General features: G+C 37.1%; 9 protein-coding genes and 1 pseudogene across 10 annotated transcripts in view; 2 read left to right on the top strand and 8 right to left on the bottom strand.

Annotated features, from left to right (window-relative positions):
- Positions 1 to 2287, bottom strand: part of LOC114752659 (probable xyloglucan glycosyltransferase 12) — a 3456-nt gene extending 1169 nt beyond the window's left edge. The window contains 5 exon segments of the mRNA XM_028941401.1: positions 1 to 18; positions 108 to 398; positions 548 to 617; positions 619 to 854; positions 938 to 2287. The exon segment at positions 1 to 18 is cut by the window's left edge and continues 96 nt beyond it. Of these exon segments, the coding sequence (XP_028797234.1) occupies positions 1 to 18; positions 108 to 398; positions 548 to 617; positions 619 to 854; positions 938 to 1711 (1389 nt within the window). The 5' untranslated portion in view covers positions 1712 to 2287.
- A 4362-nt stretch (positions 2288 to 6649) lies between these two features.
- Positions 6650 to 9869, bottom strand: LOC114752661 (amino acid transporter AVT6B-like). Its single transcript, XM_028941404.1, has 5 exons — positions 9341 to 9869; positions 8658 to 8810; positions 7752 to 7955; positions 7135 to 7600; positions 6650 to 7054 (listed from the first exon to the last, which is right to left on the bottom strand). The coding sequence occupies exons 1-5, from the start codon at positions 9867 to 9869 to the stop codon at positions 6913 to 6915; spliced, it is 1494 nt and encodes a 497-aa protein (XP_028797237.1). The 3' UTR covers positions 6650 to 6912.
- A 2730-nt stretch (positions 9870 to 12599) lies between these two features.
- LOC114752673 (uncharacterized) lies at positions 12600 to 14450 on the bottom strand. The gene is made up of 4 exons (XM_028941414.1): positions 14008 to 14450; positions 13724 to 13919; positions 13558 to 13644; positions 12600 to 12873 (listed from the first exon to the last, which is right to left on the bottom strand). The coding sequence occupies exons 1-4, from the start codon at positions 14223 to 14225 to the stop codon at positions 12724 to 12726; spliced, it is 651 nt and encodes a 216-aa protein (XP_028797247.1). The 5' UTR covers positions 14226 to 14450; the 3' UTR covers positions 12600 to 12723.
- A 12011-nt stretch (positions 14451 to 26461) lies between these two features.
- LOC114752663 (1-aminocyclopropane-1-carboxylate synthase 3-like) lies at positions 26462 to 29050 on the top strand. Its single transcript, XM_028941405.1, has 4 exons — positions 26462 to 26608; positions 26953 to 27084; positions 27841 to 28001; positions 28090 to 29050. The coding sequence occupies exons 1-4, from the start codon at positions 26462 to 26464 to the stop codon at positions 29048 to 29050; spliced, it is 1401 nt and encodes a 466-aa protein (XP_028797238.1).
- Positions 29051 to 30098: 1048 nt separating this feature from the next.
- On the bottom strand, positions 30099 to 31436 carry LOC114752669 (uncharacterized). The gene is made up of 3 exons (XM_028941411.1): positions 31357 to 31436; positions 30603 to 31025; positions 30099 to 30491 (listed from the first exon to the last, which is right to left on the bottom strand). The coding sequence occupies exons 1-3, from the start codon at positions 31402 to 31404 to the stop codon at positions 30276 to 30278; spliced, it is 687 nt and encodes a 228-aa protein (XP_028797244.1). The 5' UTR covers positions 31405 to 31436; the 3' UTR covers positions 30099 to 30275.
- A 4960-nt stretch (positions 31437 to 36396) lies between these two features.
- On the bottom strand, positions 36397 to 38031 carry LOC114752667 (transcription factor RAX3-like). Its single transcript, XM_028941410.1, has 3 exons — positions 37753 to 38031; positions 37512 to 37641; positions 36397 to 37411 (listed from the first exon to the last, which is right to left on the bottom strand). The coding sequence occupies exons 1-3, from the start codon at positions 37886 to 37888 to the stop codon at positions 36673 to 36675; spliced, it is 1005 nt and encodes a 334-aa protein (XP_028797243.1). The 5' UTR covers positions 37889 to 38031; the 3' UTR covers positions 36397 to 36672.
- A 5560-nt stretch (positions 38032 to 43591) lies between these two features.
- LOC114752665 (branched-chain-amino-acid aminotransferase 2, chloroplastic-like) lies at positions 43592 to 47211 on the bottom strand. The gene is made up of 10 exons (XM_028941409.1): positions 47138 to 47211; positions 46059 to 46135; positions 45643 to 45814; positions 45369 to 45545; positions 44921 to 45052; positions 44732 to 44830; positions 44525 to 44641; positions 44324 to 44419; positions 44061 to 44173; positions 43592 to 43814 (listed from the first exon to the last, which is right to left on the bottom strand). The coding sequence occupies exons 1-10, from the start codon at positions 47195 to 47197 to the stop codon at positions 43700 to 43702; spliced, it is 1158 nt and encodes a 385-aa protein (XP_028797242.1). The 5' UTR covers positions 47198 to 47211; the 3' UTR covers positions 43592 to 43699.
- A 2970-nt stretch (positions 47212 to 50181) lies between these two features.
- LOC114752664 (branched-chain-amino-acid aminotransferase 2, chloroplastic-like) lies at positions 50182 to 53507 on the bottom strand. Of its 2 annotated transcripts, XM_028941406.1 has the most exons (10): positions 53367 to 53503; positions 52564 to 52643; positions 52110 to 52281; positions 51837 to 52013; positions 51621 to 51752; positions 51426 to 51524; positions 51115 to 51231; positions 50914 to 51009; positions 50653 to 50765; positions 50182 to 50403 (listed from the first exon to the last, which is right to left on the bottom strand). In XM_028941406.1, exons 1-10 carry the CDS (start codon positions 53439 to 53441, stop codon positions 50289 to 50291), a joined length of 1176 nt encoding a protein of 391 aa, XP_028797239.1. In that variant the 5' UTR covers positions 53442 to 53503; the 3' UTR covers positions 50182 to 50288. The 2 variants fall into 2 exon arrangements, with proteins under 2 accessions (XP_028797239.1, XP_028797240.1); XM_028941407.1 differs by lacking the exon at positions 51621 to 51752 and having other exon boundaries at positions 53367 to 53507.
- Positions 53508 to 55308: 1801 nt separating this feature from the next.
- On the bottom strand, positions 55309 to 58855 carry LOC114752666 (homeobox protein knotted-1-like 2; annotated as a pseudogene).
- A 7705-nt stretch (positions 58856 to 66560) lies between these two features.
- On the top strand, positions 66561 to 67992 carry LOC114752670 (zinc finger CCCH domain-containing protein 20-like). The gene has a single exon (XM_028941412.1). It carries the CDS (start codon positions 66636 to 66638, stop codon positions 67695 to 67697), a length of 1062 nt encoding a protein of 353 aa, XP_028797245.1. The 5' UTR covers positions 66561 to 66635; the 3' UTR covers positions 67698 to 67992.
- The last annotated feature ends 1587 nt before the right edge of the window (positions 67993 to 69579 follow it).

Consider the following 69579-nt stretch of genomic DNA (forward strand, 5'->3'; position numbering starts at 1 on the left):
TGGCACTTCACATTGGCACTGGGAGCATAAGCAACTAGTATTATATTAGTATGAGAATCAATAAGCAATGGAATCTAATGATAGGTTTGAATTTATGAGGGGAAGACCTCAACGTCATTGAGATAAATAAATTTCCAGCCATGAAGATGAGCCCGAACGGCAATGTCCATGTCCTCAACCGTGGTCCTCTCTAACCACCCACCAGCTTCCTCTAAAGCCTTGATTCTCCACACTCCAGCAGTTCCATTGAACCCGAAGAAATTGATGAAAACACCATTTACTTGCTGTTCCACCTCAAAATGGAATGCCAAGTTAATGTTCTGCAACCGTGTTAGCAGGTTCTCATCCTTGTTCACGAAGGACCATCTCGCTTGAACTAGTCCTAATTCCTCATTGTCCTGTAGCATCACCAATTGGATTGATTCACTATAACATACGCAATTACAATGGTTGCCAGAAACATGAGTACTTATTCGACAATGACAAAGACTGAACCCTATTTTGGACTAAATGATGAGGTACAGAATAAGACGTTGAATTAAATTACCTTGAAATGAGGAACTGTTCTCTTCAGGAAATCCGGGGCAGGTTGAAAATCAGCATCAAAAATAGCAACAATCATAGTCTTTTACATAGCTACAATTCATGGCAGACTTGAGATTACCAGCCTTGTATCCGTCTCTTATCACCCGATGCCGGTATAAAATGTTGGCACCCTCGTGCTGCCATTTTTTGACCTCTTCCTTGATCAGAGATTGTGTGTTCGGGTCGTCGGAATCATCAAGAACTTGTATTAGCAACTTGGGTTTTGGCCAATCCAAATGACAAGCAGCAGCAATTGATTGTTGATAAACCTGAGCATAGTTAGAATGTTAGACCAACATAATTCGGTGGTCAATTCAACACAAATATAGAACGATGGGAATTAGATCTTTACCTCTCTCTCGTTACACATGGGAATCTGCACAAGCACCATAGGGAAGAAACCTTTCTCACCGGACTCAAGATCCACCGCACCTTCTTTCGGAACAGGTTTGATCTTCTTCAACCGAATCCAGAAACATCCGAGACATAGAATTAATCTATCCAGACTCTGAATAAGGAACAGCACAATACATACATTGGCCAGGAGTTGCAGAGGAGGAGCAAGATAGGCCACCCGAAACAAGACCCACCGCGAATACAGCCAATCGAAAACATCTCTAACACCAAATGAGGCTACCCACGTATAATCAAGTTGGAGATGGGGCGCACCAAAATGCCAACCTTTAAAGTAGGCAGCCACCTCGAAACACAGCAGAAGCACGGACAGCCACAGGAACAATTTTATAAACGAATAAAACCTGCTTTTCACAGTGGGGTTCTCTTTTTCCCTGCCGCCACGACTTTCGTTTTCGTTGTCGGCATCGGCGTCTGTTCTTCCGGAAGCTACTCGGCGCTTCACAGCTGAGGCTAGGCCCAACAATGCGGACGCAATGGAGGTCAGGCAACCGGCTGCTCTGTGGGCTTTGAGGAGAAGAACCCATGTGAGTTGCTTCGCATTTTTGCCTCTGCCCTTATCTCTTGGATAACCCGATGGGTCGGTGACGAGGAATTCTTCCTCTGAAGGACCTTCAAGCTCAACCATGGACCAATTGGGGTTCTCCATCTTCACCACCACAGGGGTCCCTCGGGGAGGTTCTTTCCCGGACCAATTGGAGAAGGACTTCATTTCTGGGTCCGATCTCAGGAAGAACAAAACTCGGAGAGAAACAAATAATATGGATAACTTTTTCAGTTTTCCAACAAGCTGAGCTCTCTCTCTCTCTCAATATCTACCGCGAACCGCTTGAAGGTCAAAAGACGGGAAATGAGAAGCAGAATGCTACCAGAATGATCTCATTGTCAGAGAAGAATAGGAAAAGGAAAAATGGTAATGGTAACAGCAACAGACGCGTGGAGAAGGAAGCAGAGCGAGGCGTCTTTAAACCACAGTGACATTCGGAGGCAAACTATACGCGAGATAGTTCCCAGACAGATGGGTCCGTGAGTTACCCAGACACAATGGATGAGTTTAAAACACCTCGCATCCTATTACGGCCTGCAATAAAGTTGGTCTTAAACGTATTAAGGAATGAGGGAGCAGGAAAAGAGAACAAGATATCGGAAACTCGGAGGGGAACAGCTCAGCACGTCTTTGATTTTGATTCCGGGAATTTTCATCGAGAAATTGGCTTCCGCGAATTTAACAAGAATATTGCCCAGAAAGTACGTTCAGCAGTCAAAAGCACCACCCTTGGCCTTGGCCATTGATCTCTGTTCCCATAACCAAAACGGGAAAAAATGACTAATTTTATTGATAAATTTTTCCCACTCCCAATATTGAAAGGGATCAATCATGGAGCCACGCTAGCAGTACTTCAGGAGACAAATCATAAAACTGGACAAAGCCACGATATGAGACACGTATTTTGCGACAAACGCCTTCTTTTTATCTTAATTTCCACCAACCCCTTTTAAATTTCGATAAGCATTCACAACAACCCCAGCATGGGGATATTCCAGGCAAATCGGGGAAATGCGAAAACGTTGCTCTTTTACAGCGGTAACAATTTAAAATGGAGGAGGTGTTCCGCGCGAGGGAAACTGAAAGGCGTGATGATGATGACGCTTGCTTGCAAATTGGTTTCGGAGAAGTCCCATTTGGCGGTGCGGGGGACCAAAGAAGGAAAAATTGGAAGATGGCGGCGATTGTTCACAAATTGGTAAAGAAGCCTGTGAACCATACGGAAAAGCATAGGTGGAGAAATTTCGAAGCGCTATGAAGAGCCAGCCAAGAAAATCACTCTGCTTTCTCGTACATTTTTTTGTTTTGAAAGGAAAATAACATGTAATAGTGCTAACTCATTACATGATTATTGATTATGAATGGATTAGTTGTTCATTAAAATGAAATAATATGCAATTGCATGCGCAGTTGGAGTCTTCATGAGAGGAGACGACCGGGTCGCTCGCGAGCCAAGGCACTTGCAGATGGGGCCGCTAAATCCAATCTCCTGATCAGCGTATTTCGTTACTACTCCACTCGCTCTAACGAGCGCGTGGCAAAACACACCTTATGGTTGTTTCTTCTGCCCATCATTTGTTTTTCATTTCTCAACTAGAAGCCGATAACCATTCATAATAATCCTACTCTAACGCTATGTTTGGTATGGGGTTTTCGGAGGGGAGGGGAGGGAAGTTGCTCCCCTCCCCTTGTTTGGCTGGTATAATTTTTTAAAAGGGGAGGGGAGCTCCTCCCCTCCCCTCGTTTGGTTAAGATGTTTTTTAAAGAGGGGAGGGGTTTTTCTCCCTTCCCCTTCCCTTCTAGCCTCCCCTCCAAAAGTGGGGTTTTTTGGAGGGGAGATGAGAGATGATATTTTAATTCCTTATATGCCCTTTTGATTTGTTAACTTCTAATTAGTCATAAACATTTCTACATAAGAGAGTTCTTTTGAGCATCTAATAAGAGGTTATTAAGATAATTATCTCCAAAATTAGTAAGCATTTGTAAACTTTTTTTTCTCTTCTTCTAATTCTAAGAGTCCGTTGGTATTTTCTTTCACCTTCAAGGTCTTTTCTCTGATTGAAATCTATCACTTGTGAGTTTGTCTTGATATTCTATAAGTGTGTGACTGTATCTTGTAAATCAAAATTAGTGAATTGTATTATATATATATATAGTTATATCTTAACAAAATAAAAAGTGAGAAAATTCATTTAAATTTTATGAGGCTAAAATAGTCAATTTTTTATTAGAACAAAATAAGGTATTATTAAAATTACTCCCTCCCCTCCCCTCCAATCAATCCAAACAGGAGATCATTAAAATCCCTCCCCTCCCTTCCCCCTCCCTTCCCTCCCCTTTGTAGCTACCCTCCCCTCCCCTTCCCTTCCCTCCGTCGAGCCAAACATAGTGTAATGTGTTGCGTATTCTCTTCTTTCTTTTCCCTCAAAGTTAGGAAGACGTCTGCACCATGTGGCGGGTCGTATTTGTTGGGGGCAAACAAAAAAAAAAAAGTGGCGTCGTATCCCGTTTATGTTTATTTCTCCCTAAATTTTTGTTTACCAAAATTTCTCTTCAAATTTTAAAGCATGCAATTTTCATAGCTTACCAAAATTTTATTTACTTAAAAAATATAATCGATCATTTTGTATTTTATTAGTAAAATAACTGAATAATTGATGATCAGCGGTTAGCTAATTAGCGGTATAAATTTGGAAGCTTAAAATGGTTGTTGTAAGAATTTAAAAACCAAGTAGGATATTAAAATAGTTTAAAGGGAATTTTTTGAAATTTAGTCTAAATATGTTATTAATATTAGAGCTAATTGATTAATTTAAGTAAATTAAAAGAGTTTGTTAAGTTAATGATTTATAATAAATAGGTGCTATCTTTTCTACAATACTTTTGTTAATTATTCATCCTGTCCTAAATATAAGATCCTTATAAGGGTCTTACATTTAGGACCGGAGGAGTATGTGCATTAACTAAAACTATCATTTGATAAAACATTTAATATGTGCAACTACTATAAAACTGCTTTAAAAAAATGAATAAATGCTACCTCCGATCTTTGATATAATAACTCATTTAACTTTTATTTTGGTCTTATATATAAAACGCCAATATATTTTGTTTCTCATATTTATCTTTTTTCTTAAAATTGTCGTTGTAATCATGATAGTTCATAATTAATAATGATATTTTAAGAAAAATAATACGTATTTATTATAAATAACTAATGTAACTAATTTTTTCAATTTATTCAAAATAGTCAACTAGCTCTTATATTAAGAACTAAAAGTAGTATAAAAAATAAGATGGATTAAAATTTTATATTTATAATTAAATCAGTTTTTATATTAAGATTAATGGGTATCAATCATGGATGAATAAACCTTTCGAAATGATTTTTATTAAAAGCAGCGACTTCACTTTTAATCATGACGTGATTGATCCAGCCCCATGCACCTGGAAATACAAATAATAATACATGAATTTTAATCACCTTTAATCATTTCCCATGCTGTGTTCCACATCCAGTCCACACCACTCACTCGAGGAGTCGTGGGAATAATGCATTTTCTGCAAGTATTTGTCAATCAATGCGCCTGCCAGGCTTTCGATTGCTGTTTTTTTTTTTTTTTAATTGTTGGGGGGGGGGTTGTTTCGTGTTGTTTTTGTTGTTTATAAAAAATATCGCATGCCTTGGACGTAAACTTACAATATTTACTTAATTACTTGTACTTTTTACAAGCTTAAAATTGGGTAATTGTTCCAGCCAAAGACAAAAGTGGTTGTTTATTATTTTTATTAAATATATTCGTGTATTGAAAAAATATGAAATTTAGAAAAGGGTCAGTTCATGCAGGAAAAAAAATGTGTGCATGTTAAGAAATAATACATCCAATCTTTTCTTATAAGTGTTTGAGTGAAAATTAAATCCTAATTTTAAAAGTGATTTAATATGAGATAAGTTTTTCTTTGACTTGCATAAAAATATTTTTTAAAAGAGCTGAAAAGTGCTTTCTTCGCAAACCAAACATCTTAACTAATTTGAATAAATTAAAAAAATTAGTTAAATTAGTTATTTATAATACATAATTAATAAGGATGTTTTAGGAAAGATACTCCTCCGGTCCTTAATATAGGACCCAATTATTGAATTGGTTTTGGTCCTAAATATAAGACCCGTTTCTTATATTTATCAATTTTCTCTAAATTACCCCTATGGATACTTCCTCAACTATAATCAAGTAGAATAGGAAGAGGGGGTATTACGAAAGATGATTACGGTATTTTAGGAAAAATGTGTCACATTTCTTATAATTAACTAACTTATCTAACTTCCTTAATCTAATCAAATTAGTTAAATGGGTCTTATATTAAGAATCGGAGGAGTAACATTTATTATAAATAACTAACTTAATTTAAGTTAGTTATTTATAATATATTAATTATGTGTTTTATCTAAAACTATCATGTGATGAAATATTTAACATGTGCAACTATAAAAATAATATTTTTAAAATAAATAAATAAATATGAGAGATAAAATGAATTAAAATTATATATTTAAAATCAAATTATTATTAGTATGGATGGATGTGATGACGATGCGAAGCAAGTGGTGAAGTGCATGCCTGCATGGCCATGAGGACATGTCACGTGAGGAATGCGTAAAATTATTTACTATTAAAAGCGACCGTAATTTTCTTGTCATTCTTAGATCAGGATGGTTGAAATCCTGTGATAAGTGTGTTTGTCCTGTCACAACAGTATAGTAAAAAAAAGGTTCCCTTTCGGGCCGTAAGTCCGTAACCCCCACCTCTCCTCCGAAACCCAAAAAAAAAAACAGAAGGAAAAAAAATCAAGTATTTTTGTCGGCGTCAGATGAAAATGAAATTACCATCGTAAGCATGCCTTGGGTTTGTTTGAACACCAGAATCTTACCTTTCATTTGTAACTAAAAAAATGTCAAAATAGCGTGAAGGTTGCCAACATCCACACAGGTGTCAAAGAAGTTTCAAAATTTCTCTGTATTTATATCCAAGTGACAAATTATACATCACAACATAACTTTGCATGTCTCCAATAGCACTGCCAAGGTGTGATGATTCATATTGTGTAAATTATACTCAAAATGTATAAGAACTAACATATTATGTAAATTATACTCAACAGGTATAGGAGCTAACTACATAAGCTGTTATCTACAAGACAGAGGGTAAGGCCCTGTCAAAATAACCAGTGAAGGCACTGAAGCTCTGTTTTCCCCGTTCTACCAGGCAGCCTAGGCTTCTTGTTGAGCTAAAATCTTGGGGGTCCAGTGAGAGACTACTTGAAAAAATAACAGAGATATTATGAAACTGCTGACTGGTGATGCAATGTCAGGCGCCAACAGCTGCTTCTTCACCACTAAAGAAGCTGTACAAGTCACTGGATATGGCTACAGTACTAGAAGAGACTGCCAAAAAAATCATCAACCATGATAATAACTTGTCCTTCTTTGTTGCCACTCCATGCGTGTCCCTGCCAAATCAAGAGTCATTTAAGAAACCACAGAAAATTAATACATATCCACGGCATGCTATAAGATTTAACTTGACTACCTGAGAGCAATAGCAGAGGGAAATATGAATCCACTACCAACGGCCGCAGTGGCACCAGTGAACTGAAAGGCATCCCAGATGCTGGGTACAAAATTGGCTCCAACGAAAATGAAAGACATGAGAAATACAGTCACTAAATAGAATCTCTTGCTGTCAAAGGCAAACGGAATGGCATGTGGAAACAAAAGACCATCTAGGTTGAGGCGGAGGGAATAAAATACAATGGGGAACACCAGCATCAGATGAATGCCATAGCTCACTCTAACCACATCATTAAGAAATGAGCCAAAAGGAACTCCAAGATCGCCATCAAAGTTAGCAAGTACGTCGTCCTGTGTTTTATCCCCAAACAACAGATATCCAAAGAGGCTGGTCGCCATATACACGGTGGAGCATAATGAGAGGGATGTCCGAACTATCAACTTCATATGGCTAGGGTCTTTTAGTTCATTCTCTATAGGGTGAACTGCATTAACAAGAAGGCATGATCATTACGGCAAAAACTGCAAAGTTTAAGGCCAGACTGTAGTATGATGAGAAATGACAACCATTGAAGAACAATTATGCATTGTTCGCAATGAATGAAGGGTTATCACAGTACAAGACTTGGTGCTCACCATTATGATGGCAGATGTAAGCAGTGACTAGAATAGGGATCGTTGTGAAAAGCTTCCAAAAGGATTCCTGGCCAGTGAATTTTGGCATCAAGCGTGGTGTACTAATGCTTCCATTGATCAGCTTAACAATTACCACGCCTGCTGTTATCGCCACAAAAACAAGAGCTAACGCCACTGACAATGCTGAGGTGAATCTCAATGAATCTGATACAATCACAGAGAAAGACAAGGCAAACAAATTTCAATTCAAACAGCGTAAACAGTTGTTCAACAAAATATAATAATGTTCAAGAAACAGAGTATAAGAATATAAACAAACATAAGCTTGTAGAAGCAGTGAGTTATAAAGGGTGCAAAAAATATTTGGCAAAATTGGTACAAGACGAGAAATAGCTAAAGCAAGAAAACCACTTTAACATAATTGGGAGATGGTTTATGACCTTGATCTATCAGCGAGCAAAAATCTGATAAGCCCACATAAAATTTTGGTGAGTATCACTTGTTTACCACAGAAAGCACAAATACAAATAACGGAGTCCCTTAACACACATCACTTGAGTCCTTTCAATTCAAGCCAGAGATGACGAAAATGGTATACTATGTCACTTGATGGGTCAATCAATCACTGGGATGTGGTAGAATTCAGTTTAATTGAGGTGTGATGCACCGATATTTTCAATTAAGGGTGAAAAAAATTTATCAATACTCAATTGTCAAAGCAATGAAGATCAGGACATATCCAAGGATCGTTACAAGTGTACGTGTCAGGGTCCAAGTTCCAAATATACTGAGGAAGGTTCGAGGAACAAGCCAAAGAGGTATATAAGAAAACAAGACATGCTGAAAGACCATATATCCATGAACAATAAGTTTGACAAAAGAATGAAAGAACGAGGGGAAACGCACCCACGCGCTTGAATGATATAAGAGGGAGGAAGACCAAAAGGGTTGTGAGCATCAGTAAGATGGAACGCGTGGACCACCAACGTTGGCCAAACCATTCTTCAATCACCCCCGAATAGTGGACCCCTTCCGACCAAGTTCCCGATAAAACATCTCCTGTAACCACACATTCAATTTTCTTAGTTTCAATCAGACGGGATCCGATAAAGCTAACGCATCTCAGGCTATTCTAAACCTGTAAACAGAAAAAAGTAGACTATACACTCTTTTTCCTTTGTATGCCAGATACCAAAGACCAGGAATGAACATGGTAGTCCTTTTCACCTCGTTATGGGGCAAACGATGAGCGTAGTAATCCTAATTCCTAATACAGTTTTACCACACTCAAAATAAAAAGTTTTCCGGCAACAAAAAAAAAAAAAATTCCTCCTCCAATTTGTCAGGACACAGACTATTGCTGGGGCGTTAAAGACTTAAAGTGATGACCTATTGCCCTGGGAACCTCTCACAGTTCCCGAGAAAAACTCCATCTTTGGCGTCGATTATTCCAAAGTCCCAAAATTATGTTTAAAGAGTCTGGACATGAATCCAACATCGATTTCAAAATGGAATTTCCCTTTTCAAAAGAAAGGAATATTTAATTTTGTTGTAAATAAAAATAAATTTAGAAGAGAGAATATTAGTACCGATAATAATCATGTATACAATGAGCATTCCCGTGTTGTTAACGACAATGCAGAGTTGCAGAAGGATGCGGCCGAAGTCCCCGAAAGCGTCGTGAACAACGCTGGAATAGGAAGAGGTCTTGGAGACACGGGTGAACCTCAGGAGTATGTCAATGGAGGATTCAGTTAACATAGCACCGAGAAGAATCATGATAAGGCCCGGAATCAACCCCAACTGTTTGACGGCAGCGGGAAGAGCCATGATGCCGGCGCCGACGACGGTGGTAGAGAGGTTAAAAACAGCACCAGAGAAGGAAGCGCCATCAAAGCCAGTTTCGGATTGGAAGGGTTCGCAATAGTCGGGTTTATGAGTGGGAAGGAGAGAGAGAGTTTTAGGACTGCGGCGATATTTGCGTTCGGAGATGAGTGGCATTTTCTTGGTTAGAGAGAGAAACGCAAAGTTGGCAGGATTTGGAAATTGAAAGCTGAGGGATGACAGTCTGATGGCGGAGCCGAGCGGGAATCGGCCTCTTTCACGCTCTTTAAACATTCTGTTGCGGGCGCCAGGGACCTCCTCCAATGTTCACTTTTTTTTTTTTGGGCATGAAAACTGAAATCGAATCATCACTACAAGTAGTACTAATGCGAGTACATATCAAGTCAAACTACCCCCTTCATCAATTGGCTCCTCATGGATGTAAGGTGGGGGTTAATCAAAAGTATAAAAATTACATATTAATTTTTATTAAAATATAATAATTTTTTAATTTTATTTTTATTTAATATATGTATCTTTTAAAAAAATAATTATTTACAATATAATAAATGAAGAACGAAGTAACTTATAAATAAAAAAGAAAAAAAAACTTTTTTTCTCTACTTTATATTTATAAATAGGACCAGAGATGAGATAACCTATGGTCAATAATTCTAGCGTGCTGTGCTGCCTACTCCTGTGATTTACCTGTACATACCAGTTCCTACAAACGAGTAATCTAATTTCTGCAATGATGTCTCTAAAAGGGTGAATTGAGTCCCAGCCCCCAGTAATTAGGTTTACCGTCCCCATACAATCAGTCAAAATATTAACATTTTCCATTCCCCTATGCCGGCATATATGAAGACCATTCAGAATGGCCAAAAGTTCGGCAATGGTTGGGGGGCACGTTCAAAAGTTTGCTACTGGACCCAATGGTCCATCTGTCTTCATAGTCATAAATGTAACCTTCAATATTCAAATTTCGCGTTCAAGAGTATATACGAATAAATTTCCCGATAAGAAATGAAACAGGTTTAGATTGATTACTTACTATTACAAATTTTTTATTAGAACTTCATGATAAACTTCCCTTAAACAGCAATTTGATGTGAGGAAAATGAATGAAAAGATATGAGAAGAAAAATTTTAATGAGTTTATTTTAAAAAATTTGAGAAGTTGGGTTAAAATTTTTAACTAATTTTTTTACTCTTTTATATTGCATTTTTTAATTAAAATTTTATAATCTCACTTCTCTAATTTTTTTTTTTAAATGAGTTCCTTAAAATTTTTCTTCCCTTCCACTTCCCTCCATTTCTCTCTCACTAAACACACCTAAATAAATTGTTAATCAGTTTTTTTATTGCCGTCTAAAATTGATAATCAGTTTATCCATCACAATGAACAATGATGTATTTTTTCCATGACAAAAGAAATGATGTACTTTTTTCTTTTTAAAATTTTGTGGAATTTTTTTAAAATAAAATTTTTAATTTAATCTTTAATTAAATTAAAAAATAGGGTTAAGACTTAAGATTTAGATTTAGTTAAAAAATTTTGGGTTAAATATTGTTTGGAAGTTTAAAGGGAGAATCCCACAAAAAAAGTTAAAATTAATAAATTTTAAATTAGATTTAGTAACAATACTATAACAGGTTTTGATAGTACTAGACTTGCAAATAACAACATACTATTATTTTTGTAGAAATTACTCACTTGAAATTTAGTAATTTGATTTTTTTTCTAGATTTCTCCCAAGTTTAAAATCATATCAATTTTTCCTTATACCGTTAAAAAGTAATATTAATCATTAAATAGTAATATTGGTTGTTAACATTTTTAATAGTAAGAAAGAAAATTACTAAGATTTTAAACTCATGAAAATAATATTGAGCCAAAAAAAAAACTTTTGTTTTTTTAACTGAAAACCCAAAAAACTTTTAAATGCCCAACAATTCTAGCTAAGAATTTTCAGGACAAATATGCACATTAATCCATAAAAAATATATGATACAAATAAAACCCGCATTTTTATTAAATCCTTAAAAGGACACATTTTGGTTTAATCTCATGAAATCCATAAAAGAGTCTTTTTTTTTTTAATTAAAAATGGAGCAAAAAGGTACCCATTGTGTAGGTCTGGATTGTCTGAACCGGCTCATGTTACACGGGGCTTAAAAGAAAAGGGGGGGAAAAAAAAAAAAAGAAGGGTACCTCGCATGCAATCCTACTTTGTTTAAGAGATTCTTGCTAAGAAAACATATTTAAGAATCTAAATAAGAAGATCTTGTTAACACGAGAAAGGTGATCTTTTTAAACTCTGATAATTAAATAACTTGTTTATCTTATTCATTGCATACCTTTTCATGATAAAATGTGGGGATGATTATATAAAAAGAAAAGCTAAAAATTTATAAATACTAAATAAAGAATATCAATAAAAATTTTTTTGTCATTTATAAATTTAGTGTTGTTACCAAATCTATTTAAAATTTAATAATTTTCAACTCTTTTTTTCGTCACTCTCTAAAGTATGCTTCCTCCAATTCTTTAAATTAGGTGTTTTTCAAAAATAAAAAATGGTCCGAATTATAAGATGCCTATTCAAAATATCAAATGATGTTCCATTTTTACTTTTGTAATTTTAATTACATTACAAACTAAATTTTATATGTAGGATGAGGGGCAATGGCAAAAATATTTAGGATAAGAGGTAGTTTTCTTATAATTTGAGAAAGCATTATGAACTCTCCCTTTAATTAACAAGGGCATAATTGAGTATGAATCTTCCAGAATAACTATTCATGTGGTTGAAGGGAAAAAGAATAAAAGCATAAACCCACCGAAAAATGATAAAAAGAAGTGTTTAGATAGAAAACAAATTATGATTTTAAAAATAATTTTACGAAAAATAAAATAAATATGTAAAAGAATTTATCTGAATTTATGAAAAAAAATATTTTTAGAAAACATTTTAGGCAAATCCAAATACCCTCCAAGATGGGCTCCTCCACTGTTCAATCTTTTTGCAAGTCAACAAAATTGCATTTCACCATGTTGCCAGACACCTAGACCAAACTCAGCCCCCCAAAAGTCACTGCGACTGTGAAGAACAGACATCGCTTGTAATTTCATTCATTAACCAAGTCAAATTTTCCTCTTTCTCTTGGAGGTTTTGCTCGGATTGGTCTTGGGATCCTGATTCAATTGTGATGCTTGCGACGTCCCCACAGCACAACTCCATAATGCCCTTTCTACGTCTGATGGGGTGAAGGGGTCTCCTTCTGTGCTCAACTCCTGCAAACCATTTTCCCACATGATGTTATTGTAGACAATCAAGCTTCCCTTAATGAAATATAGTTCTTCCGACAAAATATATTCACACTGGACAAGCATGATCGCCCCACCATCAGGAGAAAGCAAGATTTGGATATGCAGGTTCGTTTCATACAAAGCCATGCTTCCTTTTAGTGAAACATCCAATGTACTCAAACGAAAACACCAGTTACAGCAAACGTAACGAGCTAATAGTGCTCCCCTCTGTATCTCTAAACACCATAAGCTCTAATTCAGGAGGAGCATTAATCAATCCAATTCCAGGCTGTAAGTTGCACAACAGTCAGCAATTTGGTTACTTTCTTTGTGGTTGCACTGGATATGGTTAGGTAGCAGTGGCGGGTAAGAAGCAGATTTCCAAGGAAGAATTCCCACGTAACAGGGGAAAGGGCAACTTTGTGGTATTCCAAGGATTTCTTTTGGCAGTAATATTATATAAGCTATCATACAATAGGGAGATGTGAGAATGGAACCAGAACTAAACCTTATGGGTTGGCGATTTCAAAAATAATACACGGAACCAGTTCTTGCAGAAGATAATTAAAGAGACAAAGTTCATTCAATGAAAATTTAGAAAATTATATGCATCGGCGTGAAGAATCAGCAACTTCACGAGCAAAATAATATTGAAAGGCGCATGCATACCTTCGCTTTTGCCTGTAGTTTGCTAGCAAACAGTAGATATTGCTTCAGTGAATAATCTTTCGAATTGCCAAGAGCTGCCTCCAGAGCCTGTAACCATAAGAAAGTGAAAGGAAGGAAGGAAGCGCAGCGATTGTGAAAAGGTGAAAGAGAACGGAAATGGGGAGACCTCGTCGGACATGAAAGGGGTGATGTGCGGGGCGAAGGCAGCGAGAACGGCGGAGGCAGTGGCGGGACCGACACCTTTAAGGACAGTGAGTTCAGAAATAGCTTTGGAGATATCAGGAAGACTCCCAAAGGCCTTCTGAGAAGCAGATTTCACCAAGGAGTCGTCCAGGGACGAAACGAAATCCAAAAGACGAGGCCTGAAAATACAGTGCATAACTTCAATTTTGAGATAGTGAGACAAGAGGAAGAGGAAGAGGGAAAGGGGTAAACAAGAAAAAGAGGAACCTCCATTTGCCACGGGTGAGCTTCCACTGCATGAGCTTAGAGAGCTCCGGAGTAGTGATATGAGGGTTAGGGCTTCGTTGGAGGAGGAGAGAAGGGAGTTGGCTGCAGTAGAAATCATCCAGTGAAACCAAATTTGGCTTGTTAAGAGATTGGATTCTAGACTGATAATTGCTCAAAGCTTCTTTCCAAACACTGGGATCCGAGCACTCAAAATCCATCTCGCTCGGCTGGAACTGGCGGTTCCTCCAAAATTCCCCGTCTCACTTTCTTTCTTGATCTAATAAAAGTGCAATAACAAAGTAAGTTCGGAAAATTTAGATGATCGACTTGAATCTGCAATGGCCAAAACCCTAAAACCCAATTGACACTCTCGAACTACAAAGTAGCAACAACTATCCTTTTTTTGGGAGCGGAGTTTAATTTAATTTCCAATAGTTCCCGCCACTCTGCAAGGACAAGTTATTGCCATCAATCGTCAGGTATGAATTATGATAGTGCATGCAATGAATCAACAATGTCAGCGCAGGACTATCCCTATCAACATTCAAGTGCTCGAGAGGAAAGGAGCAAATTTAGAAGTTGGGCTTAATCCTAAATGTTGGGCTATGCGATGAGCAGGCAATCTCAGCATTAGTTTGATGCAGTGATTGGGCCCCAATTATGAGACTAAAACGTCGCGTTAAAGAGAAGGGGTCAGGGTCAAGTCATTTAAATTTTATTCTAACAGGCCTGGGCCGCACTCTTTCGGGTCATGTCATACACCACAAGACGCGTTCGGAGCTCGACACGTGTCAGCTGTGAGAAGTTGTGTGCGCTTCTGGTAAATTTGGACTCAAAACAACTCACACCTTTCCCGCCAAACAAATATCTCAAAATAAAAATCAATGACCTTTCATGAAACCAGTATAGCATACTTTTTCTTACATGATACTACTGCATTAAGACTTCATGATGGATTCATACTTATATAAGTGTCTCCTCATAAACAACATTAATTATTTCTAATATTTTTAGATCCACTTCCACTATCAGACATTACTATTTTCAATTTCAATCTTGATAATATAACGTGATTGATTATGCATACAATCAAGCTTTGATATATATATTTATATATAATCATATTTACAAAAGCGGAGAAAAGCAGTCTTTTAGAAAATCAACTGCATCATTATTTGTTGTTCATTTGCTTTTTGTCATATGTTTCGATTTTTCCGGGTGTTGGCATCTAGGTGGCTCCCCCTCGCCCCGCCCTTTGTTTGACCTGGCTCTTAGTATCTCGTGGCCTAACGATTCAGATTAAAATATACAGATTTTTATAGCATCTGAATAAAGTCCATTTTCGAGGTAAAAATGTGACGTGCTAGTACTACAATAATGCCCAGCTGAACAAGCATAGGATTCTAACTTTTGGCTATGAAAATGCGTAGTAGCGATGGTTTGAATTCTGCAATTTACAAGTCCGCGAACAATGTTATGAAAGAAATAAATAAAAGGAGAGATCACCGTACACATTGTTAAAAAATCAACGATTTGATGAGCAGCATAAATTAAAGAATAAAAATAATATTTAAAAACAGGGAAATTTCGAGCATTCGAATTTATGGATAACGGGTCATGGATCCAAAAGTATCGGACTGTGTGTGTGACTATGATATATTCGGACATTCCAAAGAACACTCATTATCTGCGTGAATTAGGAATGTGTGAGAGAGAGATGAGTGGGTGATTAGAAAAGAGTGAGGAGACGTTTGTAGGGAAAAGGGGCGAAGGAGAGAGTAGTGGAGGCACGTGGATATCCTTATATAAGTAAGCAGAAGAGAGTGGAGTGAGTTGCGAGGAATTATTGTGAGCAAACTGGCTCCATAATTGACCCTTTTATTGCGGATCAATGCCCACTGGCCTTTCCATTTCTGTTTCTCTGTCTCACTATCGCCAAATCTCCCCTCCCCCTCCCTTGTTTCCCCCATATCGTGTATGTGCTCTTCTCCATTGCCTTTTGCCTTTGTTAAGGATCTTTTTGTTTCACAACTATACATATATATTCACAAATAAGCTGTGACTGTGAGCATTCCAAGGTTTTCCCCCACTTAATATCATCCTTAAAGTGTTAATTGAGAGAGAGAGAGAGAGAGAGAGAGAGAGAGAGAGAGAGAACTTTCTGCTCCTCGCATTATTAAACAATATACAAGCAACAGTAGTTAATAAGCATGCATTATTCATATAGCTGAGGTTTTTATTTGGGGTTTAATAGCCAGACTATTTCAATACATTGATTTATTTTCAAATAGCCCATCCAGATCATATTAACACTGAACATATGTGTCTGTCTCTGCGTATGTATATTGGCCAGAAACACCAAGATCACATACATGAGCGTGGGCCGAGGTGCATGATCACCACCGCGTCAGCAGCCATGCATCAGCACGATGAGATTGCGTACACCAAGAAAAATCACTATGAGATCTCAGACATCTCAATAAAATAAAACGCAATCACCAAAGATTTTGAGTAACAAATGAGTGATATGAATTCTATTATCATTTTCTACTGGTCATGTATCTTTTCAATTACATTTCTTGCAATGATTTTCCTGTAAAAACTAAGCATAAGTAAAACCATTATTTTTGTTGTTTTTGGCGTACTAGCATTGTATTACATCTTCCAGTGTCTCGCTGACACATGTCTCGTATCGAACAAAATAAAGAGACACTTGCACACGATCATAAATCTAGGCGACGCCGAATACACGCGCATGAGAATTGAGAGTACAAAAATACAAATAGGGAACCAGATTTACCATAATAATGCATGTAGATTACAGAGTTGCTTTCTTAGACATGAAGGTACGTAAATATAGATAGGCACGAACCCATGAACGGAATATTCTTGGGAAATGGAGTACAAATATGGGGGGAACAAGGAGTATAAATTTTAGAGGGAGACACATTCTATTTTGGTGAGAGTCCAACTTTATGGTACGGTGGATAAGGTATAGTTGTTTCTTTAGCACCATGTGAGGTCAGGCACATCGGATCAAGTCAACACTGGCAATGGCTAGCACACAGAGTGGAGTGAAAACTGCAGCTTATGTGTGTTTGGTAAGGGCGTAAGGATTTCTTTTCTTTCTTTTATTAAAAAAAATATATATATGAGTGTGATGCATATTATTTGAGTCTTTAGGAATGTTTGATATACTTCCTTATATAAAAGAAGCATGCCTCCCTCCTCATCTGGTTTGATCAGAGATACTTCCTACGGAGAGCCCCAGAGAAAATGTTCGCATTGTATGTTGATTTGTTCACGTGAGTTATTAAACATTTTAGCTAGCTATATCATCTTTTATTGATGTCTAAAATGTTTTAATTTTAAAAATAAGTATTTAAGTATTGTTTTATATAATTATTCAAATGGCGTCGTTAGTGAAGGGCGTATATTTTGACCCAAAAAAGAAAAGAAAAGAAGGGCGTACATAGGTTAAAAAAAAGAATGGATAAGGGCATTCATGTTATTGGCGACTTTATTAACACCTTCATTCCCTTCTTTAATTGCTTCTTACCAAACTTCTAATGGAAAAAACAAAATCATAGTTTCTTCCTACCCACCCAATACATTTTCTGCCCAAAAATCGTCTTTTCATAGAAAGCAATATTTGCCCGTCCTCCTTTCCAACTCCTTCTTTCATAAAAAATAATTCATTCCTGCCAAACATGACCTCATCCCCCCCTCCTCATCTGAAATTAAATAGAATCAGCTTAAATAAAATAAATAAAAAATGGGACTCTCTCATTAATACATCTCTAGGTTATAATGGAAATACGGACCTTATTTTTATTTAATTTTTCAAATTAATAAATAATGATCTAAAATTTCAAAAGCAATCACAAAAACATTTAAAATAGTCAATACAAATATAGAACAATACATTATAAACAATTTACATAATTAACATTAAGCATCAGCTCATTAAGTAATAAATTTTATAACCTTTTTATACAGATATAATATTTGATAGAAAAAAACTATCTCTTAATAAATTAGAAGTGTATCTATCTAATTTCTGTTAAAGTTAAAGTTCAGAGACCATGTTTTTCTAAAACACTTTTTTCTGTAATAAATATTGTTTTGTATTTTGTTTTAATTGTTAAAGTTTTTTTATAAATATAGTATGCTTGTATTTTTTTAATATTTTATGTTTAGCTATATAACATGAAAATTGAAATGTCCACAAAAAAAAAAAATTTTCAAATATAATAACATGTTATTTATATGAAAAATAAAAAATAAACAAAAGTGGCGGGTTAGCCCATCACAACTTGTGGGTTATGTAGTGCTCATATTTCTTTATAGTGGGATGGTGGGCTGACCGCAGATTCCAACCCATATTTCTGATTTTATTCAAAGTACTCATATTTTCTTCATTACAAGACTTCTCTCTCACACTATCTCGGCCATAATTAAGTTATTTTGATTATATAAATATGAATACATGAATAATCTCTATGGTCTTAGACGAGAGAGCGTAAATTTATTGTGGAAAAAAATATAATTGGAATTTGGAATAATTGTAATCGTAGGTGGAGTGTAGAAAATATAACAAGGACGGTGAGTCGGAAATACAGATGGCAGGAGAGGGAGAGGCGTGAAAGAGGGGTCGGTGACAGAGAGTTTGGTCAAGGAAACGAGGACCAATCCCTCCATAAGAAAAGTGCAATCATTATGATCAAAGCTGTCCAGACAAATAATGGAATTGGTGCTGATGCTGTTGCGCCCACAAGCCCTGTATTTTATTTTCTATTTTCAAGCCACTGAGCCTAATAAACCGTTATACTAAATTAGTTATATGGCCTTTCATTTTAGAATGGTCAATTGATGATTATAATTACATCTTTCTTCCCACGTGTTTTAATTTTTAACTAATAATTATTTGAGAAAATTAAGAAAAAAAATCCTCATCTAAAATTTTATTAGTGAGAAGTACACAAGTTACATTACCGAGTTCTCTATATACAAAATTTATAAATTATAAATACTTTTTGTGTATGAAAATTTGTGGAGTACCAATAAACTTTTAAATGGAGGGTTTTTTCCTCTAATTATTTTTACATTTAGTATATTTTGCATGAATCAAAAGTTTTTTTTAGCTACAAAGTCTCGAGTAATAAACATAATTATTAAAAAGTCTTTATGATAATATAATATCCTACATATAAATTTCAGAATAAAAATAATAACAGTTTACTTATTATTAAAATTTAATGATAATTATTTTCTTTTTTCTGAACTTTATAATTCTGCCTGCCATATAACCTTAGCCAACACAACAATTTTGAAAATAGTGAGAATAAATAGAAAGAGGAACAGGTTTCAGGATCCCACATGGAGATATAGCTTTGTGATCACATCCATGTCGGGAATCTTCATCTTAATTCCACTGTCTCTGACTATATGGCACCTTCTCCTCTCCTCTGCCACGCCCAACCCACATGCATATCCTCTCCTTCCATCCATTTTACTTCCACCAATCTCTTGTTTTAAAACACACAATATATATACAATATATATACGCTCCTCCGGTTTTAAATATAAAGCTCTTATACAAGTGTGTATAAGGGTCTTATATTTTGAACCGGAGAAGTATATATTTATACTATCTTCGATATTTTTAATATAAGAGCTAGTTGACTAATTTGAATAGATTAAAAAAACTAGTTAAGTTAGTTATTTGTAATAAATAGGTATTATCTTTCCTAAAATATCCTTACTAATCAAATATTAGTCAGAACCACCATTATTACAATGACTATATTGAAAAAAAAAGGATAAATATAAGAAACAAAGTTGATTTGGGTTTTATATTTATATAAAAATAAAAGTCAAACGAGCTCTTATATTAAGGATCGGATGTAACATATCGCTTGTAGCACACCAAAATTTATCTATTCATCATATTTCAGAAAAATTATTACTCATCTGGTTCTTAATAGAAAACCTATTTAACTAATTTGATTAGATTAAGAAAATTAGATAAGTTAGTTAATTATAAGAAATATGACATGTTTTTCCTAAAACACTATAATCATCTTCTTTAATATCGTTCCTCCTTCGCTTACTTGATTATGGTTAGAGGAGTATTCATAGCGATAATTTATAAAAAATTAATAAATATGATAAATAAGTCTTATATTGATGACCAAAATTAACTTAACAATTAGGTCTTATATTAAGCACAAGAGAAGTATATTTTCAAAGCATGTTCCTTCAAAAAGTGGCAAAAAGAAGCATACATAATAAATATCTGTACGTTCCCAGTATAGGTGTGATGAAGGAAAACCACAGTGAAGGCGTGCAATTTTATTTGAAAGATTAGGGGAGTTTTGTGGGTTGCAAATAATTGAGCGTAAGAAAAGTGTGGGGAAAGTCTAATGGGGCATGTGATCGAATAATGCCCAACAGAGGAGACTCTCCAGCAAATGATGGTACCGTTTTGTTCCCGCGTAGTGGAACCCCTTCATCAGAGTTCTACCACCCACCCTCCGATCCCTATCTGCATGCGCTTCGTTTTTTAATGCCTTTTTCCTCTTCTGGGTTTCATCATCCTGGTGAATCACACCACCACTTAACTTATTTCTGTTCATTCAATTACTTCTTGATTATTGCGCTTTATCTCTATATTCTTACACTTAATCTGGTTAGGTATACATAAAGTAACACTTGATTTGCCGGAGAAAAAACAAAAGGCAATTCATTCAGTAACCTCGAATGATAGCAATATCGGAATATTTATGTGTGTGTGTGTGTGTCGGCGTCCTCCAACCACCATGATAAATTGGAATAATGGCTTCTGAATACTTCATAATTTTTTCGCAGCGTAACTACTCGAGCACACTTTAATATTTAAGTTTATATATAATTGCTTATGAACTGTATCCGTCACGGATTATAATTAATTTGGAGAACAATTCATAGCCAGCTGCATATCATCACTCGCTAAACTATTCCTCCCAACATGCATAAAAGACAGTACCTTCATATCGGAGTGGGTCGTTGATAATAATATCACGAAGAGTATAAATATGGACTAGTCAGCTCAAAATCATACAGGGCAACAATTTCAGGAAAATGTAACATATGGTATAATTTTAGAATAGACATAAACTTCTTTCAGAGAGACAAGAATGGTGAGGTCGAGAGTTCAGGTTACAAGTAGTGCCAACGTGCGTATGCATCACCGCTGTTGCGATGATAGTGGAGATAGATGTAAAAGTCATTTGAGGGTATAAACTAGCTTCTAGGACATGAATTATTAGGCCCTTGTGTTGATCTGTCGCATAAGAATAAAAAGGAAAAGCGAGATATAATGTCCCGCGCATATATATACGTGTGTGTGTAAAGCAAACCTTTTTGTCAAACAAAGTCACTGTATATGTGTGTCTGAAGAGAAGAGAGGAGTAAGAGAGAATGGCCGACACGGACTTTGGGGAAGCTAAGGCTGGCTAAGCCCTCCCCTGCAGTCGGATGGACTCGCACCTGGCGACGGAGTCAACAGCCAACCCAGTGGTCCATCACCCATTAAAAGCTCAACGTGTGTCAGATCGTGAACCATGGTTCGTTCGATGTCAATTAATTGACCAACAAGTAAATTGCTGTTAAACTTCTCCGGTGACTGACTCTGTTAATTCATTTATTAATTTCGTGGAAGCTCCTCCGTGATACATGTGCATGGACCCGATGAAAGGGTGGGTGAATAATGAGGAAGGGCCAAGTTTCCAGAAGTAAGGGTGAAAATGAGGATGGATATTGGAGCAACTTTTTCCCAGGAATGCTAAAACCCAAACCCCCAAGAGGAGGGAATTGTCAAATTGGTGTTCGATTTGATGATTGACTGGCTTCAGAATTCTAAGCCTACGGTGGCAGGTAGTGGTGGAGGAGGAGGCCGGTTTTTAGATTAGGTACTGAAAAAAGAGTGGTGGGGCAACGAGTGAACATAGCTTTTAGATGAAAAGACTTGAGATTGGGACACATGTAGTACTGTAAGTGGCAAATATGTTCAAAGTCGAGTGCCTTGTGTCCTCTGCGACTGAGTCATGCTTGCTATTTCCGGCTCTGTGGTCCCCATATCCACTTCCTTCCCCTGTTTCATAATGCCCACTTCCGGTTGCTGCCAATTTCTGCTCCTCTTTTATATTATTTTATATTTTCCCTATTGAATTTATAGTTTTATAAAATCCGTCATCAAAATCAATATTTTAAATTTTATTAAGAAAATATATACGAAAGTTTTTTTCATCAGCATATGCTTTATAAATATTTACTGTTAAAGTAAATATTTTGGGTGCCAATTTAACAGAAAGATGGCAGTGCTTTTTTTGTTATATTAAAAAAGCGTGCGTTTTTGTTTACAATAGAGAAAAGCATAATGCATGATTAGACGTGACTAAATATCGAAAAGCCCGACAAAAAACTGAGTCGTAATAATTTTAAGTGAGATTTTTTCCACATATTATGACTTCCTTAAATTTTAGACGGCTTAAAATTTTTTTTTTTGCTTTGTGAGGTGAAATTTTTTTTAATATATTTATCTTATATATTGTAAAATTACTCCTATGCTCCATTGAGAGACACGTGTCTTACATTTAAATTTAGAAGTAGTGCTATATACCCATTAATAATGAGATATTTTTAGTTACCCCCTGGTACATTGGTAATAATTTAAAAGTTCTCCTTACTACTCATCTTTTTAACCATTTTTAGCAATAATCTTTTTCAGATTTGAACTTTATAGAGATTAGTTTATGAAAGCCCGTAAATATTGTTCTTCAATATCGGTGATGATTTTTCCTATGATAACTACATATATGTGTCTTGTAGCATTATAACATAGCTAAGTATGGTAAAACTCTTAAAGCCAAAGTAGCCAAAATGCTTGCCAATTCAGTTCATACTAATTCCATACACTGCTCGCCTGTTGATGTTTCGAGTGCCCTAATTATCCCTAATCCTGGTTTCTAAATACTACCTCAAATCCTTAATATAAGAACTCATCTGATTTTTATTTTGGTCCTAAATATAATACATCAATCCATTTTGTCTCTCATATTTATTTATTTATTTTACAAGGTAGTTCTTATAATAATAGTAGTTCTGGTCAATACATTTAATTAGCAAGAATATTTTAGAAAAAAAACATATATTTATTACAAATAACTAATTTAACTAGTTTCCTCAATCTGCTCAAATTAGTCAACTGAGTCTTATATAAATGATGGGAGGTAGTACCTTTTAATATAATTTACTAATGACTGTTAACCCCCCGATTCTCATATCTAATTATCGTATAACATATCCTAGTTTTATATTTAATTATTACGGTCCAGCCGAACGAAATTTCGTACAATAAGATCCTCCTCTGGAAGATGCTCATCGTTTTACAATTGGAAGTTCAAATATTTGATATGAGTTCGTTTTGAATCAAAACTAAGACCACCTCAAAATGGTTGGTTTTACGTAATTCAAGACTCGTTAGTTCGAGATTATGATATTTAATTTTTATAACTGAGTCAAGTATTTATCATTATCTCATGACTTGTTTTCTTCGAACAACCACCCTTAACAACTTAACTAATTTGTATTTCTTTTCATATCAATTTTAGTAATTTGTTATTTATGATCTAAGGATAACGTGACTTTCTGTAAATTTTACATGAAGTATTAGTTAAAACTTTTTCTTACATCATATAAGCAGAATAACTAACTCGCACTTTAATTTCCGATAGGCGTGGGGAGTAAATTTTAGTGAGTTTGATTTTATAATATGGTTTGAATTGAATTAAATATATCTTTTCACATATTTTTATTAGGTACATGTAATATTAAACTAATATACTAGCTAGTATGTTGATACGGATGATTATTTACGTGGACGTGCCAAATTAACCGTAGCCCGTGTATGTCGTTTTCAGTGGAGGCCACAACGTGAGAAGTATGATCTGAAGGAATTGGAGGAGCAGTGTCAATTCATGAAATGAAGCCCTTGACTTTGAGCGAGTCAATCTAATGTAATTTATTAATTAATGCAACTTTAACACAACTATTAACAAGTGATTTTAGTTTTTTCAGGGCACTCTGTGTTTATCCTGTAATATCTTCAAGTGCCCCTGTTCATATATAGGCATGACGATGCTTAGATGTTCACGTGTGTTTAAAATTTTGGTAAGATGTGCTAAGTACTGAAACACTTTAAAAATTACACTTCCTCTCATTAAGTATATATTATTAGTACTATTTGAAAATTATAACCTATTATCATTAATAGCGTAGTTAAAAATAAATTTTTTGACAATTAAAACTAAAACAGACAGCATGGAAAATTTTAATAATAACAGTAATGATAATATTATTACTATTAGAAATTAGTAGTGTATTATTTTTTCTTAATGTATTGGGAGATTTTTTTTTTGGCCAGCGTATCCGGAGAACTTGAATATTAAATTTCCATCTACGCCAATCCGGTTCTATGATTATGGGAGCTTAAAGTGGTTATTGATGTGTCTTTTTGTTATAATGAGGATTGATGTAGCTAGTACGGGCTAGTAGCACATTGAGGTGGGAGAAAAACTTGGTGCGACTCACATGCCGCTCCAGGTCCCAAAAAAAAAAAAATCTCATGCGGTGTAATGATTGTGAAGTTTGTGATTTTGGGAAGCATTACGAGTTGTTCTGGAAAGCATTTCTTTACGAATTGGAATAAATTCTTTCACATATTTATTTTATATATTATAAAAATATTTTTAAAACTATAATTTTGATTTTATTTGTCTTTCAGTGAGATTAATTATAAAAAAATGCTCGACAACTTTCAAAAAATACTTCTAAGAAGTATTTTTTTATAAAATAAGACAAATTTTTTTACATATTTATTTTATTAATCATAAAATCACTTTTAAAATTATGATTTGGTTTTTATTCAAACACCTCTTAATTATAATAGGCCATTTTTTTTTACTAATTGAATTTGAAAAACGTTAAGGGAAACGAGAGGACAGTTTTTGATGTGACAATGGTGCTTGTACCCGATTATGAAAGAGTGCACCTCTTATCATATTTATCCCCTTTTGGGTTACTGACTGCTATTGTATGTGATTGAGTGTATAAATTTTAATCGGGAATTGGATATTTTATTGTAAAAAAGTAATAATCTTAAAAATTCAAATTTTATTTTGCGATGTTATAAAAAATTAGCTCTGCATGTGTTTCTTGAGATGGTGTTACCCTCCCGCGTTTTGACTGAATAAGCGCACACGCCCCACTCATCTCACCTCATAACATCAAACCACATTTTATAAGCCCAAAAATTATTGTTTTTATCTCTGCATTTCCATCTTATCTAATTTGATGTCTCTTAACAATATAGTATATATATAATTAATTCACATATATATATATATATATATATCAGTATGCGGAAGCATGCATGAACATATATACCGATCATTAAATAAATAAGTAGTTGGGCTAATAAATAATAACATAAACCTCGGATCTGAAACAGTGAAACTACAGTAATCTCAAGGAGGACCGCACGATCACTGTTTTTTGTTATAGTAAATAAATAAACTTGAAATGCAACTTCTTCAAACCTTGAAGATCGAGTGGAGGCCAGAAGACATTGTCCATCCATGCCGACTTTCCCAAAAAGGTTCCCCTATCCTCATGTTCTGATATTATTTTTTTTTGTGAAATTTGAAAAACACGAGCGGAAAAAAACAAAAAGCAGCAAGAGGAAAAAATGTGTATGAACGAACTCACTCATACGCACACGTACGTACCCCTACTTTTTTTTTTTAATGGTATGGAATTTTGGAATAAAGAATTATAAAAAAAAAAAAGCTTTGCAAAATGCCATATATAAGTATTGATATATATATTAGCTTTGTAAGATAATCCTTTGTTTTTTTTTTGGAAATAGAAAAACAAAGGAAACGAAGAAATATAATGGTAGCCAGTGGTGTGTTGGTTGTATATATTCATGAATCGATAGACCAAAAAGTACGTGGGATGGAAGTTAATAGGAAATTACAAAAAGAGATATGGAGAAAGAGATGAAATGCATCATCATATGGTTAGAGAAAATAGAGAAAGATATTGAAAGGAAGAAGAGAAAGCACAAAGAAAGAAAGAAAGAAGCCAAACTTGAACAAAATGAAGGGAGCTAGCTTCTCTCATTGGTCAAAAAAAAGAATTCAGTTTGGATATATGTTCATATTCAAATTGTGGGGTCTCTGCCTCTCGCTTCCTATATCCTCCTTCACACTCACATGAATCCATCCCATCCCCGCCTATAAATATTCAGCCCTAGCAAGCCCTTCTTTTCACCACCTCACCCTTCTCTCTCTTACACCAGTCTGATATATAATTTCACCCATTAGTATTTGCCTGCGCAGATATAGAAGGCATGAAAATGGAGTCTAGGAAAGCTAGCCAAGAGTGTCACGGCCAAGACTCTCCTTACTTTGTGGGTTGGCAGGAGTACGAGAAGAATCCTTATCACCCCCTTGCAAATCCTTCCGGAATCATCCAGATGGGACTCGCAGAGAATCAGGTTTCCTCATTTTTTCATCAACACAAACACCTACGCCTATTCTGCTTTCCCATTACCGCACAAATGCAATGCCCATTTTTTCTCTGCATAGGAAAAAGGAACCCAAACTGCTGCCCATTTTTTGGGGGCGCATATGTAAAGGACGTGGCAGAATATTGTGGACATTCTTAGAAACCTGACAATACTTTGTTTGAAGTGATCCCGCAAGCACTATATCTGTTTGTGCGTGTGTCTGTGTGTGTCTGTGTGCTTTCTTTTACCTAACGAATAATGAATGAAATTGAAACCTGCGTACGTGTATTTGTCGCCCCACAATCTGACATGTTTGTGTAATGATGGATCAGCTGTCATTCGACATTGTTGAGGCATGGCTGGAGAGAAACCCAGACATATTGGGGCTCAAGAAAGATGGATTATCGGTGTTCAGAGAACTCGCTCTCTTCCAGGATTATCATGGCTTGCCCTCTTTCAAAGAAGTAAGCTATTTTCCTGCTTCTCGCCCACTGTTAATACTAGTACTGATCATACACACAAAATATAACTGGGAGTTGTCCATACAAATTATAATTTTGTCATGTTTTGGTTAGTCATCACGGTGTGTGCGTATACAGCTCAGAACTCGCCATGATATGAATTTGCTCACATATACTACAACCAAACACGTCTTTATCTGAAACACGTCAGTTGACAAGCGTCACACGTGACCCGCGACCGGACAGGTTAACGAAGTTACTGTTACGTACGGAGGCGACGCGGGGTAGTTCTTAATAAAGAAGTTTATGATGGTGATACAATATTTACTGTCGATAATTTTTTGTCAGAAGTTTAGAATTATTCTCAATTTTATCTGAAATATTTATTTTATATGTTAATTAATTTCTTCTCACTGCATGCATGTCAACCAACAGGTATAATAACTGACGCGGTTTTAATTTTTCTATCTCTGTTCTCTAACTTATTGTGGATCAAATAGGCTCCTCCCCTCTACGCATAAAACTAAAAGTAGAAATATCCTGATTCGTTTAGACTTCAAATAAACTTGACCTACTCGCATGCAGCAGGCACCATCAATCTGTTCTGATTTATTGGGTTCATATTAAAAAAATTAAAAAAATTGAAGCAAGACAAACATTCTTAAAAAAAATGGACAGAAGCCTTAAAGTCATGGAATAGAAAAGTGCTTTTTTGCCAGGGTTCTTTTCCCATTTCTAATCATCAGTATGTGGAAGCAGGCGCTGGTGAACTTCATGGCAAAAATAAGAGGGAACAGAGTAAACTTCTCCTCGGACAGACTCGTTCTCACCGCGGGGGCTACATCCGCCAATGAGATTCTCATGTTCTGCCTTGCTGATCCAGGCGAAGCTTTCCTTCTTCCCACTCCCTACTACCCTGCGTACGTTTCTCTTCGGACTAATGGGTTAATTATTTGATTATTACTTCAAAAAGGACCATTAATTCAGTAACTTATGTGTGTTTTTCAGATTTGATAGAGATCTTAAGTGGAGGACTGGGGTCGAAATAGTTCCCATACATTGCTCCAGCTCTAATGGCTTCAGAATAACTCCCTCTGCTCTTGAACAGGCCTATCAACAAGCCCGATCACTGAATCTAAACGTCAAAGGGGTCTTGGTGACTAACCCCTCCAACCCTCTGGGCATATCCCTGAGCAAAACTGAGCTGAACCTTCTCCTGGATTTCGCCATTGAGAAGAAGATTCATATCATAAGTGACGAAATTTATTCAGGCACAGTCTTCGACTCGCCCACATTCGTAAGCATCATGGAAGTAGCAAACGAAAAGACCATCCATGACGCTGGGCTGTGGAGCCGCATTCACGTTGTTTACAGCCTGTCGAAGGACCTTGGCTTGCCCGGATTTCGAGTAGGCATGATCTACTCAAATAGCCACGTGGTGGTGGATGCAGCCACAAAGATGTCAAGCTTCGGACTGGTGTCTTCTCAAACTCAGTATTTGCTGGCGAACTTACTCTCCGACGACAATTTCACGGAAGAATACATGAAGGAGACTCAGGGGAGACTGAAAAAGCGAAGGGAAATGCTGGTTTCGGGGTTGAGAAAAGCAGGGATTAGGTGTCTGAAGAGCAACGCTGGGCTGTTCTGCTGGGTGGACATGAGGCATATGTTAAGGTCAGACAGTTTTGAAGCAGAGAAGGAGCTCTGGAAGAGGATTCTCATGGTGGTTGGCCTGAACATATCTCCGGGATCATCATGCCACTGCTCTGAACCGGGTTGGTTCAGGGTCTGCTTCGCCGACATGTCGGAGAACACTTTGCAAGTTGCAATGCGACGATTGAAGGTGTTTGTTGACTCAACCGGGTCTGCTTCTGGTGGTAGAATCAGTAATTCTGAGATGTCATCACTTGGCAGGTGGGCTTCCCAGTTATCACCGTCCTGTGACTGGGAAGCTGACACTTATTTCTGAATTCTGACTTTGTTGTTGTGGAAACAAAAAAGCGTGAAGCTTGTTGCCCACTAACAAATTTGCGGCTTGCTTCATTGCTCCTGTGTAAGGGTTGTGATCCTTAGGTATGGATAGGATTTGTGATCGTTCCATATATCATAACGAGATTAAAATGAAGACCTTCGGTGGATTTAGGAATAACGAGATCCTTAAAGATAATTGACTAATTTTAATCTTTAAAATCATTTACCGTATATTTTACGTAAGTTCAATTATGAACAATTTATCGCCTGAAAACATATATGGACATGCCTAAAAGCATATTCAGGGGTAGACACAATTGAATTGGACTCCACAAATGACGCTCCCGGTACCTATGCAGCTCCAGCCGCTCCTCACGGTAGCTGTGCTTTGTTCTCCCTCAGATTCCACAAACTTTCCCCATCTTTATAAATCACAATCAGCTCTCGCAAAATAGCCTAAAAAATTAATAGGCCACTGGAGTCCTTCCATCCCGTCATTCCAAATCAAATCTAAGTGGCAAGTGAACGATTTGATCGCACAATGAATTAACATGTACTTTTCAATGTCTGTAAATGAGAATTTTTTTGACATCAAATTTCGAATTTATTTAACCTCTTTATTTCTTAAATTGGAGTGAATTCAACTGTGAGCATAGCCCAATAAAGTGCGGCACACTATAAGCCCCAACGCTGACATCAGTGAATAAAACAGAGGAAGATGTCATTTCGAACGTTCAAAGAGCTAAATCGCAGCATTAGGATCCCCGCCGCTATGAACTCTGCAGCTTCTCTTGTTAGATTATTAACAAATACAGTGGGCTAATTTCCAAAGTTCACATCGCCTGACCCCACCCTCCAACCCTGCAAAAACCTTTGCATCGTTATCTTTCATCAGTCCGCTCAACCTCTACGTTAAACGTAACATCAACGCTAGGGCAAGAGAAGAATAATGTTGATTTCCTTGAGCATATACCGTGTACAAACATTCCCCAGCCTGAACAAGCGGGGCAGGCAGTCGAAGTGGTTAATCCCCGGCCCCGGGGGGGGGGGGGGGTTGAAATTCTGAGTTAGTATAAGGCAGCGCAGCTAAAAGCCTAAAACAGGGTAAGATATAATGGAAAACATAGTTTGCATTTGCATCATGGTGGTGCTAGCACAGGATGTAATCTATACAAAGGTGAACCCAAAAATTGAACTTTTCTATCTATATCCTATCATGCGATTCATGAAGCCTCCAAACCGGAGGAGGAAAAACTACGCTCGTCTTGATTCTTTGACTCTTCTCTCGAACTTTTCCAATACCACAGTGCCTGCATCAGGCCACCATTTGCTACATGCAAAAGAAAAACCCGAGCTTGTATTCCGAACCATGCAGAGATGATCTTCACAAACACAAAAAAGCAATACATCCCCAAAACTTGTTGATTCAAGCCTTTATCCTGTCAAGGAACAAGCCATAGAAAACACAATAAAAAAAATCTATTGTAACAGGTAAAGAAACTGAACAATAATTATGAAACTTAACAATATGAAAAAGATTAAAGATATACCTCCGAGATATGAAACAATTCTTGCGATGTCTCCTTCAAAAAGTCAGCCGTCAGGCAGCCAACCAGGAGGCCTATGGGAATCACTAGCTCACGATTTATATATAATGTGTATGCAATATCTGACATAGAGCTAAAAACAAAAAATAAAACAAGGAACCACTTCAACGCCTCTCTTGCAAGAGAAATCAACCTATCTACAAGTTTATGCTCCGCTTTACCCCAAGGAAATTCCTGAACTGAGATTGGCAACATTTCTCTAAGCTTCTCCTTCATGTTTCCAATCTGCAACTTAACCTCATCAGGCTCATTATGGTCTGCCATTGAGATCTTCATTATACAAGTTCTGGCATGGAGCGTTTGCTGGGGAAGCTGTATTGCTGAGCACCTTGGGAGTTGACATGGTTGCCCAAGAAACAACTTAATCTATTCAAAGCACAAAACGATATTGCTAAGAAAGAATGAAATGTAGGATTATCTCAATTTGACATTACGCCAGCGTCATTTTGGTTGACGGTTCACATTGCCTCATATCTAAGTATGGAAATTACTGAACTTAAGTGAAATCCAGTAATTAAACGAAGTTTCAAGGGAAGAAACCAATGACATTGAAGTTCCGGAGACGTTAAATCTAAGTTCCCTATCTTTTCACCTTCAGGAGAAGATGCTTTGCGCACTTCATATTAGTGAAAGAAAAAGGGCATAAACGATGCAAACTTCTGGAGAAAGAATAAGAGATAGGAATTTGCAAGCATACCCGAAACTTTGGAGTTGAAGAAATCGGAAGCGCAGGCAGAAGCGCCATTGACACGAAGGCTTCAATACTAGACTCACGACTGGCAACATCCTCAACCTCTCACCGATCCGCGAACTGACCGTGCTTCCTTTCTCTAGGGTTTAGCAGACAGACAGTGGTGGGCCCGATAAATGGGCCTGTACTTTCTCTGGACAGCATTTTCAGCCCAATATAAAATAGGCCCCTTGGCTTTGGGTTTTTTTTTTAAAATCATGAATGGATCGAGGGAGACGCTGCCTTTTCCCCCCCATTTTGTCAAAGGAGAGACATCGCATTGGGGAAAGGAACATGGTGTTGTGCCCCAAAAAAAAAAAAAAAGAATAATGGTGACCAACAAAAGCTTAGCACAGTTGGTAGATGACTAAGGGGGTGTTTGGATAGAAACCAAACCATTATTTCAAAAGTGCTTTTACGGATTACGAAGTAAATATGTGGAGGAGATTACCTCGTTTTGCGGAAAAATGCTTCTGAAACCATGGTTTTGGGTTTCCCAAACACCCCCTAAGTCCCTTGAATATGATGTTTTCGGTTCAGACCAGACCATGTGCATAGAAAAAACTTTGTTCAGAGATGCAAAATTCACTTTGATGATCTCTATATCTCGAGAAGATTAATCTATAGTTATCTAGTTTCTGCCAAAAAAAAAAACGAGAAGAAGAATAACGGTGGGAATATTAGAATGGGTGCTGTGGGGTCATCAATTTTGAAGCAGATAAGAATTAAAACAAATTAGTGAGGCGATGTGTGAAGAATATTTGATGTTTGTGAGTGTCATAATCAGCTCATAAACAAATAACGCTATTGCAATTAACTAATTAATGCATAGGGATTTGGTTAGGATCTGCGGGTAGAGAGGGATTATTATTATAACTGCAAAAACAACACAAGTCGTCGTTTGGCTATTGTCAGGATTAAGGCGTGCCCTGGCTATGGGACCTTCAATCACGGACATGCTTTGGTTCTTATTATCAATATTATCCCCGTCGACATTCATTTGACAATTGACAGAATTATATAAATTGTTAAGTTTCAAGTATCTTGGTTCTACCTTGCAGGATTCTTCTCTTGCGTTTTTTTGTGTGTTAGGGATATTCCCTTGCACTTTACAGGGCGATATTAAGCTTCCATGTCCTCTCATCTGGCGTGCTAATTATTAAATTTTGTGACGCTGCTTTTTTAATTAATTAAAAGTACCGTTTCTAATGGCCCTAGCTTCTGGGGAACCTCATCAACACTTACCCATGTTCTTTAAAATGCCTCGCTTCATGAAACACACACCCAGTTTAGTGTTTCTTGAGATTAAGGCGAATATGTCTGGCGTTTGTTACAAACCCGAAAATAAAAGAGCAGCAGATTTGAATAAAAGATACTGAAATCCTTGGCGCAGTTATTATATATAATTAAAAGATTTTCAAAAGAATAAGCTAATGGGCCCTAAGTTTGAAACTGTCATCACACACACACACACACACACACACACACACAACTGCTACAATTTCAATCTGTGTCAAGTGTCAACCATTTCTAACGGATCATGACCATGGCTTATACCACGGAATCCACAGTCAACAAATATGCACATCTAAAATAGTGGTACAACTGTAATCAACTACTCTATACAATGCAAGACATTCACTTCTTCGACCGTTTGAGCAAATTAACGAAGTAAGAATTGGGAGGTCTATATGCGGCCGGATGTGATGAATGATGATGTAAAAATTAGAGCTAAAGCATCCCTATAATTAATTAATTAATTCTTCTTGTCTTCGATTTTCACACTATCTACAGACTAACTAGACGGCCAGATCAGGCTTTCCTAGTCATACATAGGACGGCTAGTGACAAGAAACGATATATACTTCGACAATTAACACTCCCGTTGATTTCAATCAAACGGCTTATACAAGCAATCCGCCAGCACACAACTTCAAGATATCTGTGACGATGAGGCAAGCATTTTTCAAACAGTTGGTTTTCAGTCAATATCACAGACGAAAAGAAGGCGTTTGTGGTGCACAAAGTATGGTTGTTTAATTACTATCCTTTGACCTTTAACCAATTACAACGCACTGAACTTACATGCATCCTTCCGTCCTTGAACAAAGCAAAAAAAAAAAAATCATCAGATGATGGATATTTCGATCGTTGAATCGTCTGCAGATGTGGATATACCAGTTCTGGGTCAAAATATTAGGCATGCATCTTAACAACAAAGTTGATTAAGTCTCGGATACATCCAATGCATGATAAGTCCAGCTGTTGAATTGTTTCAAGAAAAAGTGGACCAGAGTCCTCTTATCTTCTTAGTCAGCACAATCAATTTCGTAGACTTAAAGAATATGCATAAATAGGATTCGAATCCAATGCGAAATAGTGCAATATATTTAAAACAAGTATAGTTCCATGTTGGTCATGTTATTCGGCTGGTAAAATATTTACTGAACATGTGCAATAATTACTTTAGAACTTATTTTATGGAGAGCGTACAATGAAGGATTACTTCTTTAAACAAGCAGAGACTTAGAATATCCCTTAATTACAAATATCAACTAATAATAAATTCCTCGATTTGGCCACATTTGTGAATTGTGATCGCTGTTGTCAAATCATGAGTTGACTTTTTAAATTTGATGTTTTTACGTTTTTAACTAATAAAATCGTGTTGATTCGCTCTTAAACTCGTGATACTTATAAACTCGGTTAAACTTACGAGTTCATTTACCGAGTTTATTGTTTTTAAATTTTTAGCTTACAAAATCGTGTCAACTTGCTTTTAAACTCGTGCTAAGTTTTGTAATTTAATTATGTTTAGTGACTTTATATATGAATTTTATAAAAAAATTTTTGTTAAATATGATAAATTCTAAATATTGATAGGTATAATTTCAATTATTTAAATTTAAAATATATTTAAATAAAATTGTTCTTATTTTTTATATATTAATTATTTGATTATGTACTTTTAATACTAGCTTATTAATAAAAGTAAACTCTTACAATTCGTAAAAAAAAAAATTCTTACAAGTTCACGATCTAAATTTGCAATTTGAATTTATATCATTATCATGAGTTTGTTTAAACCTGCGAGCTTGACAACCTTAGTTGTGATCATATGCATTCCAATTTTGCGAACAACCTTTAGCTTGGCAATCTCTTTGAACATTCCCTACATAGCTAGCAATTATCGCACGTTATTCACTGCATAACCATAAGTGGAGAGAAGAAAACACACTCTCATATATATATATTTGTAATGTAATACTCAGGCTTTAGATCTCTCGTAGGTAATTGCGGTTTTCTGACCTCTAATCATAGTGAATGATGAGATTATGAAATGCATGAATCGATACTCTTTGACCTCGGGAGCATCAACGTTTTCACCGTTTGACAAAACCCTTTTAATAGGACTCAACTACATGATAATTAATATATAGGGCCTTTTCTCTGTACTGGAGAGAGAAGGGGAGGCATAGGGGCAAGTGGAATGGGAAAAATAAAGAAATAGCAGAAACAGTGAAACATAGGAGAGTCATAAATCTAATCCATGGTCCATCTGTGCATAAATAATGCAGCGCATTAATTAGCAGTCTAGCCATGAGTCTAGATTAAAAACGAAAAACAGAAACGGATCAAACGAGTCTAGACATTTAATGTAAAGATACACTCCCGCCCCACAAAATCACAATATACCATGCAAATATATTACTAACTTCAGTTTTTAATATAAGATTTATCTAATTAATTTGAAAAGATTAAAAAATTAAATATAAATTACTTAATTATAGCATGTTTTATGATCTAACTAAAATATTTATATGAATCACTAGATTATATATTGATTTATGCATGAGCAAGTTATTATGGAGAAAAACGATAAATATAAATAATTTAATAATTTTTTTAAATTAGTTAACTGAATTTTATATTAAAAACTGAAAGAAGCAAGGGTAATATGCGGAAAGTTTGAGAAATGACTTCTTCTATCAAAGGGTCTCTTCAACATAAAATAATTCTTATTATGGAAAGCCTCATCTCCTAGAACAGTACATTCGCTCTACATGATGAAATGTTGTATATTTTGTACCATATATAGTAAAGAAAAATCATGATTTAGAACGTAATTTCTCTACTCTCGCCTAACACTGCAAAACATTATGATGTTGATTCTTCAATTATCAATAGTCTGCAAACTAATTGTGCAAATACATGAAGCTGAACTTCAAGTCGAATGCGGGCCAAAGATCAAACCTTAAGTGCTATAGAGAGAGAGAGAGAGAGAGAGAGAGAGAGAGAGAGGAAACTCTTAGTGACAGATGGCCAAGTGTAAATTTATTTCAGTTTCCTCCTGACGACGAGTCACTGGTACATAAATAGAATAGAGATTGTGCCACACGCATAAATTCTACTTATCTAACTAGCTATGCACAGGAATGCATACTCAAAGGGTGGCGACAAGGGAGATAATAAGGCTTAAATTGAAATAAAATCTTCAAAATCTTCCCGTGCGCTATACAGAACTGCAAATTGTCATGGCTTCATTCTTATTTTCTCCAAGAGGAACATAGAAATTAAAGCTGACACACGAAGAGTCCCACGAATGCTTTTCCGACAGTACTCTTGCTTGCATTTAAGATATTACGCGTGAGAAAAATGAAGAAAACTTTTTTTAATCATTTTTCGAACAAAAACACATTGAATTTATACATTTTATAATTCATAAGTTTCAAGTTTTATTCGATTAAAGGTTGCAAATAGTTTTCATTGGACAAACATTATGACAAAAATTCGAGCAATCATCCCCACAAATCTACAGTAGTATCCGGTTTAGAATAGATGAGGCTACCCCTAGTACCCTCTCCTTTGAATTCCTATCCAGATCTTACCCACACAACACATGCCAGTAATTTCAATAATGGGCTTGTGATGAATGCTTCTCTTCAGTGACCCTTTCACTACAAGATGAACTGAATTAATTTCTGTTTGAAAACTCAGGCACTCATGCATTAATGCTGCTAATTAAAATTCTAGTCAGAACGCGAACAATGTTTCAATGCACTCAAAATTACAGACAAATACACGAGGTAGTCAGATAAACTTAAGTGTCAGTAAAGGAAACAATCATGGAACAGCTAGAGAGCAGACACATATGATGGCCAGCTATATGTACATATATATAGCCAGCTGAAGATATTCCTATATGAAGGAAACCAGCTGAAGCTTCCCTCTAGTTTGCTACGTACAAATGGCTAATCAAAGCAGTGAACAATGTACATGATACTAGTGGGCACCTGGATACCTCAACTCCTGAAAAGCAAATTGCTGATCAGTTGGTGGGATACATTCGTAATCGGAGGAAAGTAGAGGAGGACTAACTATGGTGTTGCTGTGACACGAGGCGGTAGGGTCTATCTTATCATCATGATTGATCAAGAATTCCAGCCCATCTAGGCTAGGGGGATAAGATACGGACATTATTTCCTCCTGTGCTTGGGTGAAAGTGCTGCTTCCTTGCACCAAGTTATTAAGTCCAGAGTGGTAATGGAGATGAGGGAATTGAAGTTGGTTATTGTTCATAGCGCCTGCGGAAGCAGAAGAAGAAACTTGATAAATTGGTGATTGTGCGGAGGGATGAGTGGCATCTGGTAAATGAAAATTGAACCCATCAGGCTGGTCAGAAAACACTCCTCCAAGCTTGATAAGCAGTTTTCTAATGGAATCTTGGTCGTTGAAACCTGGGACTTGGTCTGAGTAAGGCAAGGGTGGCAGCACTGGCATCATCTGGGGGTGAGGCCAATACGGTTGTTGTTGAGCCTGAACCTGAACACTACTGTTTTCTCCAAGGATCGATGAATTCCCAACAGTACTCTTATTCGCTCCCTGCTTATTCTTGCCCCTACAACGAGCCTGTTGTTCTTTGCGGTGCTTTCCCAGAAGCTTCTTCTTCAACCTTGTGTTCCAGTAGTTCTTTATATCGTTATCTGTTCGTCCCGGCAATTGAGCAGCAATCACCGACCACCTGCCGCCAGTTTACCCAACCAAACCGAACCAAAATCATTAGTGACTAGACAAGAGTAGGTAATACTATAGTTACAGTTGTGGGTTAGACATGGTCGAACCTGCTTCCAATGCTAACGTAGAGGCTGCATATGATGTTGTCCTCTTCTTCGGAGAAACCCCCGTGCTTGATATTGGGGCGAAGGTAGTTCAACCACCGTAGACGGCAACTCTTGCCGCATCTCTTTAGCCCTGATTCACAATAATCAAACAAATTCCAAGAATTTTCTTTCAAACATTTCTAGGATAGCTAAATAGAAAACCTAAAAAACTACTCGGTGTGTGTAATTAATTGATCAATACCGATCTTTTGTGGCAAAGCGATCCAGTTACCGCCGGTGCCGTGTTGTTCAATATAGGACTTGAGCTTCGCATCTTCTTCTGGGGACCAAGGGCCTCTCTTCACGTTCGCTTTGTCGCAGCAAGGAGCTCTCCCCATGTTGATGATGACTGAATGTACAGTGTTGCTCAGAGCTTGTTTGGACTTTGGAGCATACCTCTTCTCTCTTTTACAACCCCGAGTCAGAACAACAGGAGATTTAATAATAATAAAACTGGGAGCTGATAAACATGATTTTTATACAAACCCTATCTCGCTATTATTATATATCGGAGGTGTGCTACACACAGCGGCTGTATGGCATTGAAAATTCTTGAAATTTAGCACTGCCAGAACAGAAGAATAAGCTTTGTTCTCTTGTCTTTCTCATGCCCGGAATCATGAAGTTATATTAAATACCTAGTTGATAGATATAAAAATAATTATTTTCTTAGATAAATTAATATATATAATACATTTTTTTGATTACTTAATCATTTATATATTCTTCAGCACAGACGAGTCGAATATCTAACGCCATTAATTAACCGCATTTAATTAGGACCAGTGCATTGCTCAACTCTAGCATATATTTAATTTGTTTTTACAATTGAGTTTTAAAAGCGTTTCCTAACAACTCAAACAGTGAATATCAATTATTATCTTGGATTTATTCTATTACATGAAGGGACCCAAACTAATGCATACAATATGGACACAAATCTAAGCACCTGTGTCAATAAACTTTTCAAACTACATTAAGTGATCCCTAACTTCTCCTGTATTCCTTTTTACAGCGTATCTCAAGGATTTGTATTATTTCCATTCTCAATCATTTGAACTACAATCCCTAATTTACTGCACAATGATGAATGTAGATAGGCGATCAAGTGCATGTTGCTAACCCTAGTTGATCTACCCCTATCAGTACTCTCGCTTGGACTAACTCTGAAATAGTTGGCAAGGTGCTCATTGTTGGTGTCAATGCCTTAATTGGTAGGTCGTTTAAGTTTCTTCCTTTTTTTGAAATCATATCTTTTTGAAACTTCAAATCAATAATAGAGGTGAAATAGAAGAAACAAAAATCATGAGAAGAGTGATAATATGAAAATTAAATAAAGTGATCAACGCATTATTACGACAGTGGAAGGAGAATAAGACAAAGCATGTGGTCTCGGAAGTTGAGAGACAAAGAAAGATAATTTGATAATAAATTTTGTGGGGTCATTAATTTACCAATCAAACCATCCAAGTGGAAGAAAAACTCGCGATGTTGAAATTAAGAATCAACTGAGGTCAAATACATCTCATTGTACTCACTGGAAACATTTGGTCTCAATTGAAAAGGTTACAAAATTTCTAGAAGCAGGAAAAGGAGAAAGGCAGTGAGAAGTGGAAAATATGTGGGATATATTTTCCGTTTTGGTTGGTGAACAAACGACCAACAAGATAATTATTATTTCTGATTTTTAATATAAAAGCTAGTTAACTAATTTAAGTAAAATTAGTAAAATTAGTTATTTGTAATAAATAAGTTTTTTTTAAATATCCTTACTAATCATGTGCACTAACTAAAACTATCATTTGATGAAACCTTCAACATATGCAACTACTACAAGAAGTATTTTAAAAAAATGGATAAATATAAAAGATAAAGTAATTTGGAATCTTATATTTAGGATCAAATTAAATATCAAACTAATTCTAATATTAAGGATCTGATGTAGTATTAATAATTACTGGTGAGCCAGTGCTAATACTCTAGGTAAAAGCAGAACAATGAGTAATCAAATTTCACATCTGCTTCATAAAGGAGAGTTTCCAAGTCAAAGACAGGTTGAATCAAAAAGTCACTGGATGGTGTGCCAGAAAAGGGGAAATTTCGTTACCATACGTTAGAATTGGACACGATAGTGTTGCATCAGCGTCGTCATCTAGTTTGACCTTAAGAAGGCCTTTTGGCCCCTCCTTAGTGCTTCACAGACCTGATCTAGAGCACTAGCTAGCGTAGCCAATGTTATTTTTTATAATATGCTAAGTATATAACAACACAACGAACCCTACAGTACCCCAGCTTTTTCACTTTACTGACTTCTCGTGTACATATTGAATCTTCACTCAGATTACGTACTTAATTTGTAATTCAAACTCAAAAGTCTTCATGATGAGTTCAACATCATGGGTTAAAAAGTTTTCCATTCTCACTACGAACCCAAAAAATAATGAATTGAGGATGCTTTCGCTTAGTTCACCTGCTGTCAGACTGATCTCACCTTTTTTCCCCGTATACAACCTTGCCTTGTGAAATTTTAGAGAGCAATGCTAATTAATTCTTGTTTTGAGGATCATATGCTTGTGCCTGTCGTAGCCCAAGTCATAATAACAATAATTTTAGTTTGACAACTAACTAGTAGCAGATTTTCCGTTCTCTAAATAGTAATGTTAATTTACCGCTGTGTCATATGAAATCTGTCACAAAATTGACGATATGTTTAAAGTCAATGAGGCGACTGTTAACTATTACCATCAACCTATTATTCAAATCAGGCCTAGCTGGAATCCCACTACACGGAGAACAAGCCCTATTTACCTTGTTTCTTCTTTCTGGGTTGGCCAGTTTATGTTTAACTTGGTTCAGTGATCTGAGTGTTGTGCTTGTGCCTGCTTCTCGACCACTAATTAATAACCATATTCTCAGACAAGTAACAGAAATGCAATCTCAAAAGATTTGTATCGAAAAGGAGGGAAAAAACGATTGAGTGAAAAGACATCGAGAATTCCCAAAAAAGAGCTTAGCCGAGGATAGAGGCAAGCAAACTGTATAACCCAATTCCCCAAATTCGAGATAAAATAATAAAGGGAAGGACAGATGAAGGTCTTGCTAGTAGGGCAGCGCAGTATATTACACGCATATAATTTCCAAGCATGAGTTGACCTGCGTATTTGGAAAATCAATCATTGTTGATGATCTCATCTCTGAGTACAGCTGAATCCAACTTCATCTCTGGGTTTTATTATCTTTTACCCTGACCCAAAAAGTGTTCTTCGTCCATAACAACTGATAAAAAAAAGAACAGACATGAAAGAAAAGAGCTAGCCTGGAGTTATGTTTATGTTGGATGACAGTTTGTCATTGCGACTTTCTCTATGTGAGATATAAATTAAAAAACGCAGATCTGGAATGCTTTTTTATATGACTGGGTTATGCAAAATCCACAGCCAAAGGGGAAAACCACTGCTTTTCGGTAAAACTTGCTTGTCATCGTGAGAGTGACTGCATGGTAGGAATCCTTAGCGATAGAATAGGACACTGGAGATTATAAAATGTACAAAAAACTTGAGGGCATCAGTTAAATATTGATGGATGGATCCAATAGTCATGAAAGCTTGGGATTACACCAATTACTCGCCTTTCGTGGCCTTTGGAGTAGCTACGAGCCTATGACTATGGGGGCTAATAGTGGGTCCCATTTACTTTCCGTGGCTATCAGGGACCATCACAATTAAGTGTCAAAAAAGAAATATAATTATTAAAAAATCTCAACAACAACCTTAATAACTTGTAATGACAAATTTTAGAGTAGAAAATAATAATTTTGAAGATTTGTTTTGTAATTATTTTTCTTTTTTAGTACCCTATTATAATTCTCCCTAACTATTATGAAGTTTCTATCTAATTAGCTCGTTTATGCATATGATTGTGATCTACTGATCTTTTTTCCCTGTGAAAGTCTGAGTCATGATGGGATCTTGGTGCATAGAATCTGACCATAGACGGCTCATATTCAAATGGAACGTAACGAATGGCTCAGATGGGGAACACGACATGCATGAATTTGTGCTATATACGCACGGAATGAATATACCTGGTTCTTACGTTAACTTCTTATTTAATGCCCTGTATATTTTTATGATTAATTAGCAGACATACACTGTTTATTTCATATTAATTAAGAATTGATTGAAAAAAACCATTCATCAAATCAAAAGTGCACCTAGTTGTTTTTATTTATTTGATCTACTGGCTCACTATAGCTAGTATCGCTGACTAATCTAGCACATGGTCATATAGGTTCCGCAGCGTTCGTCTATTTGAGTTTAAGCTAGCGCACAGCAGTATTGGAATACCACCACGTAAATTACAATTTAGAAGGTGTTCCATGTTTTCCTTTTTTGGGGTAAAAGTGTTGCCTGTTAAGACATAGTACTAGGCCGTCGCTGCAAAGGGGCCCGGGTGTGTGTGGGTAAAGAATGGGCTGATATGAATGTGGGCGAAAAGAGTAGGTTGACCAGGCCCAAAATTCTGGTCAACGCTCCTGCCGGAGAAGCACTTGTAGGGCCTATTTGGGATAATATTAAAAAAATACTTATAAACACGTTTCATATTAGTTGAAATAAAACTCTCACATATTTATCTTGTATTCTGTAAATCATGATTAAAAAGTACTTATCTCGTATTTTATAAATTACAACTAAAAAGTTACTTATAAATTATTCCAAACAAGCTCATAATCAATTGTGTCAGCACAAATCTCAAAAAGAAAAAGGGTTTAGTACTTCATAGCTCTGTTATTTTGGGCTAAAGTGTAATAAAAAAAATATTTTGAAGTGTCTAATGTATTAAAAAATTATTTCAAGATGGTTGATGTTATTAGAAAAATATTTGAGGATACTGAATACAATTAAGTCTTATTATTTTTCATTCAAATTTCTACTACCCATAACAATAATCAGGCATCATGACTAAACAAGTTTGCACCTATTTGAGGTAATGGTGAAAATCACTCATAAACACGTTTTATGTAAGTCGAGACGAAACTCCTCTTATATGGGGGTAGAAGTAGGCTAGGCCCCTATTAAAGGCTTACGGTTTAGTCTACTTTAAGCCTAACCTAGCCTATTTAGTAAATAGGCCAGGCTCAGGCTTAGACCTATTGCAAGGCCTATTTAGGTAAAAAGGCCAGGCCTATTTTTATAAAGCCTAGCCTACAAGTCTACGGGCTTGGCCTATTTAATTATTTTTTTTTTAAATTTACACTATTATATAATATAATCTAGATTAATTTTATAAATTATTTATAAAATTACTAACTTAGCCATAATCCTAAGTCTCACATCCCATCATTCATACAGAAACGCAACTCTTTCATCAATCAATCTTTCACCTCAACATTTCTTTTCTTTGATCGCTCAAGATGACTGCGTTAGCTCACTCTCTATCCCCTGACTTACGTTGTTCACTAAAGCATAATAATTATAGTAAGTTTGTTTTAGTGATGCCCAAATGAAATATTATAATACTGCTAGAAAAGCAAGAGGTAAAATCTAGTTTTAATTACATGCCACTTGTTGGGTTTAGTTGATTTTAGAAAATATACCTCCTTAGTCAACATGTAATTAATTTTTCTTATTCGTATTTGCTGGAACAATTGTTGTCACTAAGCATTCTTTTTCCTTACTAGACTCTTATTATCTCATATTGTATGTGAGAATAGATCCTAAGCTTTTAAGACATAATGTAAGCTTTAAAATAGATTTGAAGAGTTATACATGAATTTGGAGGCATGTGCTTCTAAGCCTACTTAAATACCTAAATTTTAAGTAGGCTTTTAAAAAGGCTTTTAGGCCTTATCAGGCCTTTTGAAGGCTCAGGCTCGAGTTTAGAAAGAAGCCTACATGCAGGCTCAGACTCAGGTCTAAGCTTTAGATCTCTAATGCAGGCCCAGGCCTATTTAACTAAAGCCTGACCTAACCTAGTTTATTTTCACCCGTATAATCTCATATACTTGTTTCGTATTATATAAATTACGATTGAAAAACTACTTATAAGCTGTTCTATATAGGTTTTTTGTTTATCATGACATGGTACAGGAAACAGGACGTTGATTTACAAATTTTTGCCGACACTGGTTCACAAGCAAAACACAGAGTTTAGAAAATCTCATGGATCCACCCTCTACCATCTTCAATCTTACCAGTCTGAATACCCGTGAGTGTGGAGCTCAGCTCTTGACAGATCGTTCCCCTCCCTGTTCTGTATTCCATCCTGTACACACAACTCCACATTTCAGTCTTTTAGTTTCCTGTTTTGTTTTTGTTTTTTAAAATTTTGGTGGCAAGATTACTTTTTATACCGGGATATGGTCATATGTATGGTGGTGGGGCAACATGAATTATGGAGATATCTTTTCAGCTCATGTAACGAAGAAAATAGGAACCATCTCATGCTTGCAATTACCAAGGGATTAGTTGATTTTATGTCAGCGATTATGAGTGAGAGGCGCCGCTTTACCTTGCATCTCTGTAAGTGATGGTTCCTACAGGGGCAACGCCAACAGCAGTACCAGTGCAGAAAACTTCATCAGCCTCCGCTAATTCATCCACTCCCACGGCACGCTCCTCCACCTGATCATCACATTTGCAGGATTCATCATTATAATTCCATCACAAAAAAGTTTGCTGAAGACCCTGCTTCCAATCAAACACAAGAAACCAGAAGAAATGCGGAATGAAGACCAAGTTTCTTGTCAAATATGAGCGTAAAAGAAGTGGAACCTGATAGCCAAGATCACGAGCAATTTCAATGACACTTTTTCTGGTGATTCCCGCAAGAATGGTTCCGTTGGTGGCTGGTGTTGAGATGTTTTTGCCCTTTGTGAATTCGAAAAACCAAATAAGACGGGCTACTTGCGACAATGCTTGTAGGATTAAAAATGTGCAGTGGTGCAGGCATATCTAGAATTCAGAGGCAAATACCTTTGCAATAAAAATGTTACAAGACGACACCTCCTCCAGATTCTTCTTGGTCTGCGAGTCCAGGTACAGCACATCCGAGAATCCCCTGTTTTTTGCTCTCATTTGTGCCATCAGAACCTACATTTCAGCACAAACAACACTTTATGCACGAAGTTCTACGGGTCTCGCTAAAAAAAGGGAAAACAACTTTTGAGAGATTGTAATTACGGGAGCATAATTTGAAATGGTTTTGACGCTTCCGGTCCCGCGACGAGAAGCACGATCCGTGTCCTCCTCCACGTACAAGTTAAGCGGTGCCGTACCCTCCTGCAGCAACTTGGACGTGTTTTATTTGTGTTGACATGGTCTTTAGATATTGTTTTCTTCTATATAAAAAAACAAGAACAAGTAACTGACTTTGAAATAGGTGCCCACGGGAGAAGCATATATGAGGAATGTATATTCGGGCGCCGGGGCCAAACCCAATACGGGACCCGTCCCTATGAGCAGAGGCCTCAGGTACAGCGATCCCTTGGCCGGTGGAGGAACCTGCTTTCGCCTTCCACGTAAGTCCATGGTTGAACTTATAGTAAATAAATCAAATACTGTCTTTTATCAATAATATAAGGTTCCATTTTATTTCTTTTTCACTTATATTTATATATTGGTTTTTATAGTGATATTTTTAATAATAATAATTTTAGTCAAAACATTTTATTAATAAAGATATTTTAAAAAATACAATACTTATTTACTATAAATAACTAATTTAATTTATTTTTTTAAATTTTTTTAAATTAGTTAACTAATTCCTCTATTTATATTTAGTATCTGAAATAGTACAGAAGGCGCAGAGAGTAACTACCCAGCGCCTGTTGGCCAAGGCAGTTTGCTTGAGAGCATTCACGAATTGATCCACGGAAGGTGCAGGCATGCACATTCGGTCTGCACCCATCCGCATGCGCATGGCATTCTGTTCCGGACGAAACAGAAGTAGGTGCCCATTTTCCTTTCTGTGTGCTTTCGTCCCTTCAAACACTCCCTGTTCAGAAAGCCGTGGGGTATGAGGAAACAAGGGGTTTTCATTTGAATCACGAAATTATCTGTCTCCGAGAATTTATCCTTCACAGTCTACTCACTTGGCCGTAGTTTAGAACTCCGGCGGAGGGGCTCACTTGAAAGTTCCCGAAAAGACGAAGTTGTCCTCGTCCAAAGTTGCGGTCCCCGCTACACTTGGCCACGTACATGTAATCGGTCGGCATCAGGCCAAATCCTAGGCCATCCCATTCCGCTTCTGCGTCCCCATCCTCCCTGCCAATTCCACCAAGAGATAATTTATAAAAAGAGGGATGAGGGATCAAATTAGAGACGCACGTTTTTATTTTGGATTTGCATGTTTATTTTATAATTCAACTTTCATACCGATATATATAAGATTAAATTAGAACAAACTATGCTGGTGATAAGTTGTGACAGTTAGAAAGAAGCTAGAAAGTGATATATGACTAAGTTGTCGGTTACGAAAGAGTGGTATTATGAGGGGATTGATTGTTACCTGTGAGGTGACGATGGATGGGCCAATGGTTGCAGGGAGGAGACTTGAGACGCAAAGCTACGGTAGCTGCGTCCCATCTACCACCATTAATTGCCAAGCATCAGCCAGATTGTCCGCCATTGAACAATACGCATGTACGATAATGACTAAAGGCAAAGGAGAAAAATATGATAAATACTCGGTGGTCAAGTCACACCACCCCGCCCGATTTAAGAGCGGACGATTCTAAAAGCGCTTGTGCCCTATATTTGGTATCGTTCTAGAGTATCTTATAAATTTTGAACCCAGAAAAGGGTATTTTACGATTCAAGTAAGTTTTGTGGAGCTCATCTACATCCCGTAACTGCAGATACTGCCCTGGGAACAAGGTATTTATTATTTAATAGTTGTTGAATAGGGCAAATAAAAACTCATGCAGCATCAATCATTATTTTGAATTTACAAGTATGACCGGTAGGAGTTGTGTCCAGGACATACACAAGCCTATTCTAGCCCATTCGATCCCTGAACAAAACACTGAGTATTGTATTATGGGGATGACTGAACGAAAGAGCTGTATACACAATACAATTGTTTCGAAGGGAACAGAACAGAAAAGAAATAATTGTGTTTAGAAATTAACATTAAGTAGATCAACCCCAGTTACTTAAGCCGTAAGTGTATCATATATGTGTGTGTATATTTATATGTATGTATGCCCTTTCAAGAAAGATGATATGTCCTATTGAGTTTGGACTCGTTTTAATTTCATGGCGTGGGAAGGAAAGAAATAACTGTGGGTTGAAATTAGCATTAAATAGATCAACCCCAGTTAATTTAGCCGTGAGTCTGTATATGCCCTTTAAAGAAGGATGATCCGTCCTTCGGACCTGGTTTTAATTGCATTTGTGTGGGAGGAAAAGAGAAGAAAATGGAGTTGACAATGCCACTACTATAGGTGTTGTTGAAACGAAGGGTGAATAATGGTGGGAAAGATATTAATGTTGAGCACTTGATAGATCATAGTAAACGGGAAAATATATGCATAATCGTTTCAAAGAGATGGATGTTGTAATAAAGAAAGAAGAAGAGATAAGAACCTTGGAAGGGAGGGAAGAAAAAGGAGCTAAACTTGGGAAGCACAGAGTCCTGCCAGTCATGCTGATCGATGCGTGATCAGTACTGCTACAACAATGGGAGACAGGCCAAGCTAAGTGATCGATGCGAAATATTGTTGTTTTGGCTTTTAGGCCGCTCACTGCACTATCTATAATTCTCTCTCTCTATATATATACACACTCTTCCGGTCTTAAACATAACACTTTTTTTGTAGTTACGCTATAAAAAAAAAGTTTTATATTTAAGATCAGAAGAATATATATATATATATATATATATGCTCTCACACACAAACGCACATGTTCAAACAAATCCAAACCACAAAGTACTGAGAAACAGATCGATTTCACTGTGTGCGTGTGTGTACGCATGAAATAATATGGCCGACTTTATTAGTTAACTATGACGTCAAAACTATTTATTAGAGCACACCAGAACTCTAATCTCCACGTTTTCAACATCCCCCCCCCCCCCAAACTAATTTACTTCTTGTGATCCTGCTTATGACTTTGGTCAAAAAAAAAAAAAGATCTTGCTCATTAAGTTGTCTTTTTTTAAAAGATTTTTTTCCAAATGTGCTTTGTAGTTGTTTCCAAAGTCGACACTACTTGAATTAAAATTCTTGGCCACGTGGATGTGATCTCATTAAAAGCAATTCTATAATCGAGACGTGATTATTACTCAATAAAATTATTTAACATGAGGATCACACCCAGAATCGTTCTCCTCCTCGCTCTTGTATTATTTCACATAAAATTATTTATTAATACTACATCAATTTAATTTTTCATATTTTGAATCAAATATATTGAAATTTCAATATAATACAATTCTTCATTCTCTAATCTAAAGAAGTCAATATTCTTAAATTCTTTTATTTCCAAAAGCGTATGTCAATTTGAATCAAGTCTACCAAAAAAATGCAGAATTTGTTAAAAAAAAGTTTATTGTGGACCAAATTAATCCGATTCGAATAAAACTAACATCATAGTCAAATACTATAGATAAAAAATGTTGTTCAGTTAATATAATTTGCTTTAGCTCAAATCAAACCTTTAAGTATCCTTAAACATTGACAGACTTATATTATATTCTATTAATCAGGTACGTTTGTAAATAATAAAATTTATCGTAAGTTTTATCATATAGAATGAAATTGATATAATTGTGCTTATTAAGAATTTTTGGGACAAACAATTTATTAGAATTGATACATTGTGTGGGTGTAGATTCCGAACATGACATCGCTAATGGACCCCCGGGGTTCCTAACTGCAACAGGACTAATGCCCGCGGCCCACGGACTACCTAACTTGCCCATATGCACAACTACCCTCCCCGGCCGACGTTTTACTTCCGTTTTTCCTTTTATAAAATTTAAAAAAAATCTGAAATAATCTAGTGGAATGCTAGATTTAGTAGAAAGAATTAATCCCAATAACTTAGCAAATGAAGGTTCAAATTTTTATTAAGAGAAATACTCATGTTTAGTACCTGTTTCAAACAAAAATACCTCCATGTGTCTAGCTAAAAAGAAAGAAAGAAATATTAGATAAGTTTAAGTACTAGACAGTACATAGTTTTTTCTAATTTTTTTAAACTATTAATTAAAACTGATGCCATACATTTTTTGGAGTTTTAAGCTATATCGCACTCTTCTCTGTGATAGGGTTTTTTGACTTTTTCCCCCTTTCGAAATATTCTGGGGACCGGCTACAATTAAAATCAACATGAAAGATCTGATGTAAAATATCTCGCCATAATCAATTTGTGCTCTTTTTCTACTTTTCCCAGTTTTGGACGCCATGTTCCCAAGTACTAGAAAAAATGAATTTTTTTTTTTAAAAAAAAAAAACTGGCCGTGCTTCCCTTTTTTTTCTAATGAAAAGTCTACGGGAGAATGTCTAAAACAAAACCGACGCAGAATAATTCAAACAACCCAAAAACTCCCACTTACCTACAAACTTCGTTTTTATCAATTCCAAGACGCGTTTCGTCTTTCTAAGGGCGTTGCAAACAGGCGCTTAGCATTGTCCTAGTATGTGATCCAAACTCCTCCTTCATCCTTCACCCCCATGGTGTCGTCTAGCAGAGTCATTATCCACAATTTAGTGCACTACATGATTTTCAAGGTTTCATCACCATGGCTAAAGAAAGAAAAATGAGCAAATAACCTCACCAGGACACAACTAGGATTATTTTATTTTATTTTTGTGAGGGGACACAACTTGGAAAATACTACAGCTTATCGTTATCGTAGCAAAGAAACCTGATTACGAGTTATAAATCACTAATATATTTGTTAGGCCTGGATCTAAATTATCCTAAAAGGGTCTGGGCTGGACTGCGATTGTAATTATCCACGAGATACTTCCATATTGCGGTGCACTGTTTCTTGTTGGGGTGATACCATCTTGCAATATGATGCACCGCCCCAGAATATAATTTTACTTTATCAACTCGATTAGTGCTCACACGCCAAATATATCCCCGTCGTCATCATTAATGATTCTCTTTTCCTCCAACCAACCGATTTCTGCAGTACTGGCAATATTCCTCACACAGCTAATTCAAATTTTACACGTGCAAAGCTCTCCCAGGCTCACACATTAATAATTGATTTCAATAATTGATTCTTCATGATCTTGATAAGTCTCATTTAAATTAACAGCAAGCGGCCATCAAAGTTTCCTCATCAGTCGTACGTCTTTATCTTCGTTCTATTGGCCCAATCCAACAAATATGTACAGAGTCACCTCTTATACTCCTCTGATCCTTATTATATACCAATTTGACTTTTATTTGGTCTTACCCAATCCATTTTGTCTCTTATATTTATGCATTTTTTCCAAGATATCCTTCTAATAGTTTTAGCCAATATACTTAATTAGCAAGGATATTTTAGGAATGACATTATTTATTATAAATAACCAACTTAACTCACTTCCTTAATTAAATAAATCAATTGGGTCTATAATTAGGACAGGAGGAGTATTATTTTTCTTTCAAATTTCTACTATCCTTGCTAATAATCAGACGTCATGACGGAACTATTTTATTTATCGTGGCATGGCACAGGATATTGATTTACACATTTTTTACGACACTTGTTTACAAGCAAAATAGCAAGAATTTAGTAAATCTCATGGATCCACCCTTTGCCATCTTCAATCCTACCAGTCTGAATACCCGTGAGTGTGGAGCTCAGCTCTTGACAGATCGTTCCACTCCCTGTCCTGTATTCCATCCTGTACACACAACTCCACATTTCAGTCTTTTAGTTTTCTGTTTTGTTTCCCCCCCCCCCCCAAAATTTTGGTAGTAAGATTAATTTTTATACTCGGGCTGTGGTCATATGCATGGTGGGGCAACATGAATTATGGAGATATCTTGTCCAGCTCATGTAATGAAGAAAATAGGAACCATCTCATGCTTGCAATTTCCCAGGGATTAGTTGATTTTATGTTGGCCATTATGAGTGAGAGGCACTGCTTTACCTTGTATCTCTGTAAGTGATGTTTCCTACAGGGGCAACGCCAACAGCAGTACCAGTGCAGAAAACTTCATCAGCCTCCGCTAATTCATCCACTCCCACGACACGCTCCTCCACCTGATCATCACATTGCCAGGATTCATCATTATAATTCCATCACAAAAGTTTATTGAAGACTCTGCTTACAATCAAACACAAGAAACCAGAAGAAATGCGGAATGAAGACCAAGTTTCTTGTCAAATATGAGCGTAAAAGAAGTGGAACCTGATAGCCAAGATCACGAGCAATTTCAATGACACTTTTTCTGGTGATTCCCGCAAGAATGGTTCCGTTGGTGGCTGGTGTTGAGATGTTTTTGCCCTTTGCGAATTCGAAAAACCAAATAAGACGGGCTACTTGCGACAATGCTCGTAGGATAAAAAATGTGCAGTGGTGCAGGCATATCTAGAATTCAGAGGCAAATACCTTTGCAATAAAAATGTTACAAGACGACACCTCCTCTAGATTTTTCTTGGTCTGCGAGTCCAGGTACAGCACATCCGAGAATCCTCTGTTTTTTGCTCTCGTTTGTGCCATCAGAACCTACAGTTCAACACAAACAACACTTTTATGCTTCAATAACTCGATCATCTACATAGAACATCAACCTTATCAAATAATGTCTCTCAATTATCTATTTCTGTCAATGGACTTCCCAAAGGGCACACCGTCTGAGCCAAGTTTCATGGGTCTTACGACTAAAAGGTAAAAAACAAATTTTGAGAGATTGTAATTACGGGAGCATAATTTGAAATGGTTTTGACGCTTCCAGTCCCGCGACGAGAAGCACGATCAAAGTCCTCCTCCACGTACAAGTTAAGCGGTGCCGTACCCTCCTGCGGCAACTTAGACGTGTTTTATTTGTGTTGACATGGGCTTTAGATATTTTCTTCCATATAAACCAAAAAAAAAAAAAAGAACAAATAACTGACTTTGAAATAGTTTCCCACAGGAGAAGCATATATGAGGAATGTATACTCGGGCGCCGGGGCCAAACCCAATACGGGACCCGTCCCTATGAGCAGAGGCCTCAGGTACAGCGATCCCTTGGCCGGTGGAGGAACCTGCTTTCGCCTTCCACGTAAGTCCACGGTTGAACTTATAACAAATACATCAGATACAATGACAGAATGCGAGAGAGTATTTACCCAGCGCCTGTTAGCCAAGGCAGTTTGCTTGAGAGCATTCACGAATTGATCCACGGAAGGTGCAGGCATGCACATTCTTTCTGCCCCCATCCGCATGCGTATGGCATTCTGTTCGGGACGAAACAGAAGTAGGTGCCCATTTTCCTTTCTGTATGCTTTCGTACCTTCAAATAGTCCCTGTTCAGAAAGGCATAGGGTATGAGAAAATACGGGGGTTTTGTATTGATTTGTAAAAAGTTATCTGTCAAAATTTATCCTTCAGAATCTACTCACTTGGCCGTAGTTTAGAACTCCGGCGGAGGGGCTCACTTGAAAGTTCCCGAAAAGACTAAGTTGTCCTCGTCCAAAGTTGCGGTCCCCACTACACTTGGCCACGTACATGTAATCGGTTGGCATCAGTCCAAATCCTAGACCATCCCATTCCACTTCAGCGTCCTCATCCTCCCTGCCAGTTCCATACACAGATAATTTAAAAAAGGAGGACAGGTGGACCAAATGATAGACGCCCACTTTTATTGGATCTGCATGTGTTTTTTTTTTTAATTTGATTTTCACACGTATATATGGAATATTAAATAACAACAAACTGTACAGATGATAAGTCATGAGCAGTTAAAAAGAAGGCAGAACAAGTGTTAAGTGATTCAGTTGTGGGTTACGTTGGCTATTTAAATTTTAAGTGGAGAGGACCAACGGGCTAGCGGTGTTACAAGGGGAGTGATGTTACCTGTGAGGTGATGATGGTGCGGCCACTGGTTGCTGCAGGGAGGAGACTTGAGAAACAAAGCCACGGCTGTTGCGTCCTGTCTAGCACCATTAGTGGGCAAACATATGAGCCAGAGGGCCCGCTAATACAGTTGAAAACAACAAGCATGTTCGTTTGTTTCACTTGAATTTTTTGAACTACGCAGGACGGACAAACCGCTTTCGTGCACGATAATGATTTCAGGTAAAAGAGAAAAAGTTTGATAAATACTCGCTGGTAAAGTCACAACACACCAATTAGGAGTCGACAGTTCAAAGAGCACTCGTGGCCAAAGTTAACTAGGATCGTTCTAGAGGATCTTATTATTTTTGACCCCAAAAAAGGGGTAATTTACGATTTCAGTTATTTGTGTGGATCACTCATCTATCCTGTGATTATGCAGGTACTACCATGCTGATAATGGATTTCTTTTCTCTATTTGTGGGTGAACTAGGTATTTAGTACTCGTTGAAAGGGGCAGAAAACTGATGCAGCAACAATCATTGTATCGTATTTATGCGTATGACTGGTGGGAGTTGTGGCCAGGCTTGTGCACAAGCCTATGCTAGCCCACTCGATCCCTTGAAGAGACCATGGAGTACTATATTGTGGGGATGAGTGAACGAGGGAGAGACGGAGTTGATGCCTATAAATACAAAATACAAATGCTGCAATAGGAACAGAACAGAGAAGAGGAAATGATTGCGCATAGAAATTAATATTATTGTATAAGGAAAGAAAGAATTGAAAGATAAGAGAAGGAGAGAGAGCAGAAGAATGATGACCTTGGAGAGAGCTGGGGAAGAAGAAGGATGAGAGGGAAGAAGCAATCGAGCGAAGCGGAGATTCCTGTGAATCATGGCGGAGGGAACGCGGGAATGGCGAGAAAATGGGAGGGAGTGAGAGAGATTTTATAAAGGGGATCGAGGTGGAAGGGAGGGGGATAACGCCTAGTGCGTAGAAAGAGCAAGTTTGGGACGTAATTAAGAAGAAAGTTGTTTGTTTTATATGTATAATGTTAGGTGGGTGAGGTTTCATGGATAGGAACTCCAGCTTTTCAGACGCGGCATGGCACGTTCCTGCTTAAAAAATCGTGGGAAGAGGGAAAGAAGGGGCGCACATCCAAATCCACGTCAGCGCCCATCCGATTGGCTACAGGAGTCCACCAAATACAGTGGGCCTCACGTCCCATGCGCTCACGTGGCCTGCGTCCTCTGGACAAACCAAGTGATCCACACCCGAACGGCTTCACCTCTACGCCTCACACCGTCAGAGTCAAGTCTGTTTACCCTCCCCTTGGGCCTAACCAGCCGCCCACAATATCTCTATCAGTCACACACATAAGTTAGCGTGTATTCATTCACAAATGACCAACAGGGGTTGGTCCGAGTGGTAAGCGGCTCGGTTCCGTTTAAGTAAGGTCTCGAGTTTGATTTCTCATAGATGCAGAAAACCCCTGCTGGGAGACTCACTCGCGTGTGACGCGGGTCGGATTCGGACATAATCAAAGCAAAGCTCTGATGAACCCCAAAAAAAAAAATCACAAATGAACGAATCCCCCACTCGCCATGATTCTATTTCTATAGATGCCACCCTCATTTACACACTTCCTATGACTACTCTTCCACATGTGTTTCCTTCTTTCATTTATTCAATTTGGAGATGATCAGGAGCGCCCTTCCGCTCAATTTTGTTCACTAGCCACGTCCCTAGTTCCATGTGAAATGTGCATATTTTGGCACAAGTCAGCCCTTTCGGTCAAGTGCATGCCGTTTGTGGGTATTTGTTATCTTCTTTTCTGGCACAGAACGGAGAGTCTCGCTTTTTGTTGACTTTCAACTGTACATGGCACAACACAATCCCCACACATGCCGTATCCGAAGCCTATTGGTTAGTTGTCCTTTAATGCGCTTCGTTACTAATTTCTCAAAACACGCGGCAATGAAACCAACATGCAAACACGGGTCACCTCAAACTTATCAGATCTAAATTGTTCAGATCTGATCTAGGCAATTCAGGTTTAGTTTTTTTTTTTTTTAAAGTTATTTTAAGAGATGTACAATATAAAATAAAAAAATAATCTCTTACCTATTATACTTTGAAAAATATATTGAAAATACAATAGCGCGCTGCTAGGAAAATCTATGTCAGCATGTATATGATCATTAGGATTCTCTTTCCCGCAACGGCCACCTAATATCGAAGAATCTACGATGGGTCTAGCTCCGCATCTTATCATCGATGAATCACACATTCACTGCTCGAGTGTCCATCCACAATACAATCATCCCAAGTCTTCAGATCGCAAAACAGTACGTCAAAGATAAAAAATCAAGTCATGAGGAAAATCAAACGACCTAATTTCAACTGCTTGCATCCACATTTTTCCTCTCACCCAGCCATTTCAGTTCAAGAGATCCCACAATAACTCATACTTTATTAACCCACACTTGACGGGCACGTTATGCCATGCATACACGGACCGGGGAAATAGCAGATTATGATTTAACACTGGGCCTGGCCCACCCAGTTTAACAATCTCATGATCCTTAAGCCCGCGGCATACTTCTGCCTATGTTCCCCAACATTTAATTGTGTCTGACTATGATTAGTCCCTCGCAACGTTGAATATTGAATTTCACCTTCGTTCTGCGATTGCATTAGTCAGACACGTAACGCAATGACAATAATCTCCTGCAATCCTTCACCAAGACCAGGGTCCAACAACATCTGAACAAATTGTTTGTACCCGATACTCAGAATAGCAGACAACCATTGGAAAATATATCATATTACAAGATTACTGCTCTATCATGTATTCTCACACTGCACAACAAATTAAACGAAGACTTGTGCTTCAATAAATATGTTATATGGAAAGGCACAGGCAATAATCATGGTCCTAGACGGTAGCGAGCATCGGCCATGTAGTGGGCGTCCATGTAGAAAGCGGGATTCTGTTGATGCATGCCTTCCATCACCATAAATTGCATGTCTTCTGATGGCTTCCAGTGCCGCTTCCTTTGATTTATGAACCAGTTATTTATTTGCTTCTGATCCAACCCCGTTGATTCTGCCAGTGCCACTTTCTCTGATTCCTACTCAATTTATTAATTGTTGTTGCAAAGCAAAGTAATTAATGCCTATGCAATCTCATTAAATCAGCCAAGCGTTTCGTTACCGCTAAGTATGTGCTAGCTATAGAGAAATTTATGCGCAACAATATATACATACCGAAGGATAGGGCCATTTGTAGTGTAATTCCCACCAGTTCAGAAGCTTTTGCCTGGCATCTTTAGGCAGCTTTCCTTTCTTCTTTTTCTTTGAAAGTTCTTGCTTCAGGCTACCCAAGTACCCACTGTACTTTCTTAGCAAGTGGTTCTTAAGCTCGCGATCTTCAGCTCGAGGATCAATTCCGGCCATTTCTGCTTCTCCGCCGCTGTTATCTTGATCCTCTTCAGATGAATCCACACCGTCGCCCTTGTCTTCTGCACATTGGATCAACATTTGGCCATTCACAACTTTTTTAATAATTAGTTGAGAGAATAGTAAATAGCCAAAAACAAGACCACATTATAAAGGACATCAAAGGACAAATAAGACCGCATTATAGGGTCTGTTTGGGAGGTCTTAAAAATTTCCTTATAAACACATTTTATGTAAATCGAGACAAAACTTTTCTCATATACTTTACTCGTATTCCGCAAATCACTATTAAAAAACTATTTATAAGTTGTTCTGAACAGGTCCTATACAAACCATATTACAGAGCCGTAGTTACAGACCAAACCTAAGGTTAATGCATAGATCATTCCTTAAGCTCTTCAAAGGGTTACAGCTGCAAATGCTACTCGTGCGCTCTTTTATGTCCACTTTCGTTCTTATATATTTATAATATAAAACCCATTTTATAGTGTAATTTATATTATAAAAGGTCTTGTATTTAGAATGAAAGTATATCTTATCTACATATATCGTTGATTGAGTGTAATTAAACCGAAGCTGCAAGCGACACTTAGCAACAACAGTAATAATATATATTGTTGCTGTCTTGATCCGTGCAACAGCATTAACAAAGATGGCTTCACGGTAACATTTGATCCGTATGCTCATGTGTTAAGGAGCCTGGCTACGAGCCAACGACATCAAATACATATACAGAATAAAGAATTTGGAGGGCATAAACAAATACACAGAAATTTATACTGGATTATATCTTTTATTAAACAAATACTGGAGCAGCATTCAATGGGTGCAAGAAAAGTTATTTTTTATTGTCATGTCAAATCATTTTGACATGGTTCAATTCAAGGTCCGATTTTCCAGTCTCCGACAGATTCCACTATATTCATGTCTAAAAGCTAATTATGCAGTACTCGGAATTAATCACACTATTTTTATTAGTTACTACTACCGTTTCCATCCCATTGCACGTTAGAGTTAGACATTCTGAATTTAATTAATAATCACTATGATTTGTTGGGAGGCCCAAGGCCATGAGAGCGTCGATACTACAATGATGACGGGGGGTGTGTACAGGAATGTCTTCATAAAACCCCCCAACAAATCGTCGAAAAGTACATTCATTATGGTATATAAGCACCGATTAACGTACTATTAAGGTTTGTGATAGCTAGCCAGGAAGCCCTAGAAGAATAACTTTGTCAGAATTCAGAAGTTCGGGAAAGGTAGAGGGGGACAGAGAATAACGGGACGTGTAAATTAGGGTTTTAGCCCGGAAATAAAATATGTTGCGAATATTTAACTGGACTATTCTCGGAAACTTAAAACCTGGTACATATATAGGCTGGTTGTTAGGGTTCTGCGCTTCATCAAAATCAGCTTCCTTTCTGGGTCCATTTCCTCCGCATTGAATGCGTAAAAATTGGTCAAAGTTTCGGATTGTTAATGTCAAAGTTCATTGCTAAATATATACGGATACGAGTATAAACCATATTCAGACCATCGTTTAGTACAGCATTTGTTTGGTTTGAATGATAGGAAATTATTAATAATGATTCAGGGACCAAAAAATATTGAGGAAGTAAAACAAGTGGAAAGATAAGAATACCAGGGAAGATGCGCACAGGTCCATTAGAAAGTATATTGAGCTGAGCTTCGATGTTGCGTATGAAATCCATTGCCTCTTGAATTGGCCTTGTTAATTCCTCCCCGTACTTCACGAGCATGTCATAATAAGCTTCCTGTCATCATCGCACCGACACAGCCTTGTCTATCAAATTCTATTCTTTTAATACTTAATTACCAAGCAAACCAAAAGAATCCTTGGAAAGGAAAGAAAACACCCACCATAAATCGGTCAAGTTCTGGGTCCTTGCAAGTTTCCCTGGATCTGACCGAAGATCGCTGTCGTGCCTCGAACTCTTGCCTTGCCGCAGTCAGACGTGCCACCACTTCCGGCGGAGCTCCTACCTACGGTCGCGTCATTAACTATCTATCTACGGACATAAGCCCGTGAAGGGAGGGGGGGGGAGGGGAAAAAAAAAGCTCAGAAAGTAACTATTCTGACCTTGTGGCAGTTCATGTAAGCTTCCAAAGGTTAGAATAGTGAGGATGAGCAATGATTTTGGCTTTGAGAGATTCAACTTCGTCAGAGGTTTGGCTGCCTCCATGAGTCTGGAGGCTTTGTCTGATCAAAGGATGGTGGAAAATCTGAGAGTGATTGGAGGTGTTGGCTTCGGTTTTCACAGATTGATGACACTCAGATCCACCTGACTGGAGATGAAAGGTAGTTCTGGGCGACTGATGATGGCTTCCCGCACTTGAGCCTCCAACTGTAGCGAAGGAGTACGAGAAATTAGGCCTTGAACCTGTGCTTTCGCTCACCTGGTTACTATATCCCTCCATTAAATTATCTGTCCGACTCTAGCTATAAGCTCACTCGGATAAATACAAGAGCTTGAACTGCTCCAAGATATTAGGGGAAAACGAAGGCCAGCACAAAAACCCTACTTCATAACCATTCGTCACGAAGTATAGATCAACAAAAGGTCGACACTCGAAGTTTATAAAACCCTAAAATCCAAAGACTGCTAATTTAAGTGGGAATGACGTGCCATGGATGATAGATACCAGACCGAAACACAAGGTTTTGGGAAAAAAAATGATAATAAGTATCGAGTTGAAGAGATGATTTAATTCGGTGATTGCACCCACAGATATAAATGGCGGGTTTGCTCGGAGGTGAGGAATACGAGAGGAGAGGGGCAAAAGACCGAAGGCTGCGAAGCGGAGGTTAATGGCAAAACCTCCGTGCTGAGCAGGAGGGGTTCGTTGACAAGACTTTCTCACGCTTTAGAGGAGAAAAATGTTTGATTAAAATTACGAAGGCCATCAAAAAAAAAAATGAAAGGTGGTTAATTTGTATGGAAGGTAGGCTCAACCTGCCCCTTGTTCATTGGTCTCTCTTTAATTTTGTGTCCCCTACCTCTTTATCTAAATATTTTTTAAATGTTATTTTAAAATTCTTTTTATTTCAAAATAGCAGTAGGTAGTCTTTATTTGTCCAGCTTCAGTTTATTGTTTAATTATAACTGTTACTCTGTTTAAAGCTTGAGACTCTAATAAGACTTGGCTTGTTAATAATATGTTGATTTAATACTTTATTTAACTTCTGTTTTGGTCAAAAGAAAAAAAAAAAACCCTCTTATTTTTACGCGCCGGAAGGTAACAAAAAGAAAAAAGTTGTGTTAAACTCAAATCTTGTCATTTTACTCTGCATACTGTTTTTGGCGTTTCATGGTTACTTGTTAAATTCAATGATATGCTGAACGCCAAATCACAAATAGTAGCTTTATCCTTTCTTCAAAGAAAAAAAAACAGTTATCTTTTTTAAAAAGCATGTTATGAACATCGGTGGCAAGAACTTGTAAAATAATAATTATAAAGGTTAATATTATCTGTTCCTCAAATTTAACTTTAGTTTAATTTTGTTCTTTAAAATTTGATTTTATTTTGGTTTTGGCTTTTGAAATGTAACTTTGTTTTGGTTTGTCTAGGGATTTTTCGTTTTCAGAAAAAAAAAAGTTTCAAGAACTAAAATTATTGGTTTCAAATTTCAGAGATTAAAATTAAAATTAGATCAAATTTTAAGAACTAAAGATTATATTGAGTCTAATTATTATTGATATCAACATAATATAAAATCAATAGCAACTTGTTTACAAAAGTGCCGATGTTTTTGTTTAATATTAATCTTTTCATTGAATGTCTTGTGATATTTTATTTCCTCGATTTTTCACATGCCAATGCTTTTTTTCCATGAGAAATATAAGGAGTCCCTCTAATTTTAAAAGAACAAACACAATCAAGGAGTTTTAAGTCATACTGGCTATATGGGCTCTGTTAATTAGAACAGATGTATAACAATATATGGTAATAGAATTTCATTCGTCTCGATAAAAAAAAATGCAATAGTTTTATATACAGTCTACCAGATTTGAAATTGAACATGCACCGTTTTGAGGTTGATGCAGCATGTTGTGTTTATGCGAGATGAATAATATAATATTATTTTTTATCTTAATTCTAAAATTTTGTTTATAATTTATAAATAAAATCTCAAAATTAAAATCGGAAATATTAATTTAAGGGGAACTGTGGGCAAGAACAAAATTTGAGGACGACGCACATATATAGAATGATTTTTGTTTTGCAGGAAAGAGGGGGAAAACGTCGACAGGGATACAGACAGTGGCCACTTTAGTGCAGAGTTAAAACACATTTTTCAAGAAAATAAGCCCCCCGCGAGAGCCGCGCTCTTAGTCCCTGCCACTGCCCCTTTCCTCTCTTCCTTTTCTTTTCCCCTCTTTGCTTTTCCTTTTCTCAGCCGATTCCCTCCCACTCGCCTTTTTCTCACTTCTTCACACTCTCCTCCCATTCATCCCAATAAAATTGACGAATTCTATCGGCTGATTTTTTAAAAAATATTTCGTGGAAATTCAAATTCCACCTCATGATAACGTGTTCTTGCTAGATGTATGTTGATTTCTTTGTGCCTTTTTATAGAAAAAGAAATTTCTCTCATAATGGTTTGAAACAAATTATCTTTATGGATTTACATTGGGTGCTCATCAGTTTTGATGAGCACCCAATGCTCATCAAATCTGAACTGTCCAGATCTGATGTGGACGGTCCAGATTTTTAAATAATTATTTAAAAATATCAAATCTGAACGACCTAAATTACTCATCAGGTGATGAGCATTGAATGCTGGCGCTCATCTTTATTTCAAAGATTTAAACTAATTTTTTTACTTTTATCTCAATAGATACATGCAACTTGTTATGTTAAATTTTTACTCATGATCTCTTATGCACTCTCTTTATAAATAAAAATATGATTAGAACAAATGTGTATACATCTTACGTATTTATTATTTTCAATTAATATTTTAAACTGATTTCTTAACAGAGGAGGTGAAGAACAGTGAAGTCGCACATTCCCTCCTCAATCTCTTTCGAATTCTCTACATTGTTTTTTCACGCACAGGAATTTCCATCGTGGATTACAATAGTACCTTGATTCATAATATTAGACTGAATTGATTAATTTAAAAAAATTAAAAAATTAATTAAGTTAATTATTTATAATAGATAGATGTTATTTTTCTTAAAATACCCACATATGTATTAACTAAAATTACTACTTTATAGAATATTTGACAAGTACAGTTACTATAAAGATTACTTTAAAAATAAATAAATATAAAAAACAAAATAAGTTAGAACTTTATATTTGAAATCAAATTAAAAATCAGATTAGTTCTTATATTAAAATAAAAGATAACTAGTGCGATTTGCAGTAAATTCAGGTTGTATTTTCAACTTAAAGTGCCAGCCTGGTTTTTTTTTTTTGGCCAGCAGTCTTGCTGCCTTGAACATATGACTCCCCCGATCTGAAGGCACTCTCCCCCTCCCCCCCCCCAAATTGGATCGGCTTTTACATTTAGGATGGGAACAATGAGAAGAAATAATTAACTTAACCTTAGGATGGGTTGTTAAGGTTAAAGCGGGGTCATCCCTCCACACCCCAATTCAAAGGAATGAACAGCATTGTAAAGGGCTCCAGGTCGCTTTCCCAATCACATCACCAGCTGAAATCATCATCGCCTCAATTAGCTGTTCCTGTCATTTCATTACTTTGAAATCCCGAAATTCAATTTTTGATGAGAGTTTTGTGTCTATAATTTCAAAGCTTTACTCCAATCATACGCTGCTATAATTAATTAATTAGTTTCTAATTGACTTGTTAGACGGCCCAACGTAAATTAAATACCGCATATCCGTTGTTAGCTCTCTCCCGATCTTCAAAGCCCCATCTTTTCCTAGCCGCGTGGCTGTCGTGCTCCTCATCGTCATTATGTTATTGATATGTTAAACAATGGAGCAAAATGACAATGATGTGAAGAATCACCGCCGGCTTGCTTTTCTGAGGCAGAAAAGGGATTTCTTATTTCCATCAAGAATCGTTAATAACATCGTTAACCTTAATATAAAAATCTCAAATACACCGGGGGCCATATCATCATTGTCGTCTGTAGGCATGTGTGAAAGCATCACAAATTTTTCCAGGCTCCGTATTTTTTCCCCATCTTTCTCCGCATTTGTATAAAAAAAAAATCATCTAATGCATTATGTATAAAAAAGTGTCTCTTTAATATGAAATATAAAATTTATAGCATTTTTTCATAGCATTTCATGCCATTTTTCAGCTTGAATAATGCATACAATCATTTCCTTATATTTCTAAAGTGCACAAGAGGTCAACCTAATGTGTATTTAATTTAATTTCAAATGGCAGGAAATTTAGTATGCATCTGCCATTTTTGTGCCAGTCAGTACTCAGTACGTCCTCCGGTGTTTATTAACTATCACTCCTCAGAAAAGGAACACATTACCCTTATATTATGATTTATAAATAACTAAATGAAATATTAATGATTTTTTTATGAAAAATAAGCAGTCAGATTAGCAGGAGGGGGAGGATGTAATAAGAATATAGAACTACTTTGCACAGCATCCAATCAGAGTTCATGTGGCGAGAATCCGAGGAGACAGCGTTCTCCTTTTGATTCGCAAACTGAGGTAGCGGGGGAATATCACCCACACTTCTAGGTTTTCTTATTACTAATTAATACTCACCCGCCTTTATTCATAGCTCACTTCCGTAACTATAATTTAAAGAAACTGTTAAAATTAATAAAAGTAATAAATTTTTAGAAAATATACTTTTTTCCCCTCAACTATGCCCTTGTTTATAAGTGGGTAAGTGTTTGTAAGAAAAAATGCATGGGAAAAGATAACGAGACAGAGTATACTAGTTAAGGATAAAATGGCTAAAAATATTTATTGTTTAGACGAACTCACAAAGAATTTTGTTAAAATGGACAAATCAATTTAAAAAATCAGATTTTATAATAAAAAATAGAGAGAATATACACTTTCTGAAGAAAAAAAAAATTCCACAATGATGAGTGAAGAGTACAATAATTATAAAAATTTAATAACATGGCTTACAATTCAGGACAAAAAAAACTTATCTTTCGGCCTAATAAACAGGACCTAGGAGTAGTCACCGATGAAATTGAGAGCTTTGTGCATGCATAAAAGTGGCGCCTTCCTCCTCCTTTAATTTATATTCCTAATCAATTTGGAATTGTAATTATTGCAGGGAAAATAGAAAAGAAAAAAAGAAGGGAAAGAGAAAAAGGGGGAAAAAGCAATGCTTGTTTTGTTAGGTAAGATAATATGGCTTCAGTGCTTTGTTACTGAAGAATGAACAAAGGGGAGCATCAAAGCGTTCTAATTAAGCAACTTTAACTAGCGAATTGAAGGGTTCGTATTGATATCACCAATTGACCCTGTAGGAAGGGAAGGAGGGTGAATCGCAAAAGCTGAAAGTGACAGCAACAGTAACAGTAACGAGCAATATTGATTGGGTTATTTGGAAGAAATTATTGAAAACTACCACTGATATTCTCTATTTGACAAGAATCATAACAGATATCGTGAAGCTAAGAACATCAAAAATTTTATTTTAAACATAACGTAATTGCACAGAATTTATATGTGCCGAAATGTGACTCGTGGTAAGTGCGTTAAGATTGACATGAAATGTATTTATAAAATATCAGGGGTCAATACTATTTTCAGTTTATAAAATTTTATTTTATTTTCATTTTAGCCTTGAAGTGTCCCTTAAATGTCACTTCATTTTTATTCTAATCTTTAAAATTTGAAATCAATAGTTTTGGTTTTTTGAAATTTGACTTTGTTTTAATTTATCTAAAAAATGTTGTCCCAAAAATAATCATCAAAATTAAAATGAAATAAAATTTCATATATTAAATGATAATATTAACTTGATATTATATTATTATAAAAACTTTTTTGTAGCGGAAAAAAAGTTATGACCGAAACAAAAACACTGCCAGGCATGCATCTTTTTGTGATAATTCGTGGATGTCCATCAGTATTAAAAAACAAATCTCTCATATGGCTGCAGGATTAATAATTTGCATGGAAATTGATTGCTTCAGTAGCTGTCTTTTCTCAACTTTTGCAGTCATCTGTTTTGGCTGTAAGCTTTATTCATTGCCAGCGGGTCATCATCTCTTTTGATATGCAATATAATATATAATATAACCCAGGGAGTTTTGACTCATTCTTCCCATTAAGTTTGTTACAGTTCAGAATTGGCCGAATGACTTTATGGGTCGTGAGTAAATTGATGATACATGATGATTTAATTATTGACGCTACGTTCACCGGAAAAACAACGCTACATTTTCTAGCAGATTGCTTAGCTAATGGAGGCAAGCTGGGGGAAAAAAAAACCAATTTATATATTTTTTATTTGACAAGCTTCTTACTTGTAGACAGGGAGCAAACCCTGATAACTGCCAGTGCTGGCTTAATTTATGACCTTTTAAATGGGTTTAGGAACGCTGACAGCAACTTGGGTAAGAAGGTAGTAATATTCGAAAGGTTTAATGATGCTGGATCCGAATTTGACTCGCGGTTAATGTGCTTGCATCGCGACTTCCAATCACTAGATATGAGGGTCCTTTTACCTGTTACGCTTGATTTTACGCTGCAACGTTTGGATTCCATCGAGTTTACGCTATCCACGCGGACTTCAATTGAGCCACTTCGGTCCCTGATGATTAAACCCTAGAATTGATAGAGTTGATGTCGAAGTTGACGACCAGCGAGTATTCCATAAATGGAGCACTGTAGAAGCAGGGAATAGTATTTGGTTGTCACGGGTCAGTTTAAAAGGGATGGAGGAACAGAAGCATGGGACGGGGAGAGAGAGACCAATACTGAGAATGATAACTACTAGTCTGAGCTGGTGAAGTGAGAGTTTGAATGTATGGATATGATCCATGCCTCAGGTCTTCAAGTAATCAGCCTTCTCTGAATCTTTCCCACGGTCTCTGAGCCCCTGCGGGCTCCACCCTACACATGGACAAGACTGCTCGTGGACCCCATCATCATCTCCCATTAATACATGCCACGTTGCGCACTATTTCATACTACTGGCCCATGGACGCTGTCATGAGCAACCTGTGAATGAAATGATGTTTTCTCTCTCCTACCAGTACGCAGAAACATGCTGGGAACTACAAAACTCTGTCCGCCCAATCTAGCAAGGCGCAGTTAAATTCAGAGAGGCCTATAAATGGATGACCGTATTCTTTCTTCGTTCAGAATGGGACTTTACTCACTCGAATTCACAGATGATTTTTTTTTTTTTTTAACAAAAAGACTAGTGAATTGGGTTAGAGTATGTTTCCAACATCAGAGAGCATTTACAGAAGTATTTTCAAATCACTTACCAACAAGATCTTCATATTAACAGCATGATTCAAACTGATCTTATGAGTTATAAACTGATTTTTTATCAACTTAACCAACTCTTATTGATACAAATTATTTGTATACATAGCAAGCTTTGGGATTGGGAATGGGAATGGGAATGGCTATTGTTTAATTTGGGCCCAAGCATCACATAGGATTCTGCCCAAGCGTAAGATCCATAGATAACAAGAGTGGCCACTGCAACAACCGGCCTCAAAATAGCATTTGACCCGGCCCAGTAAACTCCGTGATCCAACCACGCATCATATAACCGATTTTGACTAGTGGACTTCTCTGACCTCTCCCACTCCATTTTTACTCCTTTACTTGTTCATCCATTCTTTTTTTTTTCCCCCTTCCCCTACCGAAACTCTACCATTCATTCTCGTAATAATACATATACTCGTACACATCCCATCATCTATTCTCTGTTTTTTTTTTCTTCCCTTCTTTAAAAAAAAATCAATGACAAAATTGGGGAAACTTGATTTTTACACCGGGAACCACGTACGCGTATCGTTGGATGTTGTATTTTGATTAATTTGAGATTCGCTGATGTTTAGAAATTAGAATTGTGTTTAAAAACTAAGAGGACTTGTTCAACCAATTAGTTTGCTTCCGCTTGTAATATTAAAGGAAAAGACGAAGGGGGTGTTTGGGAAACCCAAAACTATGGTTTCAGAAGTACTTTTCCGCAAAATAAGGTAATCTCCTCCACATATTTATTTCGTAATCCGTAAAAACACTTCTGAAACCATGATTTGATTTCTATCTAAACACCCCTAAAAGACTTGGTCAGAATGGAGTGCAAGTAAAGATTTAAGTTCAAAGGCCATATTTTTTTTTTTTTGGGTTCAAAGTTTAAAGGCCATACTACAATAATGACAAGAACATCAATAACAATCCGCACAATGCCCATGCACACTACATATCCCCAGGTGCGAGGGTGACGTGACGATAGTCTGTTACACGTGGCTCATATCGGAGCTCTAGATATTTTAACTCACGACGCAGATCGCTCCAATGGACTAACACTCATTCTCGCAGCTACAGAAATGCTTCGTTTATATTTGAGCTTCAGTTTCAGCGTCTCCATATCCCATTTCTCGCGCCATTCCCAGCACCAACACATATTTTCCCCCTCAGAAGAACTATATTCAGACAGTGATCATGATCCGAGAGCCAGTCCCCTTCGTCCTCCCTAGCCTTCGAATTCCTCCATGGCTATCTGATAATTCACCGGCCGCCTCACCTTCCCCCTCTTCATTCCCAACCAACACCGATGCCGGCGCCGCCGACTCCTCCGTCCTCCTCTTCCACCCACTTCTTTCCAATGACTGTACCCTCCCGGAACTGCACTCGCTTGCTCAAGACTTTGACATGCCCTTTGATGTTTTCTCCAGCGATCAGTTCCGCATGTTCGAGTTCAAGATCCGCAAGTGTCCACGTGGCGGCAGGTCGCATGACTGGACCCGCTGTCCCTTTGCCCATCCCGGCGAGAAGGCTCGCCGAAGAGACCCTCGCAAATTCCCCTACTCCGCCACCCCTTGCCCTCACTTTCGCCATGCAAATTGCAACAAAAGTGACTCCTGCGATTTCGCTCACGGAGTCTTCGAATGCTGGCTTCATCCTTCTCGCTATAGAACTCAGCTCTGCAAAGATGGAGCAAATTGTCGCCGTCGAGTCTGTTTCTTTGCCCACACTCCCGATCAATTGCGTGTACCCACTCGCGGCTCCCTCGAAGCATCGGTCGGGTCGCCGATTCGTCGCTCTCTGGATTCATCGCGGAGCAGCTCTTCATTTATTTCGTCACCAACTTCTGTCCTTACTCCATCGCTACAAGACAGCTTACACTTGTCGCCGGGCAATTCCCAATATGCCGGTAACACATACAATGCGATGAGTGAAATAGTAACTTCAATGCGTAATGTGCAGCTTGATTCAAACACGATGGTTTCTGGTTTTGGTTCTCCCCGTGGTTCGTTTCTCCGACCTGGCCTTTCCAGCCCTCAGTCGACCCCAACGTGGGCTAGAACTGATAAATCTGGACCCGGTTCAGCGGACCTAGGGGATAGTGGCCACGAAGAAGAGGCTCCCATGGAGAGGGTGGAATCAGGAAGAGACCTCAGAGCCAAAATCTATGCCAAACTCAGCAATAAAATCTCATACGTGCGAAGCGACGCGCCTGCATCGGCTCCTGATTTTGGATGGGTTTCCGAACTGGTGAAGTGAAGCTCAATCTGGGAAATACTTGTTATATGTCCAGAAATTTTCCTCCCTTACCCGATCAGCATTCGAAGTTGAGCGGCCACGATAGAGTTTTATGGTCTGTGAATATCTAAGTTCATTATAAATGTAATAAAAAAGGAAGAGATTGTTGATATCTGTTTCATAATTGGTATATGTACATGACATTAAAACTCTTGCTCTCGATTTCTGAGGTGGCATTTGATTCCACCGTTATACGTTGCTCATGATGTAATTTGCATTTTCTGTCTATAAAATTATGTGATGTATGTTCACTCTATTGATGTAATGCCTTTTTAGTTTTACCCTGGAATGGCCGCCGGGGTTCTGCACAACCCGCTGCAAAATTAAGTGTTTGATTATCTGTCGGTTGAAAAGGGAGTCTTTGTCTTCAAGCTTTCATCATAGGCCGCTTCTGGCTTTTCTGTGGTTCCAATTGTTTCAGAATGCAAACGCCTTATCCATTTCATTTGGTTATTAATTAGGTTATCCACTTTTTGGGACGTCGGGCCACTCTTCTCCTCCTTCTTAAGCAAAATGTGCTGAAGCACACAGAGTTTAATTATTTGGGTAAAGGCAAACGACGAACCAGATAACTTGCATACCACAAATTGTTCTGTTCGTTTTGTTTTATGTGCGATGGAAGGGGAAACAACCACCTTGAAGAAATAACGAGAGAAGAAGCATTTAGCAGTTAACAGACAAGGAAATATTGATAATGGGGTGTATGAATGAAGATGAAAAATGATTGGAGGTTGGTTTGAATATCAATGGGGGATTTCTATCGGAAACGTACGTGGCAGGCGAAGAGGAGAAGGGCGTGCTTATCTGGAGGTACCCAAGAAATCTGAGGAACTTGACTAATGAGTTGCCACGTGGGGGTTGGGTGGTAGGTCAGGACTCACAAGAGACAAGGATGGAAGGGGATAATATCTTGGAGAGATCGAGGAAAGGGACAGCATGTGGTGGAGGAGGAAGCAACATCTTGGGGGCGGGGGCCACTGAGAGAAAGCAAATGCCTAGTATCAAGGAATGCATGACAAAAGTAAAAGTAAAGTGAGGGCATTAATTGGGGGTAAGGATAAGTATCATATTAAAGGACACTCGAGACGACTACCAGCCCGACATCTGTCCCTGTTTCACAGTTAACTGCAACGCCTCTGTCTCCCTCCCTCACTCAGGTTCTGTTGGGTCGAATTATTCAACGACTTTCGGGTTAACATATTTAAATTAATATTTTCCATTGCTATTGACTTACCTTTTAAATTAAGATTTTATCATAAAATTATGAGACTGCCCCAGGACTTTATTCTGTTTGTTTTAATCCATAAAAAATAAAACAGTTTAAATCTTTATTAAATTATAAAGACTAATATTTTTAAATAAAAAAATTTGGAGGATTAAAACTCAAGATTTAAAATCTAAAGGGTTAAAAATTTTATTAACCTTTATGAGTATCATAGCCCATCCCACATCTCTTATAATGTAATGTATAGATTGCATCCTAATTAAAATTGATATGACATACGTACAATTGAATGGAGGAGTCATACATTCGATAATCTTTGTGTACGTACCTTTTATGGATATCAAAACATTATTTTTGTGTATTTAATTATGCAGATTCGATATTCCGAGGAGACTCACAAAGTCGGCCGAATTCCAAATCCAAACCATCAAATGGCGAGTTTGGGGTCTCACATTTTCTCTCGTAGCCAGGGAACATGGCTTCTTACGGTACCTGAAGCCATGTGAGGAATGGGGCTTTTTCATCATGTGGCCCAATAATGCCTTGTTGGGTCTGGAGCCCATGTTCACTGCCAAACAAAAAACAAAATTGGAAAAGATCACGTTACATTCACACTGG

This window comes from Neltuma alba, unplaced genomic scaffold (assembly GCF_004799145.2).
Source record: "Neltuma alba isolate B1F8T4 unplaced genomic scaffold, ASM479914v2 tig00007480_pilon, whole genome shotgun sequence".
Taxonomy (NCBI): Eukaryota; Viridiplantae; Streptophyta; class Magnoliopsida; order Fabales; family Fabaceae; genus Neltuma; species Neltuma alba.

Excerpts from the sequence above, each read along its gene's own strand:
- LOC114752661 (XM_028941404.1), bottom strand. The coding sequence starts at position 9,869 with ATGTTTAAAGAGCGTGAAAGAGGCCGATTCCCGCTCGGCTCCGCCATC. Across the intron at positions 8,811-9,340 it reads TGTATACATGATTATTATCG|GAGATGTTTTATCGGGAACT; the intron begins GTACTAATATTC and ends GTGTGGTTACAG. Across the intron at positions 7,956-8,657 it reads TATATCATTCAAGCGCGTGG|ATTCATTGAGATTCACCTCA; the intron begins GTGCGTTTCCCC and ends TGATTGTATCAG.
- LOC114752673 (XM_028941414.1), bottom strand. The coding sequence starts at position 14,225 with ATGGATTTTGAGTGCTCGGATCCCAGTGTTTGGAAAGAAGCTTTGAGC. Across the intron at positions 13,920-14,007 it reads CTCACCCGTGGCAAATGGAG|GCCTCGTCTTTTGGATTTCG; the intron begins GTTCCTCTTTTT and ends CTGTATTTTCAG. Across the intron at positions 13,645-13,723 it reads CCCCTTTCATGTCCGACGAG|GCTCTGGAGGCAGCTCTTGG; the intron begins GTCTCCCCATTT and ends TTATGGTTACAG.
- LOC114752663 (XM_028941405.1), top strand. The coding sequence starts at position 26,462 with ATGAAAATGGAGTCTAGGAAAGCTAGCCAAGAGTGTCACGGCCAAGAC. Across the intron at positions 27,085-27,840 it reads GCTTGCCCTCTTTCAAAGAA|GCGCTGGTGAACTTCATGGC; the intron begins GTAAGCTATTTT and ends ATGTGGAAGCAG. Across the intron at positions 28,002-28,089 it reads CCCACTCCCTACTACCCTGC|ATTTGATAGAGATCTTAAGT; the intron begins GTACGTTTCTCT and ends TGTGTTTTTCAG.
- LOC114752669 (XM_028941411.1), bottom strand. The coding sequence starts at position 31,404 with ATGGCGCTTCTGCCTGCGCTTCCGATTTCTTCAACTCCAAAGTTTCGG. Across the intron at positions 31,026-31,356 it reads CTTCAACTCCAAAGTTTCGG|ATTAAGTTGTTTCTTGGGCA; the intron begins GTATGCTTGCAA and ends TGCTTTGAATAG. Across the intron at positions 30,492-30,602 it reads AATTGTTTCATATCTCGGAG|GATAAAGGCTTGAATCAACA; the intron begins GTATATCTTTAA and ends GTTCCTTGACAG.
- LOC114752667 (XM_028941410.1), bottom strand. The coding sequence starts at position 37,888 with ATGGGGAGAGCTCCTTGCTGCGACAAAGCGAACGTGAAGAGAGGCCCT. Across the intron at positions 37,642-37,752 it reads CGCTTTGCCACAAAAGATCG|GGCTAAAGAGATGCGGCAAG; the intron begins GTATTGATCAAT and ends ATTGTGAATCAG. Across the intron at positions 37,412-37,511 it reads TACGTTAGCATTGGAAGCAG|GTGGTCGGTGATTGCTGCTC; the intron begins GTTCGACCATGT and ends AACTGGCGGCAG.
- LOC114752665 (XM_028941409.1), bottom strand. The coding sequence starts at position 47,197 with ATGACTGGCAGGACTCTGTGCTTCCCAAGTTTAGCTCCTTTTTCTTCC. Across the intron at positions 45,815-46,058 it reads CATCCATCGTCACCTCACAG|GGAGGATGGGGACGCAGAAG; the intron begins GTAACAATCAAT and ends TGGAATTGGCAG. Across the intron at positions 45,546-45,642 it reads GAGTTCTAAACTACGGCCAA|GGAGTGTTTGAAGGGACGAA; the intron begins GTGAGTAGACTG and ends CTTTCTGAACAG.
- LOC114752664 (XM_028941406.1), bottom strand. The coding sequence starts at position 53,441 with ATGATTCACAGGAATCTCCGCTTCGCTCGATTGCTTCTTCCCTCTCAT. Across the intron at positions 51,010-51,114 it reads GTAACATTTTTATTGCAAAG|GGCAAAAACATCTCAACACC; the intron begins GTATTTGCCTCT and ends GAATTCGCAAAG. Across the intron at positions 50,766-50,913 it reads CTCGTGATCTTGGCTATCAG|GTGGAGGAGCGTGTCGTGGG; the intron begins GTTCCACTTCTT and ends TGTGATGATCAG.
- LOC114752670 (XM_028941412.1), top strand. The coding sequence starts at position 66,636 with ATGATCCGAGAGCCAGTCCCCTTCGTCCTCCCTAGCCTTCGAATTCCT.